At 36.3% G+C, this 72,089-nt stretch overlaps 1 protein-coding gene across 12 annotated transcripts; it reads right to left on the bottom strand.

Moving 5' to 3' along the window:
* Positions 1-15,046: 15,046 nt before the first annotated feature.
* LOC137240859 (galectin-4-like) lies at positions 15,047-71,086 on the bottom strand. 12 transcript variants are annotated; one of them, XM_067767766.1, is made up of 5 exons: positions 71,033-71,086; positions 68,048-68,171; positions 24,717-24,832; positions 23,564-24,644; positions 15,047-19,240 (listed from the first exon to the last, which is right to left on the bottom strand). In XM_067767766.1, the coding sequence occupies exons 2-4, from the start codon at positions 68,114-68,116 to the stop codon at positions 23,627-23,629; spliced, it is 1,203 nt and encodes a 400-aa protein (XP_067623867.1). In that variant the 5' UTR covers positions 68,117-68,171; positions 71,033-71,086; the 3' UTR covers positions 15,047-19,240; positions 23,564-23,626. The 12 variants fall into 12 exon arrangements, with proteins under 12 accessions (XP_067623867.1, XP_067623868.1, XP_067623866.1 ...); XM_067767767.1 differs by lacking the exon at positions 71,033-71,086 and adding an exon at positions 70,976-70,993; XM_067767765.1 differs by lacking the exon at positions 71,033-71,086 and adding an exon at positions 70,771-70,917.
* Positions 71,087-72,089: the final 1,003 nt, after the last annotated feature.

Raw genomic sequence — 72,089 nt, 5'->3', positions numbered from 1 at the left:
GAGTGGTAATACTAAAAAACTAAATATGAATTGGACAAGTTCTAAAAAAGGAGGTCTAATGATTGTTTAAAATTTTGTTGAATTATCCTAAAATTATTATATAAAATTGGAGGTTACAAATAAATAAACTAGAAATTCTTATTCAGTATTTGTTTCTGCCATTTGCACAATGAAAAATTGTAATTCCAAAAGTTGATGTTTGCATAAGCATGCATGCAAACTGGACAATGGCAACAGTGCTTTGCTATAAACAAGACACACACAAATATGTTATGTACATGTACACAGTCGCACACATTGATTTCTACGGGCTTGAGGGTTCAGTTGAGCAGAGCTCACAGAGTATATTAACTTTGATTGGATAACGTTTGGTTGTACAGGTATAAAGGAATCGAGATAGATATAGACTTCCATATATCAAAATCATCAGGATCGAAAAAAAATTGGATTGAGCCATGTCCGTCCGTCCGTTCGTCCGTTAACACGATAACTTGAGTAAATTTTGAGGTATCTTGATGAAATTTAGTATGTAGGTTCCATGTCAGATCGCTATTTAAAATGAACGATATCGGACCATAACCACGCCCACTTTTTCGATATCGAAAATTTCGAAAAACCGAAAAAGTGCGATAATTTATTACTAAAAACGGATAAAGCGATGAAACTTGGTAGGTGAGTTGATCTTATGACGCAGAATAGAAAATTAGTAAAATTTTGGACAATGGGCGTGGCACCGCCCACTTTTAGAAGAAGGTAATTTAAAACTTTTGCAAGCTGTAATTTGGCAGTCGTTCAAGATATCATGATGAAATTTGGCAGAAACGTTACTCCTTTTACTATATGTATGCTTGATAAAAATCAGCAAAATCGGAGAACGACCACGCCCACTTAAAAAAATTTTTATATCTTTACAGTATATAAGTAAATTATGTCAAAATTCAACCCCAGTAATGATATGGTGCAACAACATACAAAAATAAAAGAAAATTTCAAAATGGGCGTGGCTCCGCCCTTTTTTATTTAAATTGTCTAGGATACATATAATGCCATAAGTCGAACAAAAATTTACCAATCCTTGTGAAATTTGGTAGGGGCTTAGATTCTAGGACGATAACTTATTTCTGTGAAAAAGGGTGAAATCGGTTGAAGCCATGCCCAGTGTTTATACACAGAAGACCGTTTGTCCTTCCGCTCGGCCGTTAACAAGATAACTTGAGCAAAAATCTATATATCTTTACTAAACTCAGTTCACGTACTTATCTGAACTCACTTTGTATTGGTATAAAAAATTGCTGAAATCCGACTATGACCACGCCCATTTTTTCGATATCGAAAATTACGAAAAATAAAAAAATGCCATAATTCTATACCAAATACGAAAAAAGGGATGAAACATGGTAATTGGATTGGTTTATTGACGAAAAATATAACTTTAGAAAAAAACTTTGTAAAATGGGTGTGACACCTACCATATTAAGTAGAAGAAAATGAAAAAGTTCTGCAGGGCGAAATCAAAAGCCCTTGGAAACTTGGCAGGAATACTGTTCGTGGTATTACATATAGAAATAAATTAGCGGTACCCGACGGATGATGGTCTGGGTCACCCTGGTCCACATTTTGGTCGATATCTGGAAAACTCCTTTACATATACAACTACCACAATCCCTTTTAAAACCCTCATTAATACCTTTAATTTGATACCCATATCGTAAAAACATATTCTAGAGTCACCCCTGGTCCACCTTTATGGCGATATTTCGAAACGGCGTCCACCTATAGAACTAAGGCCCACTCCCTTTTAAAAGACTCATTAACCCCTTTCATTTGATACCCATATCGTACAAACAAATTCTAGAGTCAGCCCTGGTCCACCTTTATGGCGATATCCCTAAATGGCGTCCACCTATAGAACAATGGCCCACTCCCTCATAAAATACTCATTAATACCTTTCATTTGATACACATGTCATACAAACACATTCCAGGGTTACCCTCGGTTCATTTTCCTACATGGTTATTTTCCCTTATGTTGTCACCATAGCTCTCAGCTGAGTATGTAATATTCGGTTACACCCGAACTTAACCTTCCTTACTTGTTTATTTTTAAACCATTAAAAAACATGACTGCACGCTAAAAAGCAAACATCAACAATGCAAAAAAGCGCGCAAAACGCTTTGAAACTGTTTTCGCACTCATCGGCTTTGCCCTCTGCTCTTGTCCATGGCGCAACGATACAAGATGGCAGCATGGAACAGCTGATTACAAACTTTTTTTATTTGATTTGATACATCAACTTCCGGCGCAGTACGATTTTGACATTTGTCCATCGAATTTACAAAAACAAAGTACATGGAATTTTTATTTATGTTTGTAGGTATGTCACCATGCTGCCACCTGTATCATTCCGCTATGCTCTTGTCGGCATTCCCTGTGTTAAACACAAGCTTATTTGTATTGACTTGTATGTAATCAGATTTATCGCGCTGACAATCTCGACTCGGCTTTCAGCGCCCACTCTGTTCGCACCCTTACTATTGAGGAGCAGTGTTGCCATTTTATCGTTTTTGAAGCTTTTTTTCTCTATTTAGCGTGAAAAATTGCTTTTTACCTTTAAGCTTCTTGTTTGCTTTTTTTCTTTTAGAAATTTTGTAGATCTTTTTTAGCAAATTTAAATAAACAGTTTGGTGTAGATTGAATTTTAAGAATATTGAATGAATTTGGGCAGGATTGTAAAAATGTTAGGGCTTAAGCACAGATAACGCTAGCGTTATGGTAGGCAAAAACAGGGGTAGGGGTAATAACTTCATTAAAACAACATCAACCTGAAATCATTTTAGTTCCGTGAGTTTGCCATTCGATTCAAATGGTTGTTTTATCTGCTTCGAAACTACTTCCGAGCGAAATTTAATTTTTATTTCAGGGGCATGTAACTGGTTTTCTAAGTCCGCACGTAGACAAAACGCTACACAATGCTATAGTTATGCTGTCATAAACGATGGTCTGGAACCATTGCGAATTGCATCTATGCAAACCTGCCAGCAGTTTTCAGATAATTTTATCGTCTGTCGCCAGTAAGCAACTAATTCGATACGTTTTGCAGTTACTAAGGCACGGTTTTTCAGTACCAGTTCAACTTAGTTTGTCAGTTAAACTACGCTTAAACTTATTCACTTATTCTGCAATTTTCCAGTCTACTTCAACTGATATTTAAGCAGAGCATAAGCGCCCGTGTCGCAAGGTTATACTCTAGTTAGCCTATCAGTTATTTACGGTCGTTCACAATGGCGTCGAATATACTCAACAAGCATTTAGGCTGGAGAATCATTAAAGGTAATGTTGATACCTAGCATACTTCTGAAATCTTAAGAATTGCTTCGAAACAGTGGCTAAATTTGAGAACCATAGCGTTGTTAACAGAAAAGGGGCTTTTTATAAAGCAAAAAATGCTGTTACTTAAGCTGAAAAAAAGATAGTTTCCCAAATTGTACTCAAGTGTGATTCTTTAATACGACTCAAATGTGATATTCCAATACTACAGTTTTTTTACGAAAATAAAATATGATAATTTATTTTTAATTTACATATAACTCTTTATTACTGCTATCAACAAGGTGGTTATTTCTCGCATTAAACAGCTGTTGGCTTTGGTGGTACCACGATGGAGAAGACATCATGTTTTTTCCACCTCAACTCGGTTGCCAATATAGGATATCAACTGGAGAAATGTATTGGATATTCCTTTTCCAAAATCTCTCAAAGGTTCTAGCATAATTTGAGAATGACGTTGAATATCAACTGGAGAACTATAAATTTTACAAAACTTCTCAAAGCTTGGATAGGGATTGAAGAATGATGTTGGATATAAACTTGAGAAATACCCGATTTAGGAATAATTAGATAATGATGTTGGCTATTAGCTCCAGCACTAGACATATATTTCTGCAGAAATATGTTTTTCATGTTTGTTGTGTATTTGTATGATTTTTAATAATCGGGGATTGCCCATATTGCTTTTTTTTTTAAATGTATGAAAACATTTATTTGAAGCAATTTTTTAATTTTATAATTTATTTAATAATTTGGGAAAAATTTAAACAACGTGACATCAGGACGGACAAGGCGACAGCTGTTTCGATTATACCTTGTAAATCTCTTCAAAGCCTTTTCTCCCGGAGTGGGAGTCGAACTCGCACCCCTACGATAGTTGAAAATGGTTGTAAACGCATTCAGCTACGTCATGCCTGTTGTGAAGTCTTTCCCAATTGCCTTCTTTTTGCATATTTTAATCTTTTACGCATTGCATACTTCGTATGCAATTATGTGTTAAAGCTATGCTTGGTACGGCGGTTTTCAAAGAAACTTTGGTTTTGTTGCTGTTTTCGTTCTATTTATAGAACTACAACGAATTAACCAATTTTGTCTGTTTGTATGATTTTTAATAATCGGGGATTGCCCATATTGCTTTTTTTTAAATGTATGAAAACATTTATTTGAAGCAATTTTTTAATTTTATAATTTATTTAATAATTTGGGAAAAATTTAAACAACGTGACATCAGGACGGACAAGGCGACAGCTGTTTCGATTATACCTTGTAAATCTCTTCAAAGCCTTTTCTCCCGGGAGTGGGAGTCGAACTCGCACCCCTACGATAGTTGAAAATGGTTGTAAACGCATTCAGCTACGTCATGCCTGTTGTGAAGTCTTTCCCAATTGCCTTCTTTTTGCATATTTTAATCTTTTACACATTGCATACTTCGTATGCAATAAGACTTCACAACAGGCATGACGTAGCTGAATGCGTTTGCAACCATTTTCAACTATCGTAGGGGTGCGAGTTGGACTCCCACTCCCGGGAGAAAAGGCTTTGAAGAGATTTACAAGGTATAATCGAAACAGCTGTCGCCTTGTCCGTCCTGATGTCACGTTGTTTAAATTTTTCCCAAATTATTAAATAAATTATAAATTATCTAGTTAATAAAAAACCAACGTCTCAGTACAAAAACGCCTTAAACTGTAGCTGAAAAACTGATATGTAGTGTTATGGAACCTTTGACAAGCACACTTACTCTGGGTTGACAATTGTTTCGCAGTTGTACCAAGTTTACCTGGTGGCACGAAGAAGATGATCGGCGTCTGCCCCTGTGCGTCTAGCTGTCCCGGAGCTTCAGCCACTTATGTGGGTTCGTTGACCAAACGACCGACCAAACCACCAGTTACGACAAACTCAAGGCCTAACAAGAAAAAATTTACGCACACGTAAGGGTTAAGGAATTTCTTACCTCATCACTCAATATGATCGTTGATTAACCTTTTTAGAAAGCGACACAACACTTTGTCTTTTGCCTATCGGTTCTTCTACCAATTACTTACCGCTCTTATCCCACCCAACCATGACTTCTCAGATGTTAATGAGATGTCCCAATGTAAAGCAACAACAACAATGAATTTCAGACCATTCTTACAAACTTAACAATTCATGCTTTATTTAATAAAAGACTAATCAATTAAAAAGAAAAAGATCAGAATTTGATTTCATACTAAATTTAGTACTAAAGAAAAAAAGTACTATTTTTACTATTATGTTTAAGTCCGAACATCTATAGGAACGGCATGGAATCGGAACGACTTTTGAATAACAAGCCTACTAGGTATGTGATAATTCAAATTAATAATCTACAAAATTGCTATACTGCGAATTTGTTTCATGTCACTTCGTTTTTATATTATTATTTTTAGATTCCACCCTTCACTCTCCCAATACTACTTACATTTGTCTCTTTCTAACTATTCTTTTATTTTTTTTTTATATGTACTTATATAATTTTTTTCTCTTGGTACATAATTTTAGAATATGGACATTTTTCTTTTTTCTTTCTTTATATATATATATATATTTTAAAGTGCGCAAACTTATAATTTAAAAGTTATTTGTTGTCAAAGTTGGCAAATTTAGCAAATTTCTATAGCACTTTAAATTACAATTTACACATCTCTCAAAACCTTAATCCACATACACATCTATACAAATTGGCAACGATAAACTTAAATTGCATTTTATTTAGATTTCACATTTTTTTTTTTTGTTTTTTTGCCTCTTTTCAGCAATCAATCAAATAGATTTTTAGGAAAATGTAATAATTAAAAAAAACGACAATGCATATGCGCCCAAAATTTAGGGTATTGAAGTGAGATAAGAAAATGTATGCAATTTTTAAGCTAAATCACTGTTTTTAAGTGGGATTGCAAATTTCGCACAAATGGGTCGAACCCAAAGCCAGGAAATTCCTGTTCAGGATACCACAGATCCTCATCTTCACTCGCACTTAATTTGGAAGCCCTTTCAGGAACCAGGAACACTGCAACCCGGAAATCTGCAACTCAGGAGCACCGCAACCAGGAACACCCGTGCAATTTAATTTTAATTCGAACCGAATTACGCGATTATTTTATTTTATTAATCTTTAGCAAAAAGAACTTAGTAAACTTATCTACTTTCCATCAGTCGACATGACTTTTTCGATCGCAACCAAAAAATATTTGCCCGAGAGTATACCTCCACTGCCAACTTTTTCCAGCCAAAAAACTCCCCGCTATCCTAAATCCGAGGCTTTTATAGGCACGGAAAAACAAGTAAAAAAAAGGTGGCATGATGCGAAACAGAGATAATTAAATAGGGATGGAGATAGATATTTATATAGGTTTGTCCTTTTTTAGTTGTTTTATAGGACATTATCTGACGGTAACTTGTGTTTTAACCCTTGCATTCCTTAACATCTTTTCCGTGGTACCACCCTATCTTACCATGTATGTCTTGCAATTGATACATGGAGTTTCCTTTTGTGGCGAGAACTGTAGCTTTTACAAAAACGGGTGCTAGCTTGGCGTTAAACTTATTTGCTTTGTCGCTCAGAACGAAATTGCGCCGATATACATTTTCACCTACACTGAAAGGTTTTACTCTGCTTCGGAAGTTGTAGCGTTGAGCTGATTTCTCATAAGCGTTTTGTATGTTCTTGGCCAACTCAGTACGCACGAGTCGGAGTTTGTCTATGCGGTCTATTACAGTAGTTCAACTGAAGTTCAAATTTAACGAGAGTTTAGGGAAAATTAATTTAAGACCACGTTTGTACATGCCTATATCTACAGTGCATCATTTTTATTTTTCCCACTTTTTACAGAAACATATCCGCAAATAACTGTAAAGCTGGACTTTTATTTCATTTGGATATTTTGTCCTTAAAAAATAAAAGTCCTGATTCAACTTTTATTTTCGAACCTATGTATAAAACAAGATTATGGATGTTATAATATATTTCGGGCTAAAAAATTAAAAGTCCGGCAACTTTTTCTCTGAAGAACGTTTGCTATAAAAGCAGAGCTGGTGAAAGATTGAATCAATTGAGTGTGCATTCTCTCAGCATTCTTTTCAAAATTTGTGATTTTTTGGTTGCATATTATAAATCTCCATTTCTGAATGGCTTAAAATACTTTAACTCAAAGCTAAATTGTGTGTGTTATTGATTGGTAAAATATAATTCAATATAGAGTGTGAATGTAGGAACCATTCCCACTCTTTATTGAATGTAAACTTGGAATGAATGCACACTTTTTTACCATTCAATACTAATTTTCTTATATCAGAGTTGATATTTTTATACTTCAGTAGCTATACAGGTATGTTAAAGGAATGCTTTCTTTTAAAGGTTATAAATCTATGTGATCAAATATGTAATTTTTTAATCGAAATGGCGTATGTTCCGTCTAGCGTCCCATCATGTTCGTTTCCATGAACATGCATGTATTTTTGACAGTTCATGTACGCTGTGCCATTGTGGCCAGACGATGATCCCTGTACTAAGCAAAATATGTATTTGTATATCAAATACTCAATTTTGTAAATGTTATTGAGGTATCACAATGAAAACCATTTAATTATGATAAAAAAGAGAAAATCGCCCGACATTTAAACACGTCATGAAATATTTCATGTGGTAATCAAATGTAATTGCAATCTGAGGTAAATTTAGGGGAATATAACATTAAAGCTGTTATGACGCTTATAAAAAATTAACAAAGTTTAGAATATATCAACAGCAAAACCATATTAAAAAGAATTAACTTTAATTAAGAAAAGCTTTTCAAAATTTTCGTCAGAAAGGGATCCACGCGCGGCGCATTCAATATAGTTGCTGCTGAAAACAATCTCTCTACTGATTGTGATGAGGGCAAAGGAGTATTAAATTTCATATAGCACTTTTTCAGCTCTGGATACTTATAAAGCATTTCTTTACTAGCGCTGGGATCTGCAATATAATTGGAATATTCATTTTCGGCTTTATTGATTATCAAACTTCCGGATGCAACAGCTTCATCTATGAATTTTTTGAAAACTTTAAAATATTTAATGTGATATATGATTAAACTAAAATTTTAATTACTTCTGTTTCCAAAATCGAAAAATTGGGGTCTATTGTGTAAGGAACTAGTTGCGACAATTTCATTTCGGCACTCCATTGAAAGAATACTTCTGACCCTCTCGCTCAATTCTGAAACCTTTGCGTCTCCATATGTAGGATCCAGTGCATGTATGTACCCATTGTAACTCTACGTCTAAGCTTAAAGCTGATGCAGTTATGCCTTCATCAACGTCTTCTTGAAGTGCAAATAAGTTTTTAAAGCGCTCTCTGATACCCTCCATCAAGGGTGACACAATTCGCCAAAAATATGTTAGTTTATCTGTTGTAATTAAGTTGTTGTACTTTGTACAAATGGTGGCAAGTGTTGGCAAAAGGTAACCATATAGCATTTCTTTATTATCCTACACAAAATCTACCGCTTCGGCTAGTGGTTTTAGCAAATGAATATAATATAATGAATCGCCTTTTCTCCAATTGTTTAATCACCAATTGAGGACGTTCAAATGTAGGTTAGTACTTTTACATGCAAGTACCTTTTATATGGCACATCGGCAACACTTATTTAGAACGATGACACTTTTCGGAACAGGAATGGTGAAATATTTGTCATTTGCTTTTTTTATTATTAAATTTTTAGAACAATTTTAATAAAAATGCTTTTTCAATTAACTTATTTGTTCTTTATTACCATTTAAATAACGAAAAAACTGGTCATCACTGTCAATAACTAAATGTTTGTGTTGATATTTTGAAGTGGCTTTAATTAAATGCAACCATGTGATATTTGAGCGGGTTTTGTGCTTGTACGACATTTTTCATAATTGATTGGTACTAGAAAAGTGTGCGCACACTTAGCAAAGGCTGCATTCATTTGAATGCTTATTCGGTGTTGAAAAATGTTTGTGTTTCATTCAATTACTTAATTCTTTCTTCGAATGAGTTCAAGAGTACATTCTTTTTTTCCCACTACTGAATGAAGAATGGATTGACTTTTAAGCCACATTCCTTAACAAGGAATGAAAGAATGAAGAAACAGAATTCATAAATCAATCATTTAAAATTTCAAATGATTGCACACTTTTACAGCTCTGTATGAAAGGAATAACAGTTTGGGTTCCTGTGTGCCCAAGTATAAAGATAACAAGTAAGGAAGGCTAATTTCGGGTGTAACCGAACATTACATACTCAGCTGAGAGCTTCGGAGACAAAATAAGGGAAAATCACCATGTAGGAAAATGGACCTAGGGTAACCCTGCAATTTGTTTGTGTTACATGGGTATCAAATGGAAGGTATTAAAGAGTATTCTAAAAGGGAGTGGGCCATAGTTCCATACGTGGACGCCTTTTCGAGATATCGCCATAAAGGTGGACCAGGGGTGACTTTATAATGTTTTTGTACGATATGGGTACCAAATTAAAGGTATTAATGAGGGTGTTAAAAGGGAGTGGCCCTTAGTTGTATATGTGAAGGCGTTTTCGAGATATCGACCAAAATTTGGACCAGGGTGACCCAAAACATTATCTGTCGGGTACCGCTAATTTATTTATATATGTAATACCACGAACAGTATTCCTGCCATGATTCCAAGGGCTTTTGATTTCGCCCTGCAGAACTTTTTCATTTTCTTCTACTTAATATGGTACAGCCATTTTACAAATTTTTTCTGTAAAGTTATATTTTGCGTCAAAAAACCAATGCAATCACCATGTTTCATCCCTTTTTTCGTATTTGATATAGAATTATGGCATTTTTTTAATTTTTCGAAATTTTCGATATCGAAAAAGTGGGTGTTTTCGTAGTCGAATTTCGCCCATTTTTAATACCAACAACATAAAGTGAGTTCAGATAAGTACGTGAACTAAGTTTAGTAAAGTTATATTGATTTTTGTTCAAGTTATCGTGTTAACGGCCGAGCGGAAGGACAGACGGTCGACAGTGTATAAAAATTGGGCGTGGCTTGAACCGACTTCGCCCATTTTCACAGAAAATAGTTATCGTCATAGATGTTATGCACGTACCAAATTTCACAAGGATGTGTAAATTTTTGTTCGACTTATGGCATTAAAAGTATTCTAGACAAATTACATAAAGGGGCGGAGCCACGCCCATTTTGAAATTTTCTTTAATTTTTGTACTTTGTTGCACCAGATAATTACTGGAGTTGAATGTTGACATAATTTACTTATATACTGCTAAGATATTCAATTTTTTGTTAAATTTTCAACGACTGCGAAATTACAGCTTACAAAACTTTTAAATTTTCTTCTTTTAATAGTGGGCGGTGCCACGCCCATTGTCCAAAATTTTACTACTTTTCTATTCTGCGTCATAAGTTCAACCCACCTATCAAGTTTCATCGCTTTATCCGTCTTTGGTAATGAATTATAGGATTTTACGGACGGACAGACGGACGGACGGACATGGCATAATGAATTTCTTTTTTCCCCCTGATCATTTTGATATATAGAAGTCTATATCTATCTCGATTAGTTTATGCCGTTACGGGATACCGTTATGCGAACAAAATTAATATACTCTTTGAGCTCTGCTCAACTGAGTATAAAAAACATTAACATTTCAAAAGGCCCCGAATTTGTTCTAAGAAAAATGATTTTCAAAGATTTTTGTGTGCGAACTGCTACAGAACGGATGCCGACGCCCGGTAGACTGCTTTCTGATTAACCACTGGCTTTCAAACTGTATAACTGATATCCGGTTGGCAAAGATACAACCCCTCGCAATTTTATTTGTTTGTGTCACTCTGTAACGGTTATATATACTAGATATGCGTGTGCTTTGCATGTACACCAGTGGTTGCCAGAATAAACAAAATATTTTTTCTAAAAAGAATTCTTTTCAAACATGGCCTTTGTGTGAAGCTTGCTTTTTCTTTATGCTCTTTTACAATGATTTATTGGGTATTTATAATTTTTATTTGAAATACGAATTTTTGAAAACTATTGCATAGTATTAGGTTGGTAGACTCCCAATAGCTGTTGAGTAAAATAAAAATAGTTATTTATTTGGTATTTGTAAAATGGTACTATGACCTACTCCTAGTAAAAACCCAGCGGAACCTGTCAATACAAGACCCAAATGATTGACTACAACGGTAAAATATTTGAGCAATTGTTATAACCGCGGCGATAGGGAAATAAAGGTACTCGTATCTCAAAACTAGTTAGGTTTGGAGGAGGAAAATCCGCCATTGACGTAATGAACTTGGCTAAAAACGATTGTCATATGGCTCTAAAGAGTACGTCAGAGTGAGTTGTTCTGTCTCCTATACTTTGGGTTGTGATAGTAACCAAAATTTTGTTGGTTCTCGAAGCCAGTGGAAAATTTCTGAACACACCCTGAGCGATGCTTTGCAGTACTATTTGGACACTGTGGGTAGTGAGCTAAGAATAAGAAGGTGGGTGTCAACATCGGTAGCTTTGGCGAAGAGAAATAAGGTACCCACAAAAGGACTGCCTCGACAGAAGACACAGCTGGTACTTACTTATAGGGTGATATATCTAGCTATTATTTTGAGCAGAAGACTATCCTGCTTGGCTTACTTGGAGGATAGAACTTGGAAGTTATCAGCAGCAGGGAGCATCGGCAGAATTTGAAAACCTTGATAATTATTGTACACTATGTTAATATGCTTTTTGCATATTACCACCTTACTTATTTGAAAAACTAAATTTGTGTCAGTCCACTCGGACCCTAAATCTTTTGGTCCATAAGTTTAAATACAAAACATCCTCAAGGCTGTTCTTTGTCAGTACAATCTGTATATGGAACTCACTTCCCACCAAAACAAAAACAATTAAAAAAGCCGCCATGTTGAACATAAATCCGTTAAATATTTCAGGTAAAGTGGCTGAAACCCGTTCGTTGATAAGGCTTCGTGAAATTGGCTATGGTCCATCAGATTTCGAGCACTCCAGCATTCTTACCAAAATTGACTTTATGCCACACCGTACAGCTAATTTCATGCGATCAGCTGCCCCTCCTCCTCTCCAGCTTCATCCCATTCATTCGTTCGTGAGACAATTGGGGAGAGAACTGGTTCACGTTTGGGTCGAAGTTTAAAGGAAATGTGCTATATTCTCTGTCAGGAGCACCATGTAAGTTGCAAGTTGAAACTGCCCGATAACTGTAGCGTCTTTAAGACAAAAGTAATAAGTTAACCTGTAGTGTGTTCCAGTGTCTGACCTCTCCTTCTTTTCATCGAACTATATGTGTATATTAAGATAGGCAATTAAATTCCCGCATGGTTTGTACAACTGATTCCGAATTTGAGTCGGCGAACTGCCTTCGTCTCGATTCCTTTGTCTCTCGAGCCAATGCAAAACGCTCACTTCGCGGTCAGTGGCCGTACAACGGCTGTCCCATATTGTGGGCTCAGCGATCTTATGTTAAATGTAGGACCGAATAACCATCCATTACAGCAGCGTCTTTTGCTGACTTTGGTAAGGCCACCGTTACTTCCTGTGGGTGCCCTGTTTGAGGAATGTTCCGTTCAAATACAGCCGAATATACACATTAACTGCAAATCATCCACGGGCATGGTCGCCTAACATTCTCGATTAGAGGCATTGGCTATTATTAGCCACCGACATCTCGCCGTTAGGATGCAGGCCCCTAAGCCGCTCGGCTAAGCCCTCAAAACGTCGAAAAGGCTACAGTGAGGTGTGATTACTTGAACAACAAAAATCAGGAAGGCCTTTTCTTACTTAAAAAGAAAATTTCCTTAATCGTATAGGCACAAAAGATTTTGAAAATCCACACAGATTTGGAGTTTTAGAGGATGAAGCAATGCACATTCGCATAACAAAATTTATGGTGTTAGTTTTCAAATTCAGTCCAATTCTAAACAAAAATTCCGTGCGAGTTTTTTCCCTTCTCCCATTCCCTTTCCTCCTATTCTGAACAATGTTCGAAAAAGCGGAAACCGGTTATGGGAGAAAAGTAGGTGTTATGAATGTGAGTGAGAGGGAGATTTCTCTACCACAATATTCTTTATTTTAAGTCGAAAAGTATATCATAAGCAACGGAAGAGCTCTTGATATATATGATGCAGCCATCCAGAAATTGCGCAAAGATTTTTTAAGAAAGCTTAAATAGATTTTGGCATTTGACGAAAGACGAATTCAACTCGACTTGGCCGCCAAAAAATTGTTTTGCAGAATGAAAGGAGGCAACTCCGGCGGATTTGTGTTATCCCGCCGTCTTCTTCTTATGCACCTCTGTTGATGTTGCTGTGGCACCATTTCATTAAGGACCAATTAATGTTGACTTATAACCATATAACCATAACCAGATAAAACAGCTGATCGAATCAACCTTATGGAAATCAATGTAATCGATTAATGGTGCCATACCATAACGCTAACGCCATAACCATACCATAGCGAACCAATTGGTTTTTGGTTTCTCGCCATATCCATAACCTAGAAATATTTGAGTTGGTGAATTTAATAACTTTTTGTAGATTTTATTCATTTTTTTGGATACGTTATGACTAAGAGACTGATCTTTTGTGGAATATGTTTGTAATTTTTTGCGTTTTCTTCATTTTTATGAAATTTTCACGATTTTTACGTTAAGGCACCATTAATAGATCACATTGGAGATGGTTATGGATATGGGTATGGTTACGACTATGGCGTTAGGGTTAAGGAAGTTTAATTAGCCCTTTACTCATTTTACAGTGAATACCACACATGAAATGCTATACTGTGCATTGTTTACATTTTATTTCTTAATTTCAAACAAATTTGCAACAATAATTAAACTTTTCAATTTTTTAAACAAAATAAGAAATGCGCAACGAAATTTCAATTCACAAAACAGCTGACTTTCAAAATTCGAAATTCCTATTCCCCAATTATTGTTCTCCCTAGGAGAAAAGAATTTGAGGAATTCTTCCGCGGGAATAAAAAATCCACGAGAACAAAATTCCGAGGGAATATTTAAAATTGGGGTGATTATCATCTTTATACCATTGTAACATCCCGCCGTATCAAAGGTTGGAAGCGGCTTACTTGTTCTTCCCGCAACATCTTGACCAAAAAGCTAATAAGCTCTTTTCCTACAGATATCCAGCTTTCAGTAAACATCTCTCTGAAAGCATTGTTACGGACAACCAGCACCACAGTCAGTGTAACCTCCCTTTAGCCCCTCCATTTGGCTTATCACCTTCTTTCATTCGTTCTTGGCTAATCGTTACTTTTCAGTTGTGCTTTTGTGGATGCTCTCTTAATCCCACCGCTCGCTTTGGATGCACATGCCGTACCATTACGGAGCTCGTTGACCCTGCACTACTTTCGCTCCCCCGAGTCCCACGCATCGCTTGTAGCGCTTTTGTCTTCCTTGGCTTGCCGCTCCGTTCTTACTCTCTCATCCTCATTATTAACAGTTCTGGATCACGGACATCCCGCTGCCCTCCTTTGAGGCGGAAGAGCGTAAACGTAAGCCCCTAAACCGCAAAGCCATGTAGTCCGGCGATCACAACATCGACAAGTTGCCAACCATAGTGAGAGAAAATGCAACTTAATACATAAAACTATTCATCTTTGTTGGTTAAAGCTTTTCTTTATTTAAATATCATCGTTATAGCATTTAAAGATTCAAGTTTGATAACTTTTATGAATTCATTTAATATTTCTAGAAAAAATTAAGGCAAATTCAACCTCATTTTCAGTTTACTTATAAAATAATGAACCGATTTCTGTTGCATATTTAAAAATTTGAAATAGTACACTCATAAATAAGTAAATATAAATAGTATCAGCTATTTCAAAAGCAATCAGTATTTTACAGTATTAGATATAGACGCTATATTGTAGAGCCTGCATAGGTATTAGAATGTGTATAGAGTACCTACTCATTTTAAACAAAGAACACATATAAATAGGTAAGTATATCGTTAGCTTAATGTGAAAATGTGCTAAGTCACTTTTTTTGAAAAATTGTATTTTAATGCAGTTTTAAAACTGAATTCAAAATACATCGATCACAAGAAAAAAAATTTTTTAATTTTTAATTTTTACGTGCTGCTTGCAATGTTGTTGTTGTTGTTGTTGTAGCAGTGCTTCGCCCCACCTAACAGACGCGACCGATCACAAACTGTCATCAATATCCTCTAACGGGAGTCCAAGGAAACTTGCTGTTTCAACAGGGGTGGACCATAGGGAAAGGGGTGTTAGAGGCGTTGGTTCCACATTACAATTAAAGAGATGGTTGGTGTCATGTGGGGACACATTGCAAGCGGGGCATACATTTTGTATGTCGGGGTTGATTCTGGATATGTAAGAGTTTAACCTGTTACAGTATCCAGAACGAAGTTGAGCCAGAGTGACACGCGTTTCCCTGGGGAGTATGCGTTCCTCTTCCGCAAGTTTTGGATACTTTACTTTGAGTACTGGGTTCACCGGGCAATTCCCGGCATAAAGGTCCGACGCCTGTTTGTGGAGTTCACCAAGGACCTGCTTGTGTTTTTTCGCTTTATACGGCTGTGTTCTCAGATGCCGTATTTCCTCAAAATGCTTACGGAGATGACTCCTTAAGCCCCTAGGCGGTGCTGGCTCGTCAATCAGATGTCTGTTGGGATGCCCAGGTTTCTGGGTATTCAACAGGAACTGTTTGGTCAGCATCTCGTTTCTTTCCCTGATGGGGAGTATTCTCGCCTCATTATGTAGATGGTGTTGTGGGGACATAAGAAGACAGCCCGTTGCAATTCTGAGAGCAGTATTTTGGCAGGCCTGTAGCTTCTTCCAGTGGGTAATTTTTAGGCTTGGCGACCATATGGGTGACGCGTGGCACGTAATCGGCTGGCTAATTGCTTTGTATGTAGTCATGAGCGTTTCTTTATCTTTTCCCGAGGTACTGCCAGCAAGGGATTTGAGGATTTTGTTACGGCTCTGAATTCTCGGAACAATTGCGGCTGCGTGCTCACCAAAATGTAGATCCTGATCAAACGTCACACCCAAGATTTTGGGGTGTAGGACAGTCGGTAGCGTAGAGCCATCGACGTGGATGTTCAAAATGGTCGACATTTGGGACGTCCATGTTGTAAATAAGGTCGCGGAAGATTTAGTCGGTGATAATGCCAGGTTTCGCGAGGCGAAAAAACTGGAGAGATCAGGGAGGTAGCCGTTTATTTTATTGCATAGCTCATCGATCTGTGGGCCTGTGCCTGTGGCCATTACTGTGCAGTCATCGGCGTAGGAAACGGTTGTGACTCCTTCCGGTGGTGAAGGTAGTTTAGATATGTAGAAATTAAACAAAAGTGGGGATAGGACACCACCCTGTGGCACCCCTTGTTTAATTCTCCTTGGCTTTGATGTTTCGTTTCTAAATAGCACCGATGCCTGCCGACCACCCAGATAATTTGCGGTCCACCTTTTAAGACATGGGGGAAGGGTAGACCCTTCCAGGTCTTGCAGTAACGAGCCGTGGTGCTTGCAATGATGTGTAAATGTGCTAAGTCGTCAACTGTTCAAAAAAAATGTGCTAAGTCAATCAGTCAATAATATCAATCTGAATTACTAGTCATTTCTTTGTGCGCGCATTTTGTTTATGTATTTAATTCATTCAGTCTAAAAGTACATGTTTTGTTGTTGTTGTTATTGTTGTTGTTGTATTAACGATAAAGACACTCCCCGAAGGCTTTTGGGCCGATGTTGATGGTCCTTGGCCGCATATAGATCCGGTACGTTCCGGTAACAAAGGACTATTAAGGTACTAGTTCGACCATCGCGGGAAGGATTTATATGACCACATTAAGCCTTCTAGACCATCTCGTTCTCCCCACCCCCTAGTTCCATGAGGAACTTGAGGTCGCCAGAGCCTCGGCTGTCAATGAAACAGAATTCGCCACGGGCAGGTGAGGTTGACAATTGGATTGGAGAAGCTATATATTGCGCTGGGAACCCCTTGAGAGGGTTGCCTACACAACCCATTTAAATTGGTTTCACCCAATTGATACATACCTTCCGTGTGTTATAAATGCTTTGCGCTGACTATAATCTACTTCAATTCTTACATGTCGATAACTACATGCTTTCTTACAGACTAGTTAAAAATAGAAAACAATTCAAGCTTAAACTTATATAAGCTGTTATTAAAATTAAAAACACTACTGAATCGATTTGCTAGATGTATGTATAGTCCTAGTTATAGGTTCATTTATAGCATAATTCGTTTTATTTGTTATTTAGATAAATAATCTATTATGCCGAAGATCACGCATTGGAATATATGGAATGAACAAATCAGATAAATCAGAACAATTCATGCTAAAGTCAAGCATGAGTGAGATAAAAGTTCTTCTGTCATGCAGAGCCTGAAGACCAAGCAATTTGTGACTGCTGGTATATGATGGGAGGCCGTCTGCCCAATGAAGCATACGTAAAGCAATTTTGTAAAAAATTTTGGAACTTTCTCAATTTTATAAGAGTTAGATTTATAGAAAGGATTCCATATTATTGAGCAATATTCAACACCACTTCTGACCAAGGATATATAAAGTGCCTTCAACGTCATAGGGTCCTTAAAGTCACAGGTGTTTCGATAACTGAACCCAACCATTGCAACCAATTTTGAAACAATGAAGTCAATATGACTAGAAAAGGAGAGTTTTGAGTCAAAAATTACACCCAAGTCTTTACTCTCTTGACAACGATTAAGATATTTAGTATTTAGTTTGTAGATAAAGTATGTGGCAGTTTTCTTTTTGGAATAAGACACAACACAACATTTGTTTGAATTTAAATATAAATTATTGTCTGCGCACTATCCGGCAAAAGAGTCCAGATCAGAACCGTTAGAAATAGTTTGACAAATAGATATAGTATTTTTTGTGAAATATAGTTTAGTTTTAGTTTTTTATTTCAATCATTAAAGGTGAGGAGAGATGGGAAAACATATTGAGTAAAAAGTGCTAAGTCAGAAAAAAAAATTTGTTATGAGTGCGGAAACTGTGCTAAGTCATAAAATAGCTGCTGGGTTGGCATACATGATTTTTATTTATCTTTTTCAAAGCTTCTACACTCAAAAGCATTCCAATTAAGGTATCCTCATTCACAGTTGTGAAAAAAGGTTATTTCAAAAATTATTCAGTTTTTTTCGTCTCCTGTAAAATTCGTAAAAAGTGACTTAGCACATTTTCACATTAAGCTGAAGATATATATAAATTTAATAATATCCAGTATATGAATGGACATTGACCTACTATATATTATTTAAAGATTATAAATTTTCTTCGGTTACTTATATACAGAAACACATCACAATTAAGAAAACATTAATAAAAAAAAAAACTTGAAATATCGTTGACTAAATATCGATTTTCCAGGCTTTTTTCCAAAATCTGACTAAACACACTGATTAAATTAGTTATTGTCTTTGAAAAATATATCTAATTCGAGTTAGAAACTTTAAAAGAATTTTTTTTGCGCCTTTTATAAAAGTTTTATATTTTTAATGCGTTAAATTAATTAAAAATAATAATTAGTGTTAGAAATGGAAACTAAAACATAACTTAAACATTTTGCTACATTTTTAATTTTTTAAATATAATCTATCTTTGATTTGCTGATTTTATTTTTTTATTTTTTTTGTTAACTAAAAGTCTAAACAAAACTGCAAAAAAACTTTATAAAAAAAAATTACAAACTATACATGCGTAAATATATAATTAAAAAATTAACTTATTTTAATTAAGCAATTCGTATATTCATTCAATGTATTGGTTCGTTTCGCAACAGCGACAAAACATCGTTTTCCCGTCTCTCGTGGGCTATGTTCTGCCAGCAGCGATGGAATTCTGCAATGGAAATTAATATTGATATTTATTATTAAATATAAATTCAAAACTTTGCCATTTTTAGGCTACACCAATTCCAGATGGATTTTAGAAACGGTAAATTCAAGGCGATTTCAGTACCAGGTGTTGTTATCTCAACAGCTGATTGCTTCTCCTTGATAATTTTCCGTACAACGCCTTGTACAACAATATGTCAGTTAATAGAAATCAATGCAAATTTACTTTTGACTTTACATTCTTCTGCACGGAAAATTGGGTGAATTCGCTTTAGCCATCATCCAGTGAGTTTTCTAGCTCCGTATCAGGCTCGATTCTCATGGGGATGCTCTGCATTTTTGGGAGACTTGAGAAGCAGAGGTCTCATGAGTTGTGATAGGCAGATGTCGCCGGACTAAAGGTTAAGTAACGACATCTATTTTTGAAAAAGTAGTTTTATTAAAGCCAGCGCTGCCAAACTAAAGATAAGAAACTAAGAAATTATCTGGCTCATAAACTGAACCAGACGTCTATTATTATTTATCTGGACCTTTGCGACGGGATGATGGCTTTTGATTACCTTGTATAGATTCTCCTTGTGTAAATTGGAATTCAGAACAGTCAGTTAGATTTTCGAAAGCGTAAATTGGATTTTAGAATTGTAAATTGGATTTTAGAAAACCTAATTTGGATTTTGGAAAGTCTCAACTAAAAAGATTCAATACATTCTTTATGAAGTCCAATTGACGTCTTCCAAAATCCAATTTGTGTTCTTTAAAATAACTTTGAAATAGTGAATAGAGAAAAATGGGCAATTGGATTTTAGAAAATCTGAATTGAGTTTAAGACAGCGTGAATATAAATTTTTTTTTAATTTTCTAAAATCTAATTGGCGTTTTCTAAAATCCAGTTGATTATTCTAAAATTCAATTCATGTTATCTAAAACCCAATGACGCTTTTAAAATTCTAGCTGACGCTTTAGAAAATACAACTGATTTAAATCCATTCAATTTTTTTAATTTTAATATATATAGTTTAAATCATCATGAAATGGTATATCTACCCACAGAAATCAACTTTAAAAAACATGGGCCCATAATCATAGTCGAAATGAAATAGAGTTTTATTGGTTTAAATATGGTTCTAAATTAAATATCATTTTAAGTCTGTTATAGTCCACTTAAACACTATTTTATCTCTAAAAGAGTATTTTAAATTTAAAATGACATGAGCCCGATTTTAACTTTTTAAAATAGGTTTTAAGTTGGTGGTCTGCTGTCAAAAGTTGCTAGAAATTAAACAATTTGCTGTTTAAACGCAATGAACTTAAATGGAAGTGAAAAAAGGCTTCCCCGACAAGCAAATATACGTCAGGAGCTAACTTATTATTATACCTAGAATGCGTATTAATATGTTTACACAATCTTAAAATGCGGGATGGTTACTTGGCTCCACATATGCGAAATCTGTAATTAAGACTATTCCGCATTCAAAGATCAATTAATTAATTAAAAGTAATACTTGTACTCTATCAAGATATTTTTGCAAAACAAAAGTTTAATACTTTCATGTGGTTGATGTAATTTTGGTGATATTGTTGTACACAGAAAAGAATTAACTAAAAAGGCGGTTTGCGCTGGTACAATTTTCACCAGTTTCGCAGCCGTTTGAGGGTAATTATTCGGTTTTTTTTTTGTGAATATCTATTGATAAAAGAACAATTTCTTATTTCCGACTTCTAATTATTGAATTACATTACAGAGTTCTTGAATTCAATTCTGCTGACATTTCCTTTTGTGTCTTCTATTCCCCTTTACATTTGCCAATTCCTCTTAAAAGAAATCGTGAAATAAAACACGGAATACAACAAGAATTAGCAATCAAAAATTTTAAGAATTGCTTGGCACGGGCGCTGCTGAACTACTTCCCCTCTTTATCACCCTCTTAGTCTATGTCATGATCGACTTGAGTTCAATGATTTTCTAATGTAAAAAGGACTTACACTTTGCAGGTCCATGTACAATGGCTCAACATTCTAGGCCACTTCTTTCCTATGGAAAACTATACTAAGCTCCTTTTATTTATGCTGACTTTGCGAAGACAAACCTAAATTTGATTTAACCTGGTTATCATTGAATGTCCTGCATATTAGTATCGAGTTTAGAGATATCCCTATTCGGTTTCGGGTCTATTAAATTAAACGGCTTTAACGGTTAGGGCCACCTAACATTAAAGGTTGGCATCATTTTGGCAGTCACATCTGTCTTAATGCAATCAACTTTTCTTTACAACATTCTTACAAACTATATAAACTATTCAACATGAATACGAGTTTATGAGTGGATAGCTTTGTTGCTTCCTTTGCTTTAAGGAGACCAAATCCGCTTTAACTACTTATTCGTTTATGTTGCGAGATTTAAATAATTTTTCAAGAACGAAATTAAGTAAATTTTCTTCAAATAAGTATGTTCATGTTCAATTAAAAGATTGTGCACTCAATTTTAAATTGACGGCTGATAAAAACCAGCGAATTTTTACAAAAGGTTTGCTAATAACTTTTATTAAATAGAATTGAATGATAATTATCCACCACCGGATTATGCTCAGAACGCGTTTTCAGGTACTCCTTTGACAATTTTTGTGCTATTGTAAGAGTTTTTGTCAAGTAAAAAATTACCATTTTTTATACGTGGAGTCAAGTAACCACGGTTGTAAGGAACAGGGTGAATTTTTAAAATTTCTAATTTCTTCAAAGCGCCAATCAATACCTTTTTTTCATGCGGATACCCTGTCCATGCTTATTTTAGCTGAAAACTATGTTTAACATGTCTATGACAGACCAAAATTTTAAATCCCATTTTTAATTTAGACAAGATTTTAATTAAAGGGTATTTTAGTCAGCGACTATGATTACGGGCCATGTAGTTTAAGTTTTTTGTTCAGTTAGGTTATTCCGTATATTATCATGATTACACTGAAAACGGCGGCTGCAGACTACAGCCAGAATAAAGCAAAGTTTAACGACAACCGTAGCCAAGCATTTTCTACTTGATTACCCGGGATGCAAGAGTCACAAATATAAATTATGACAAACAATAGCGAACATTTTAGAAAAACGGGACTAATTATGGTAAAAAAACGAGCACGCCAATTTCTGTGGCTTGCCAAAAATCTTATTTGATTCGCGACAGCTGCCTTCGTGATTGATTGTTCTATATATTCTTTGTAACGCCATGCTGCTTTGTAACAACTCTCACAGATACTGCTTTGTAGTTGCCGTCCTGAATGTAATCACGCCTTGTGATCGCGTAAGATTGCATTATAATGATAATAATTGACTCGACTTCCTTTTCTTTTGCAGATGGAGCTAAAAAATACCGAATGCCAACAACCATGAATTCATAGACACTTATGAACAATTAAAGAGGTTTCCTCATTTCAAAGGATGGCATATTGATAAGCGGACAAACCTTAGAGCGCACAAGAAATAAATACAGCTTTCCTGGTAGTATTAGGTTCCTAAAGACTTTTGCATATCTACGAAGAGAAGCTATATAGCTTTGGAAGCACAAAAAAGATATTGTTGCTAAGTATGAAACTAAAATCACAAACTACACATATTCATTAACTAAGGCTATTTGATTTGAATAATGGCATAGAAAAGGATCTGTTTAGATTAAGGATGAGACTGTTGACACAACGACAATTAACCAGATTAATGTCCTGTTGCCGAAGAAAGGAGCCCGAAACATCTTTGATTATACTGCGGAGCTTTAGAACGTCAGTATCAAGGAGGAAGCTGGAATATTAAAGCATTATGACGAGAAGCGTAAACGGGAGTGGACCAAAAGGACTGCCCTGGGGAGACCTGCGCTTTTCGATTATGACACATAGGGAGTTTATTTATCGAGTAGAAACGTAGAGTGAAAGCAAATACACACTAGTTGGGGAATTTCTAAAGAAAACGAGAACCAGCTGTAAACAGAATCAACTTGGGCTCTATTTTTGAATGCAATGATACCGAAATGAAAAGAAAGAAACCAAGTTAATTACAGTGGACAAGTTAAAGATTTAATTCATGATAAAATATAACTTATAATCACTACCCCGGCCATGACAGCAATTTCGTTCTATATATTACTCCGATTTTGGATAGCATAGACGAAGTTGCATCAATCATTTCTATGTAGTTCGTTTGAATCGATTGAAAAATAGATTTTTTTTGTTTCGATCTGACATCCCTAGACTCCACTGGATATTAAGACCCGAACACATAAGATTTTTGATGCAGCATTGGAAATGTTATGTGTTCGAGGTTTTACGTTACTTATTTTAATCTCGCTTACCCATCATCATATACATATATTTCACTTTAGTTCCTCTTCCTTTAGCTGCTACCACACCATTCATTAGTTATATCTAAACATTGGATTTGTATAAATGCGTCTTGTACCCTTTGGTGATAAATTTGCCAATAAACTAACGCTACGCAGTTTAATATCACCCTGTATATATACCGTATCCACAATATCCGGTTTAATGCGATAACTAAACTCCGTTATGATTTTATTATTCAAATACACCTCGAAACCATTGTCGGCACACACAATCGCTAAACGAAATGCTTTACCCGGACGAAAATCTGTATCCAATTCAGAGCGTTCCTCTTCCGCCCAAGCACCATTGTACCAAGCATTTCGACAAACAATCGCTTTACCAATAGCGCCACTTTGTTTCGAAAAACGTGGATTAAAATGAAATGCAATAATTGGATGCGGCCAATATTGATGACCTTTTTGCAGATTAATATAAAATGATTGTGGCAATAATTTAACGCGTCCTACAATTTGCAAGCAGCGTCCCACTTTTAGTGAGTTGGGCGGTAATAAGCCATAATATGGCAATGGAATGCCACAGGCAACATTTTTCATTAAGGCAATCGTACTTCTGAAGCTAAGTGGTGCCCAATCTAAATTTTTACCATCCACTTCGTCGTATGGCACCAACGCGGTCTTGTCATCACCATTGGTTTGCTCATCGAATACATCTAAGGCCATGCTTATATCTTTGGGTTCGACGCCAGGTATGCGCTCTGGATAGCTTTGTACCTCAGAGCGTTCCATGCTCACATCCTCCACATCGCCTTTGACCTCGATTGTGGAAACGGCTGTGTAAGGTAAACGATGTGCATATTTGGCAAAATGTATACCATTCACAGATATTAGGTAATCATTATCGGTTATGAATATTTGTATGGCAAAGTGGCTACCACGGTGCAATGAGAATGGCAGTGCTGATGAGACTTCCTCTTTGCCCCATACACCTTTCGCTTTGGTATTTCTTACTATATAGTTTTGCGGTAGACGTGGATTGATGTGAAGCGCAACATCGCGTGTTGTATTCTCAATAATGAAATTGATCGAAAACCTGTGGGAGCATAAGAATAATACTTATTTAAGAGAGTCCACTTAGATTTAAAATTACAGCAGGAGGACTTACCGCTCACAATTTAGCAAAATCTTGCCGGTTATTGCGAAGCTTACACCTTCTTTCAATGTTCCGATCTTTTCGTTTTGGTACACAGGCACTGGTTCCACATAGTCGTAGAATGAGCTCTGCAATCGAAAATTATAATCTTGGTTTAAAAAGTTGAATCAGACAGTTTTTCCATTATCGCTTATAAATAGACTAGAATTTATTTAAAGTTATTACTATCAACCACAACATACATCTCGATAGTTAAGAACAAAACGATGCATGAGCAAATCTCAAGACTTAATGAGACTGAATGTTTATAAAATGCAATTTGTAAAAAAATAAAAAAGATATTTCGATTGACGTAAAAATTTGTTTACAAAAAATACAGAAGGTATAAAAGAACATTTTTTATTCATGTTCTTAAGCTGAAACTCAGAAAACGTCACAGATAATAGACACAAGAACAGTATAAAGGGAATACTGAGAATTAGGTTAGGTTGAACTGGCCGGTCCATGAGGACCTCACATAGACTGCTTGAGTTCGTAGTGTTACTAGAAGTTTGTTTTAACGACCAAACTGAAAAACCCTATCAAAAACCAGGACCTATGTATAAAATAACTCCGTCCTCTTGGCAAATACTAGAAGCTTCCTAGGATTTAAACCACTTGCTGCTTCTAGATATGACAGCTGTATCACTCCTAATAGCTGGAGTTTAGCCTGGCAAGTGCAGGGCACGAGCACAGAACGTACTCGATCGTTTCCTCCTCCAACCCGCACTTCCTACATCTGACTGACCAAGCCTAATTTAAAGGCATGTGACACCAGAAGGCAGTCAGAATACCCGTCATGAGTTCACAGTCCTCTCTTTTTAATGATATAAGCAACTTTGTTAGTCTAAGGTTGTAAGACCTAATACTGAGAATTAATTCGTAAATTTCTAATCACAATAGGAACTTCATCAAACCATATAACTAGCCCTCTGATGGACCAGGCGCTTCGGGATGTATGTACATGCTTGGCCATATGGAGTCGGGAAAAACCCGATTTGGTATTATTTACTAGGAAATATAAGATCCTGGATTGGACTAGGCCTAAGCTGGGAGGGGTAGCCCTAAAAGAAAAGTAGAGCACAAAACCTCTCGGAATTATAATAGATGGTAAGTTGTCGTGGAAACTCCATATGGAAGAGAGAGCGAAGAGAGCCCCCGCGTTACTCTATGCATGCAAGAGTATGGTAGGATGCGCGTGGAGTCTATCGCCCTAACACTCACATTGGGTATTTACGCCAATTTCCCAGCCCATACTTTACTATGGGGTCCTCGTTTAGTGGAAACAACCACACAAAAAATACGTACACCAAAAAACTAGACAACGTATGCAGACTATCAATGATTAGCATAACTGGAGCCTTTAAAACTACCCCGTCAGCAGCATTGTATGCCATTCTACACATCGCGCCTGCAGACACAGTGGCCAAACAATATAGCAAGGCTTAAGGCCCCGGAACAACTTGAGTGTAGGCCGCATGGGCATAGCCGCATAGCGCCATCTATTATAGTACGAACAGATTTCATGTTCCTGTGTCTGAGCTTCGGAAGAGATCTTCGATCGGAGGGTTGGCGCAAGAATGCGGAAATGGCGGAACATACTATACACGTGTTTTATCGATGGTACCAAATTAACGGAAAGTGTCGAGTCTGGTGTGTAGTATACTAAGTAGATACTACAGGCTGCCAGATGAGTGTACTGTCTTTCAGGCGGAAATTGTAGCCGTAAAGTAAGCAGTACTAAAACTTCGATAGGGTATCATATACTCCCCTATTAAAAAATATGTTACCAATACGCATACCGGTACCCGTATTTTCAGGTGGCACGGACAACAATTCGATTTGCCCTTATAGACACCCAAATTGCCAAATTGGGGCGCCACACTGGACAAATTTAGAGTATTCGTCATGGTACTAAAAACCGTTTACCCTTCCTTAATCTTCAGCCATCAATTGGCTTAAAAAAGCCCCCTCACATAAGAAGCTTTTCGTATAGATGCGTTTAACGCAATCTTATGCATGTTGAGTAAATTGCACGTATTTTTATGGAGAACGGCAAATTGAGCGATACTGGCGCCATCTGAGAAAGTAGATAACTTTCAGCTTTTGTTGCAAGCAAAGCATAAGAATAAGATCTCGAAATTTATTTTGTCTAAGGTTGCTTTTTTACTTTGCAAGTGAAATTAATTTTCCCACTTGTTGGTACTTTTCCACCATTTTTCAACATTAGCTGTGTTTTTTTTTTTACTTCTATATACGTTTACGCTTAAACTTTATATGGACTGCTAAGCGACAAACTTTAAATACACCTCTGAAATTGCTGCGCATAAAATTTGTCCTACTAAAAATCAATACGCATTATACTCAGATGTAACTGAAATATATGTTTTGTTTCACCCTCTACACTAATTCTACCCTGCAAAAATTGTTGGATTACGTGTTCCATTTTCTTCATGTTGGAGTACTCTAACAATACTCCTTTGCAATGCGTTTGCGGACCACCATCAGCCGATTATTGGTCGTTTTTTAACGACCGTGATCACAAAACGATGACGATCGAACAGAGTTGCCAAAAGTAAAATATTGCATACAAACAACTGATGATACAATTTTGCTATGGCAACTCTGATAAAATGCAACAGCGCACTGGTTTTATGTATACATACTATAGTGTAGAGAAATATTAGTTTCTTTATTCACGCAAATGCTAAATAACATAAGAATATTCGTAGTATAAAATATAAAAGTTGTATTATCCCTCTTCATTTACTGTCATATTAAATTAAATTCACTCCGATAATTCATTCCGACAACACAATTCCTCTTTAGTACTTTGCACATGATCCTCTGTGGGTGCTCTATGCAGTACTACAGTGAAAGTACTTTGGAAAGTACTCTCACGTATGTACTCTATGGAATACTCACAAACAAAGCGGGAGTGGGATCACCTTCTCCTCTCCTAGGACATCGCAATGTTAATTGGAGCACATTTTTTGTATGAATACATATTAGTTTTGGAACACTCCTATACTCCCAAAGGAGTATTCCTTACACTATTTATGGAGTACTCGCCTTTTTTGAAGGGTATGTATTCTATAAGTGTCCACAATTCATCGCAACTGATTCATCTATATGTTATACCCTATGGCCATCAGAGGGTTGTGTCTCCGATTTTCGGTACACCCTGTTCTGTTATGTTAGTTATTTAACCACTGCCGCTAGATGGGTCTCCTAAGCATTATCTAAGCGAGGATAGGCGTTTTTTTACGCGAAAACGAAACGTATATGCGTGTAAAAAAAAACTCGGATATTAAAAACTGAATGTCAACAAATGAATAGGAGACAAATGATGATAGCATGTATTTTTCTTGTATAAAGAGAAAATGTGTAACAGTGCCTCGCGAAATTTTGTATGTAAATGGGCGAGGCGATATAAGTTTCAATTGATTAGTAAGTTCCTTCATATTTACAAATGCAAAATCTTCCGTGTTTGCGGCGTTGTTACTTTCATGCCTAAGAGCGGTACGCAGATCACAAGAAAGTAAAAATTCCATATAAAAAACGCTCAAGAAATGCTCAAGAAAATTCTTTGTGTTAAATTTTCTTGAAGTAGTACGCAGTTTACAAGAAATTTAGTACGATACTTTACTACTATTTTTCCATCAAATTTGCATACGGCAACACCGGTTTCCGCAAGAAATAAGTCAAGTGCCATATATTTCTTGAAGAAAAAAGGTAATCAAACTGGAAAAATTATGTAAGCACATGGTTTTTTAATTTTTCTGCAATAAATAATTATTATTTTATTTCAGAAATGGAAATAACAATAGCTGCAGCACCAAAACGCAAAAAGCTCATAGTGAATTTCACGGCGGTGGAGAAACGGGCACTTATAAGGGAAGTCACATTCCTTACATTTCTTTTGTTTATGTGCTCTTCTTGCTTGATTCACTATTTACTATGGATTTTTAAACGTCAAAATTACTTCCATACTACTATTTTTCACGCAGGAAAAAGGCTAAATTTTTCTTGATCAATTACTTTTGATGTACCGCTCTATAATATGAAAAACTTCATTGTGGCTCGGTCAGAAGTTCGGTTGAACATCAACAAATCGACCAAAAAATCGACTAGTGTAAAAAAATTGGAACGAAATATAACAGCAGCTCAAGAAAATTCGCAAGTACCTTGCGAAGTTCGTAAATCGGTCAGCGCTCGCAACCTCATATAAATAATGTTCAGTTTTACAAGGTTTCCAAGGTTATGAGACGATTGCGAGTTGGAGTGTCGATGCCTTATCCACTATAGTGAAGGTTACACCTTAATTTTTATTTTCTTTACGTAATTCTACCATTTATATTCTGTACTCATACTTCTACAAACAATAATTATTATATGCAGATGTATATCAATATATATTTTTTATTACCTAAATATGTATGCGTTTTTATTTGTTATTCGTTACCTACCACTGTCACCGCCATTCTCACGGCAGCATACACCTTCTTATACATATAATTAGACGTAGTAAAATTAAAATATTCACTGTAATTGATGTTAGTGAAATTTAAAGGATTTCGCACATGTGCCCAAGCTCAGGATTCGTCATGGGGACTCAAAGAACTTTTTTGTTGTGAATATAAGCCAAATCGATAGTGCCATAGCTAAAAATATCACATATATGTAAATTTTGGTCTCAGATGAAGACGGCTAATGCGTATCGAGAGGATCAGTATTCTGACAACCCTATAAAAACACACCTTAACCGTCTTAAATCGGAGCAATAATTTACAAGTGATACCTTCGACTATAGTATTATCGATTTGGTGTATTAGATCAATTAATTATTCCAATTATTTCAATCGGGAGCAAAATGCAAATATTATATCTTTTACCTTCTTACTGGCTTTTGAAGAAGAGACTGAAAAAGTCGGTTATTTGATATTTTTAAGGAGCACCCTATTATACATACATACATATTTTTGTTTATCTTTTAAACTAGATAAGAACAATAAGTAAGTTTTGGTATCTTGTTATTTTTTTGTTTGCTATTTAATCAAAACCCTCCTTGATATGGGTTGCTTAACCCCATCACTTTCGGCAGGTTGGAAACAGTGGAGTGGTGAGGGGGAGCAAAGGGCGCATCTTCGCAAAGCAGAACTTCCTGGATAATTTGTATTTTTATTATAACTGATTTCTGGAAAATATTACATCGCAGTAGAAAAGAAATTGAACCTAAACTCCATTAGAATTACTTACTTTTATAAATCTCGTATGTAGAAAATGTTTTTCCAAACTTGACTATCTCAGTATCAATTGTTAGCTCCGAACGTTTATTCAGCAACGTTTAATGAACAACGATGGGGCTAAAAAGGGCGCATCCCCTGAAGTTTTCTCCGTAGACGTCCCAATTAGACTGGGCGAGATTAAGCGAAGGCGACAGGTGCACATGATCGACCAAACGGGAAAGGCGTGGGTTCAAGTGCGGGGCTGTACAGTGTCGAATATTATGTGTAGGTCTTACAACCTTAGACTAACAAAGTTGCTTCTATCATTAAAAAGAGAGGAATGTAGACTCATGACGGGTATTCTGACTGAACACTGCCTTCTGGCGTCACATGCCTTTAAATTAGGCTTGGTCAGTGATAGTAGATGTAGGAAGTGCGGGTTGGAGGAGGAAACGATCGATCACGTTCTGTGCTCGTGCCCTGCGATTGCCAGGCTAAGACTCCAGCTATTGGGAGTGATACAGCTGTCAGATCTAGAAGCAGCAAGTGGCTTCAGTCCTAGGAAGCTTCTAGTATTTGCCAAGAGGACAGAGTAATTTTAAAACATAGGTCCTGGTTTTTGATAGGGTTTTTCAGTTTGGTCGTTAAAACAAACTTCTGGTAACACTACGGACTCATTCAGTCAATGTGAGGTCCTCATGGACCGGCCAGTTCAACCTGACCTAACCTAACGATGGGGCAGGGTCGCCTAAGTGACCCTAACATTTTTAAGTGTGGAAAAAAAATTTGAAATGATAAATTTTGATGATATCATTGATATATTTGCTTCCTCAAAGGCATGGAAAATTTGCACATAGATATTTGTTTTACTAAAAAGTATTTTTCCCCGGGCGCAAGAAAATCTCACTACGCCAGTGGTTGGAAATAAATGTATCTGTTATCAAAAATGAAATTGAACGTGTTTTTTTATCAACTTTGCACACAGAGGAAATATTTCTAATATTAGTAGATTAATATTTGAACAATTTTATAATCATTATCAAATCGAGCTTACGATTTCTCAAATTTGTTGAAAAGAAATTTATCGAGTAATCGAATCTCGTGAGAAGCCGATACTCGTGAGAAATTTCTCCTCGAACAAATTTGAGAAATAATAAACTCTACTATAAACAGACATTCGACAGCTGTCATAGAAGTAATTAATTCGCCGTCTAAGCATATTTCAAAATACAGTGGGTGGATTCTCCACTGGGCCCTTCACAAAGGCTACATGGTCAAAAATTTAAGTTTATCTTTTAAACCTATTAAAGTTTACTGCCATTTTATACTACACTTAAAACCACTAAATAATTGTCAGCAATTTCTACGATATCTTGGTTTTAATTTTAGTCCAGACACTTGAAAAATATAATTTTCGATACAAAATTTGATATTTAAACCAAAAAATTTTACCCGAACCGCGCTTTTAAACTTTTTGGTTTATATTATAATCTAAAAGAGAGTAAACCAAATTTTCAATATATTCGGGTTCAAATTTTAGTCCAGAAGCTTGAAAAATAGAAATTGTTTGGACGTAAATATAAACCAAAATGTTCAAATCAAAACCAGTCATATGAGCTCGTTTCCTTTTAAACGTTGCCAGGTCTGCATTTAAAACCAAAAAAAAGTTTTGTCCTGAAAGTTTAAGATTTAAACCAAAATTTTCAACGTGTACATTGGCTAGTTCATATTATGCGAATGCATGAAGATGTTCTGCCCGAAAATATACTCCTTTCGACGCCCGCATTTGAGAGCAGAAGAACAGAAAAGAAGGAATGTGAAGCGGCGTTTAGGAATTCGGACACCGCGTCTTAAGTATACTGAACATTTTACAAATACTGCACTTTGTGACATCGAATTAGTTTAGTTGTAACTCATGCGTACTATATTCATTAGGGTGGCCCATATAAATCAAATTTACGACTTATTCTAGTCTCACCTTTTCAAATAACAATATCAAAGTCAAAACTAACACATAAAAATATTGGTGCCGTTAAGAGGCGGTAAAGGGGTATTACACAGGGGTTAAAGCAAATATTTTTCAATGGAGACTCAAAAATTTAAAGGTGGTGCTATATCATCAGCTGATTGCTTGTTCTTGCGATTTTCCTGGCAAAACTTTATACAGCAGGATTTGATTACATTGATATTAATGGTAATTTTCTTGTCAATCTGCTGTACCGAGAATTGGGTTAAAATCGCTTTCACCTTGTATCGATTCGCCTTTCCTTAACCGTTTCCATTTGGGATCAGAATTTATATTTGATATCTACTTTATTATTATCTATTTCTGGTAATAGAAAATAAAAGGTTTTAATTGTTTGAGTCTTCATATATTTTAACACATTTTTGACTTAGACCACGTTAACACATGCCCTAATCTATAATAAATCGTCAATAGATAATATACTCTTTTACATATGTTCCATCCCTAGTAACTACATTATTTTTTGTGAAATTTTCACATTTCTCTTTAATTGTGCTTCCAATTGGAGATTGGACTATAGAAGTCGAACTTTTTCTATGAAAAAAATTCGCATCTCTAAAGCTTGTTCATTATTACCGAGTATCGAAGGGAAAACTTTATATGGAAAAAATAGTTACGATTAAGAGCTACATAAGTACGAAAATGAAGATAATCTCGTTATATGTAAACTAAGTCCTAAGGTTTACTGTTTGAGTGGGTAATGCCAATTTCACACAGACGCTTAATGAAACAATTAATAACGTTTTCTATATGTAAGCCCTAATTGAACTCATTCTTCCATATAAAATACAAATTCTTAATTAACTCATTATTGCTTTATTGAATGCCTAATGGAGTGAAAAATCTAGTCGGTTTTAATTGTCAATATACCAACTGACAATCAGAATAAATTATTTTCAATAATTTACGAAAAAAAGAAAAAGACCACAAAAATTAAAATTTTTATTTTTGCAGCATTTATAGCAAAAGATAATCACCCTTATTGTCATTGACTCACGACAACGTGTTAAATTCGGTATAGCCTGCGTCGTTTTCGACGACTATCGACACATGTTTGTCGTCGTCGCCCTCACATGACGCCATTTTTGTCGACGTTGTTTTTACTGACGACAGAAGGAAAATTTTTAAGTAAAACATTTCTTTTTTAATTAACTAACATACAAAACGTGTAATATGCATTGTTTTTTTGGGTATTCAAAATGAAAATAACGAGTGCGCAACAATTCGAGGTTCTTGTAGCCGAGCTAGAAAAAATCGAAGTTATTTCTGATTTTTTTTTCCTATTGAGTCTAAGCTGCTCTTTATTATTTTCGTCACTAGAGGTCGCACTACTGTCATAACAAATAAAAACTCTTTTGTAAAATCTTGAAATGAAATATTTAAACAAATTTCAAATCGCGAAAAAGGATACAGAAATAGTAAAAAAAAATCGAACAGCTGATCCAGAAATGGCAGAGACGGTATATTTTCCATTCGTTTTATCGATAAATTGTCGTCGTCGTCTCAACAAGCTTAGCCAATATCGATTTGGTGTCGAAGTGACGCCGATGTCGATACGACGTGACGTCGACTGAAAAACAACGACGACGATGTCACCGACGACAATGACAATAAGGGTGAATACGGTTTTTTTTTTTTAAATAGGCACATATTTGGTTAGGTGTAACATCTATGAATAGGCGCGCATACATTCTTTTTTGGTCTTTAAAGCTAAAGAAGAAACTGCTGCTATCGATTGAAACTATTTTTTTGTAAAAAGCGTAATATTTTTTAGGGGCCGCTGACAGATGGTTGTGAATGAAGCAAGTGGCCCTGTGTGAATTGCAAAAATTAATGACTTCATTAAAGGAAATTGTGACACCATTAAGTTTCTGTGTGAAATTGGTATAAACCTGAAAAAATTGTTTATTTGATTTATAAGAACCACCCTAATGCACGCACTCACATATATACGTACATATATTTAGTTATGAACTAATTAATTACAACGAAATATCATTTAAACTTTCTCTTCACAGCTTCAATTGCTAATACAAGTAGATACGAGTACTTGTTACTTACCTCATTGAGACCAGGCGCGTCTCTCGACTTACAGCAGCCGAATAGGCAATTAAAAATACCGCGAAAACACATTTTAAAATTGTCTATAATTAATCGTATAGGTAAATATATACGATAATATGACGTTTGAAATTTAATATATATGACATAGAAGTACGTAACGTAGGACAAACATTGCTTAAGAACTGATGAATATAATAAAACAAATATCGTCAAGTACTATTTTTATCACTTCAATACTAATTAAGTTGGGCATGCACATTTTTGTTTTAAATAAAACCAAGATATTTTGATTTTATTTTCATGAGTTGATTGAATGTTGGAAGAGTTGACTTAATGCGGTGATTAACTTTGAAACTTTACTATCGCAAGTTTTTTTTTTTTGCTTTTATTTACAAGCAATGCTTTTTACTCGTAGACACAACGCCATTTTTCTTTAGTTTGCTTAATAAATTTAAGTATATTACAAATATCACTTTGTCTTATGGGTCTATAAAAATTTAGTTTACTATTGTTCTCCAGTTTTCTAAAACTTTTATGTATGTACATTGTACATATATTTATTAGTTTATTCTTTCTTTCGTTTTTCCTTTTGTTGCATCTGAATAGGTTTTTGGTTTATCTTTCACAAAAATATTTGAAATTAATAAGCTCTCAAGTACAAATGTTATCTATTTTTCCGATGCACAGTGTACTTTTATTGGCAGTCCTTAGAAAATAAAAGAGAGTAAGAGAAATAGACGTGATTTACTGACTGCAATGCCATCTGCATCTCCTTTGCAATCACACTGACCAATAGCGTTAACAGTAGCAGAATTAGCTGCGGCTATATGAATCAATGAATCCGTGATTTGTGCTAGATGGTCCGCTATGCTATGTTATACTGCTTTCACACAGAAACTTAATGATCTCATTTCACCTTCTAATGAAAACGTAAATTTTTTGCTTTCATACAGAAGTAACTGCTCGATTAGTATGAAGGATTACATGTCAAGCGAATAAAATGACAATGTTATATTACAGACAGTCAGGGCGGAACGATACAAGGTGGCAGCATGGTGACATACATACATACATAAATAAGAATTCCATGTACTTTGTTTTTGTAAATTCGATGGACAAATGTCAAAATCGTACTGCGCCGGAAGTTGATGTATCAAATCAAATAAAAAAAAGGTTATAATCAGCTGTTCGATGCGGCCACCTTGTATCGTTCCGCCATGCAGACAATGAAATTTACTTTGACAAATGACATTTTTAAGCACTGAACACACCAAAAACTAAGAAACTGAACGCTCCCAACAGAGAGGATTAACACAAATCCGTCGGAGTTACCTGCTTTCATTCTGCAAAGCAATTTTCTGGCGGCCACGTCGAGTTGAGTTCGCCTTTCACCATATGCCAAAATCTAATGAAGCTTTCTTAAAAAATCATTGCGCAATTTCTGGATGGCTGCATCAAATATACAAAGAGCTCTTCCGTTGCTTATGATATAATTTTCGACTTAAAATAAAGAATATTGTGGTTGCTGTTGTTGTTGTATTAACAGTGAGAATATTTTGGTAGAATGTAAATACATATTTTAGCGCAAATTTGTACAAATAAGTGTTCTTTCTTAAAAGAGCCAATTTCCTTTAACTATTTTGATGCATTCCCTTCATTAGGCATTCGATTAGCTACTAATGAAATAATTATAGATTCGAATTTTGTAGGGAGGATTGAGCTCAATAAGCGTCTTAATGTAGAAAACTGCCTTTATTATTCAATAAGTCGTCTGTGTGAAAACAGTATTAACGTCCGCTTTGGTAGCTTACTGCGACAATTAGCAGTAAATAGCAACACAAATCAGCGACTGATATCGCAGTCGTAGATAATTGTTCTGCAGTGACTAGACGGTGATTCAGTATGTGATTGGAAAGGGTAATTGCGAACTGCGATTCAGATCACATTAGGGCTGATCACATTCAACACGGCGTCTACAGACCACAACCACAATAAAACAAAAGCTTGGCGACAACCGTGGCCAAGCATTGGCTTTTTGATTACTTTGACAGCGGCAGCCACCAATATAAATTACAGAAGTAGTAGCGAAAAATTAAAAAAAAAATATTAATTATGTTTAAAAAACGTCCAAAAGTATGTTTTTAGCTTTTATTATCTGTTATTTACTTCTATTTTAGTTTTTATTGACAAAATAAAAAGGACGTCACTCACTGTCGCTTCTCAAAAATATAATTAGGTTTAATCTGGCTACAACAGTTTTCGTGATTGATTATCGTGCTGCTCTGTCGTGCCGAAAATAGCGACGCTCATAAGAACATGTGTAAAAATATATGACAGATGAAGCGGCTATACCGCCGTCGTGAATGTAATCAGCCCTATTGCTGTTCTGACACTTTTTAGTCACAGTGACCTATGATAATCACTGAGAAGTCACTGTATCAAATCAAATTGTTCGTTCAAAAATCGCCTGACCTTACGCCAAGGTACACATCAGTTCTCCATAATTCACACTTCACTTTTACCTTCTATCCTCTGGTTTCCTACCCCCTTCCTATTTTTATTCGTGTTCCTTTTCTCCTTTTTCTGCCTTGTTTGAATTCCTGCTCTCTCTTTTTCTTTCGCTAACACTTCTCTCCCATTCCGCCAGCCTCCCTCCTCTCCCTTCTCCCCCTCATCTCCCACCCCCGGTAGTTATTTTACAATTTTATATTACTATTTTAAATAGACAACTAGCAACCAACAATGAATATTTCAATTAAGTATTCGAGTGACTATGTTTTATTTAAAACATAAGCTAAACTTGACGAAGAAGAACGCAGAGATTTTTAAGCCCTGAAGACCAGAATAAAAAGTCGAAACATCGGCAATTAAATAATGAAGGCGTTTTTCCAATTATTTTGACTGTAAACCCGAATATAGAGAAAAATACTGAAAAAGAAAACCAATTGAGATAGCGCCATGCCAAAAAAAAAAAATCTGCACCCGTATAAGGACCACCCTGATATACATACACAAACATTCAATTTGATAATAGCTGCTCATGCACCTACAATCTATAAATATTAGACAAAAGGTAACAACAGATCAGAACGAAAATTACACTGAAGATGGCACAACGGTTTTACTCCAAACAAAATTTGACATTCATCCCTTGGAGGATCGTTCCAAAATATTGTACATCAATTATCTACATGGTCGCAAAATCAACAAAACAAATTTCCGTTGGTGATACGATCGCTATAGTAAGTGCATTGCGTGTTGGAAATCCTCTTGAAATAGTTGGGAAGATATAGCGAAAGTGTATATATTCCAGAAGAGGGTGTGGCAGCACTCATTTTATTACTCAACTACAGGATGACGAGCTGAATTTATTTAGCTACTAGCAGACCCGGCAGACGTTGTTCTGCCCTAAATTTGGCCTATCTGCATACATTTTAATAAGCTTTTTCCGTCTAACTCTGCCCTACCCCTCTACACTTTTTCCTAATCTTTTTATTCACTCCTCCCTCCGTCTTTTTCGCTTCATCGTCATCTTCGTATCATTCTATCTCTTTCTCAGTCTCCTTCTCTCTTTTCTCTTCTCTCAAGTTTTTCTCCTTCTTCTTCATCTATTATTGCCAGTCCCATTCCGAGTCTCAGTCTCAGTCCCAGTCCTAGTCCTAATCCCAGTCCCAGTCCGTCTCTGGTATACTTCCCGGAAAAAAGCATCGTAAATACTAACATAGGCAAATTTATATACGAAATTTAAGGCAAATCGAATAGGACGTATGTAAATAGGTATGTGGGTATTATTAATTCTTTTCTTTTTTTTCGGCTTTGCATGCATATTTATCAGTTTTGCCAGGTTGATGCGACTAAATCGAATATCACAATGAACTTTAGAGCTCTCAGCAACAGCTTTCATTTGATATTCATAATACACACACATTCTAGGGGTATCCGGGTCCATTTTTTGGCCTATATCTCGAGACCCTAGTCACTCAGCGATGTAAAACTTACTCTGTATTATAGCACACATCAACAGCTTCAATTTGATATCCATAATATCAAAACACATTCTAGGTGTATCCGGGTCCATGTTTTGGCCTATATCTCGAGACCGTAGTCACCCAGCGGTGTAAAACTTACTCTGTACTAAAGCATACATCAACAGCTTCAATTTGATACCCATAATGTAAAAACACATTCTAGGTGTATTTACAGCCCACGTTTTGGGCTATATCTCGAGACCCTAGCCTCCCAGTTGTATAAAAATTATCCTGTACTATAGCACTCATCAACAGCTTTCATTTGATATCCATATTGTATAAACACATTCTAGGGGTACCCGGGTCCACGTTTTGGACTAAATCTCGAGACCCTAGCCTCCCAGTTGAATGAAAAATATCCTGTACTATAGCACTCATCAACAGTTTTAATTTGACATACATATTGTATAAACACATTCTAGGCGTACCCGGGTCCACGTTTTGGGCTATATCTCGAGACCCTAGCCTCCCAGTTGTATGAAAATTATCCTGTACTATAGCACTCATCAACAGCTTTCATTTGATATCCATATTGTATAAACACATTCTAGGGGTACCCTTTTCCACGTTTTGGGCTATATCTCGAGACCCTAGCCTCCCAGTTGTATGAAAATTATCTTGTACTATAGCATTCATCAACAGCTTTCATTTGATATCCATATTGTATAAACACATTTTAGGGTACCCGGGTCCACGTTTTGGGCTATATCTCGAGACCCTAGCCTCGCAGTTGTATGAAAATTATCTTGTACTATAGCACTCATCAACAATTTTCATTTGATATCCATATTGTATAAACACATTCTACGGGTACCTGGGTCCATGTTTTGGGCTATATCTCGAGACTCTAGTCTCCCAGTTGTATGAAAATTATCCTGTATTATAGCACTCATCAACAGCTTTCATTTGATATCCATATTGTACAAACACATTCTAGGGGTACCCGGGTCCACGTTTTGGGCTATATCTCGAGACCCTAGCCTCCCAGTTGTACGAAAATTATCCTGTACTATAGCACTCATCAACAGTTTTCATTTGATATCCATATTGTATAAACACATTCTAGGGGTACCGGGGTCCACGTTTTGGGCTATATTTTCTGACCCCAGCCTCCCAGTTGTATGAAAATTATCCTGTACTATAGCACTCATCAACAGTTTTAATTTGATATACATATTGTATAAACACATTCTAGGCGTACCCGGGTCCACGTTTTGGGCTATATCTCGAGACCCTAGCCTCCCAGTTGTATGAAAATTATCCTGTACTATAGCACTCATCAACAGCTTTCATTTCATATCCATATTGTATAAACACATTCTAGGGGTACCCGGGTCCACGTTTCGGGCTATATCTCGAGACCCCAGCCTCCACGGTTGTATGAAAATTATCCTGTACTATAGCACTCATCAACAGTTTTCATTTGATATCAATATTGTATAAACAAATTCATGGGGTACCCGGGACCACGTTTTGGGCTATATCTCGAGACCCTAGCCTCCCAGTTGTATGAAAATTATCTTGTACTATAGCATTCATCAACAGCTTTCATTTGATATCCATATTGTATAAACACATTCTAGGGTACCCGGGTCTACGTTTTGGGCTATATCTCGAGACCCTAGCCTCGCAGTTGTATGAAAATTATCTTGTACTATAGCACTCATCAACAATTTTCATTTGATATCCATATTGTATAAACACATTCTACGGGTACCTGGGTCCATGTTTTGGGCTATATCTCGAGACTCTAGTCTCCCAGTTGTATGAAAATTATCCTGTACTATAGCACTCATCAACAGTTTTAATTTGATATACATATTGTATAAACACATTCTAGGCGTACCCGGGTCCACGTTTTGGGCTATATCTCGAGACCCTAGCCTCCCAGTTGTATGAAAATTATCCTGTACTATAGCACTCATCAACAGCTTTCATTTGATATCCATATTGTATAAACACATTCTAGGGGTACCCGGGTCCACGTTTCGGGCTATATCTCGAGACCCCAGCCTCCACGGTTGTATGAAAATTATCCTGTACTATAGCACTCATCAACAGTTTTCATTTGATATCAATATTGTATAAACAAATTCATGGGGTACCCGGGACCACGTTTTGGGCTATATCTCGAGACCCTAGCCTCCCAGTTGTATGAAAATTATCCTGTACTATAGCACTCATCAACAGTTTTCATTTGATATCCATATTGTATAAGCACATTCTAGGGGTATCCGGGTCCACGTTTTGGGCTATATCTCGAGACCATAGCCTCCCAGTTGTATGAAAATTATCCTGTACTATAGCACTCATCAACAGTTTTCATTTGATATCTATATTGTATAAACACATTCTAGGGGTACCGGGGTCCACGTTTTGGGCTATATTTTCTGACCCCAGCCTCCCAGTTGTATGAAAATTATCCTGTACTATAGCACTCATCAACAGTTTTAATTTGATATACATATTGTATAAACACATTCTAGGCGTACCCGGGTCCACGTTTTGGGCTATATCTCGAGACCCTAGCCTCCCAGTTGTATGAAAATTATCCTGTACTATAGCACTCATCAACAGCTTTCATTTCATATCCATATTGTATAAACACATTCTAGGGGTACCCGGGTCCACGTTTTGGACTAAATCTCGAGACCCTAGCCTCCCAGTTGAATGAAAAATATCCTCTACTATAGCACTCATCAACAGCTTTCATTTGATATCCATATTGTATAAATATATTCTAGGGGTACCCTTTTCCACGTTTTGGGCTATATCTCGAGACCCTAGCCTCCCAGTTGTATGAAAATTATCCTGTACTATAGCACTCATCAGCAGCTTTCATTTGATATCCATATTGTATAAACACATTCTAGGGGTACCCTTTTCCACGTTTTGGGCTATATCTCGAGACCCTAGCCTCCCAGTTGTATGAAAATTATCTTGTACTATAGCATTCATCAACAGCTTTCATTTGATATCCATATTGTATAAACACATTCTAGGGGTACCCGGGTCCACGTTTTGGGCTATATCTCGAGACCCTAGCCTCCCAGTTGTATGAAAATTATCCTGTACTATAGCACTCATCAGCAGCTTTCATTTGATATCCATATTGTATAAACACATTCTAGGGGTACCCTTTTCCACGTTTTGGGCTATATCTCGAGACCCTAGCCTCCCAGTTGTACGAAAATTATCCTGTATTATAGCACTCATCAACAGCTTTCATTTGATATCCATATTGTATAAACACATTCTAGGGGTACCCGGGTCCACGTTTCGGGCTATATCTCGAGACCCCAGCCTCCACGGTTGTATGAAAATTATCCTGTACTATAGCACTCATCAACAGTTTTCATTTGATATCCATATTGTATAAACACATTCTAGGGGTACCCGGTAGAGGTTTACGCCGATCACTTTATCGGCGGCGGCGTAGGCGGCGCGACGGCGTACGCCGGTGTTCTTACTTTAAAAGCTTGATTTTTCTATTTAAAAAAATAATATTTAGGAAAGGTTTTGTTTATAGGTATTTAAGGAAATCAAGGTGTTGGTCATTTCGGAAAGATCCGGGGTTTTTGCATCAAAATCTCGCAGACCGTTCAAAAATTTTCAGGAGTAGCTCCTTGCGAAGGGATTGTCCCTCATTCGCATGCTCCAGAGAGGCTTCGAACCTAACCTCGGTCTTTGGAATTGGTACTGCTGTGTCTGCTGAAAAGAAATAGAGGTACATAAAATAGTCACACTTTTGCCTGTATATCTCGTGCAAAGCGTAGTTTCACTTAGGGTTAACTCCTAATAATCGTCGTGAACACAATTTCTTTAAATCATTTGTCGCTCCTTGGCGGTCACGCATAAAGGCGACTTAGGGTTGCTATGAATGGTCTATTAATACTCATGACTATCGTGGCACAGGGCGCCTCCAGTTTTTTCGGCTGTTTTTAAGAGCTAAAATTTCCGATGTGCGAACAGTAGGAATCCCTACCACCAGTCGCTACCACGCCTCCTGATCATCACACCACATGCCAGTACAGAAGCTATAGGACTGCGACTTCGAACTCATACCTTCGTCGACGTCACTTTCCTAGAAGCTCTAGGTGTAGCTCCAAAGACTTTCCAACGGATGCTTTTGTCGCGCTATTCTGCCGAGCTACACTTTGAAACGTTAGGGAGTGACTATTCGGCCAAAGATGCCGCCCTCGAAATCATAAGCAGTCTAAGTGGATGTCATTGCGTCATGGGTGAAAATCCGGATAATCCTCGGCGCATCTACATAATTAAAATTTTACAAGGACCCTGGATAAAATTTTTAAAATGTAGACCAAAGATTGCAGACGTTTGTGTTCACAACATTGATTTCAATAGTCTTCGTTAAATCAAATTTAGAATGAAAGTGGACGGATTTTAAGTTGAAAGTTGTTAACTACTGTTTTCCGGCCTTACGATATAGGAGCTCATTGTGGATGACCGCGTAGCTTCAGTTTTCAGACAAGTTCGACTGTCCGCTGCGTTATGGTAATATCACACACGGTCATTAGTTCCACTGTATTGGGAAAGATTTTGCTTCACCACTTTGAGTGTTCTTGCGAAGGACAAAGCTTCACCTGGCAAATATATGTGCCTACTTATTCACAATTGTAAAAGCAGCCGTAACGTGTAGGTGATATTTAAATTTGGTTGATAGGCTATAATCAATGTGATTCACTCCAAGGGACTAGTTTTGGCCGCCAACTTTGGGAAATGTTAATCCGGGAGACTTGGGTGTTGAAGGATGAAGTGTGAAAATCAAAATTAACATTTCAGACGCTATTGTATAGTTTTGCAAATAAACAACAGATGTTTAAATGTAAGCCCAAGTGATTTTTCAAACCCTTCTCATAAGTACATATATCCTCAACTTAAGTATGAGGTAAGAATAATTTCAAAGGAGTGTTTATGCCCGTAAAACCTACTAAAGTATTTTGCATCATTGATTTCGCTTATTCTTGAGGACAGTTTAAAAACATGTTCGCCTTGAGTCATTTTATTTGAATTAATTATTCATTACTAATTTTTTCAAAAATGCAAAGTGAGCATATAAATTTATTATATAACTTTTCTTTTAGTATTTTGTTTTAATAACTTGGTGAATTGGATGATGGAAAGTCCGTGTTAAGCTGACATCGAAAGCGCTTGTTATTTTAAATAACTTTTGAATAGTTATAAAGAGTTAAATTTCGTAATTAGTTTCTTATAACTGGCAGTGATGCGCATCCGTTGATACCACTTTCGACCATATCCGAACAATTTTCGACATGAACAATAAATGGCCTAAACAGTCTTAAACGAGTAGAAAATATAGTAACGCGCCGGACGCCGCGCCGCCACGCCGATATGTTTAACATTCGGCGGCGGCGTGCGAAAAACGACGAAAATTCGGCGGCGGCGTTTATCGGCGGCGTATATCTCTAGTACCCGGGACCACGTTTTGGGATATATCTCGAGACCCTAGCCTCCCAGTTGTATGAAAATTATCCTGTACTATAGCACTCATCAACAGTTTTCATTTGATATCCATATTGTATAAACACATTCTAGGGGTAGTCACCCAGCGGTGTAAAACTTACTCTGTACTAAAGCATACATCAACAGCTTCAATTTGATACCCATAATGTAAACACACATTCTAGGTGTATTTACAGCCCACGTTTTGGGCTATATCTCGAGAACCTAGCCTCCCAGTTGTATAAAAATTATCCTGTACTATAGCACTCATCAACAGCTTTCATTTGATATCCATATTGTATAAACACATTCTAGGGGTACCCGGGTCCACGTTTTGGACTAAATCTCGAGACCCTAGCCTCCCAGTTGTATGAAAAATATCCTGTACTATAGCACTCATCAACAGTTTTAATTTGATATACATATTGTATAAACACATTTTAGGCGTACCCGGGTCCACGTTTTGGGCTATATCTCGAGATCATAGCCTCCCAGTTGTATGAAAATTATCCTGTACTATAGCATTCATCAACAGCTTTCATTTGATATCCATATTGTATAAACACATTCTAGGGGTACCCGGGTCCACGTTTTGGGCTATATCTCGAGACCCTAGCCTCGCAGTTGTATGAAAATTATCCTGTACTATAGCACTCATCAACAGTTTTCATTTGACATCCATATTATATAAACACATTCTAGGGGTATCCGGGTCCACGCTTTGGGCTAAATCTCGAGACCCTAGCCTCCCAGTTGTATGAAAAATATCCTGTATTATAGCACTCATCAACAGCTTTCATTTGATATCCATATTGTATAAACACATTCTAGGGGTACCCGGGTCCACGTTTTGGGCTATATCTCGAGACCCCAGCCTCCCAGTTGTATGAAAATTATCCTGTATTATAGCACTCATCAACAGCTTTCATTTGATATCCATATTGTATAAACACATTCTAGGGGTACCCGGGTCCACGTTTCGGGCTATATCTCGAGACCCCAGCCTCCACGGTTGTATGAAAATTATCCTGTACTATAGCACTCATCAACAGTTTTCATTTGATATCCATATTGTATAAACACATTCTAGGTGTACCCGGGACCACGTTTTGGGCTATATCTCGAGACCCTAGCCTCCCAGTTGTATGAAAATTATCCTGTACTATAGCACTCATCAACAGTTTTCATTTGACATCCATATTATATAAACACATTCTAGGGGTATCCGGGTCCACGTTTTGGGCTATATCTCGAGACCATAGCCTCCCAGTTGTATGACAATTATCCTGTACTATAGCACTCATCAACAGTTTTCACTTGACATCCATATTATATAAACACATTCTAGGGGTATCCGGGTCCACGTTTTGGGCTAAATCTCGAGACCCTAGCCTCCCAGTTGTATGAAAAATATCCTGTATTATAGCACTCATCAACAGCTTTCATTTGATATCCATATTGTATAAACACATTCTAGGGGTACCCGGGTCCACGTTTTGGGATATATCTCGAGACCCTAGCCTCCCAGTTGTATGAAAATTATCCTGTACTATAGCACTCATCAACAGTTTTCATTTGATATCCATATTGTATAAACACATTCTAGGGGTACCCGGGACCACGTTTTGAGCTATATCTCGAGACCCTAGCCTCCCAGTTGTATGAAAATTATCCTGTACTATAGCACTCATCAACAGTTTTCATTTGACTTCCATATTATATAAACACTTTCTAGGGGTATCCGGGTCTACGTTTTGGGCTAAATCTCGAGACCCTAGCCTCCCAGTTGTATGAAAAATATCCTGTATTATAGCACTCATCAACAGCTTTCAATTGATATCCATATTGTATAAACACATTCTAGGGGTACCCGGGCCCACGTTTTGGGCTATATCTCGAGATCATAGCCTCCCAGTTGTATGAAAATTATCCTGTACTATAGCATTCATCAACAGCTTTCATTTGATATCCATATTGTATAAACACATTCTAGGGGTATCCGGGTCCACGTTTTGGGCTAAATCTCGACACCCTAGCCTCCCAGTTGTATGAAAAATATCCTGTATTATAGCATTCATCAACAGCTTTCATTTGATATCCATATTGTACAAACACATTCTAGGGGTACCCGGGTCCACGTTTTGGGCTATATCTCGAGACCCTAGCCTCCCAGTCGTATGAAATTTATCCTGTACTATAGCACTCATCAACAGTTTTCATTTGACATCCATATTATATAAACACATTCTAGGGGTATCCGGGTCCACGTTTTGGGCTATATCTCGAGACCATAGCCTCCCAGTTGTATGGAAATTATCCTGTATTATAGCACTCATCAACAGCTTTCATTTGATATCCATATTGTATAAACACATTCTAGGGGTACCCGGGTCCACGTTTCGGGCTATATCTCGAGACCCCAGCCTCCACGGTTGTATGAAAATTATCCTGTACTATAGCACTCATCAACAGTTTTCATTTGATATCCATATTGTATAAACACGTTCTAGGGGTACCCGGGACCACGTTTTGGGCTATATCTCGAGACCCTAGCCTCCCAGTTGTATGAAAATTATCCTGTACTATAGCACTCATCAACAGTTTTCATTTGACATCCCTATTATATAAACACATTCTAGGGGTATCCGGGTCCACGTTTTGGGCTATATCTCGAGACCATAGCCTCCCAGTTGTATGAAAATTATTCTGTACTATAGCACTCATCAACAGATTTCATTTGATATCCATATTGTATAAACACATTCTAGGGGTACCCGGGTCCACGTTTTGGGCTATATCTCGAGACCCTAGCCTCCCAGTTGTATGAAAATTATCCTGTACTATAGCACTCATCAACAGCTTTCATTTGATATCCATATTGTGTAAACACATTCTAAGGGTACCCGGGTCCACATTTTGATCTCAAGACCCTAGGCACGTAGCAAAAAAAAAGGTAGACGTTGTGCGATTCTCAGACCTACTCAATATGCTCACAAAATTTCATGAGAATCGGTTCAGCCGTTTCGAAGGAGTTAAGTCTCTAACACCGTGACAGAAGAATTTTATATATTAGATGTCCGTCCGCCTGTCTGTCTATTTGAACGCAAACTTCTCTCTAAATTTTTGAGATATCAGCGGGTATATTTGGGTGTCCGACTAGTAATTTGACTGAGTCGACCTTATCGGACTATTAAAGCATATATCTCCCATATAACCGATTTTTCGAAAAAGACGGTTTTCGTCCGCTAAAAGATAGAAATATCACAGGAAATTTATGTGTAAGGCATACATTGTTGTCTGAAAAAATCGGTCAAATCTATATACATATATAAAAAGTAAGGAAGGACAAGTTCGGGTGTAACCGAACATTACATACTCAGTTGAGAGATATAATTAACCTAGGGTAACCCTGGAATGTGTTTGTATGACATGTGTATCAAATGGAAGGTATTAAAGAGTATTTTAAAAGGGAGTGGGCCATAGTTCTATAGGTGGACGCCTTTTCGAGATATCGCCATAAAGGTGGACCAGGGCTGACTCTAGAATTTGTTTGTACGATATGGGTATCAAATTAAAGGTATTAATGAGGGTTTTAAAAGGGAGTGGTGGTAGTTGTACATGTGAAGGCGTTTTCGAGATATCGACTGAAATGTGGACCAGGGTGACCCAGAACATCATCTGTCGGGTACCACTAATTTATTTATATATGTAATACCACGAACAGTATTCCTGCCAAGATTCCAAGAGCTTTTGATTTCGCCCTGCAGAACTTTTTCATTTTCTTCTACTTAATATGGTAGGTGTCACACCCATTTTACAAAGTTTTTTTCTGAAGTTATATTTTGCGTTAATAAACCAATCCAATTACCATGTTTTATCCCTTTTTTCGTATTTGGTATAGAATTATGGCACTTTTTTCATTTTTTGTAATTTTCGATATCGAAAAAGTGGGCGTGGTCATAGTCGGATTTCGGCCATTTTTTATACCAATACAAAGTGAGTTCAGATAAGTACGCGAACTGAGTTTAGTTAAGATATATCGATTTTTGCTCAAGTTATCGTGTTAACGGCCGAGCGGAAGGACAGACGGTCGACTGTGTATAAAAACTGGGCGTGGCTACAACCGATTTCTCCCTTTTTCACACAAAACAGTTATCGTCCTAGAATCTAAGGCCCTACAAAATTTCACAAGGATTGGTAAATTTTTGTTAGACTTATGGCATTAAAAGTATCCTAGACAACTTAAATGAAAAAGGGCGGAGCCACGCCCATTTTGGTATTTTCTTTTATTTTTGTATTTTGTTGCACCATATCATTACTGGAGTTGAATGTTGACATAATTTACTTATATACTGTAAAGATATTAACTTTTTTTTTTTAAATTTGACTTTAAAAAAAATGTTTTTAAGTGGGCGTGGTCGTTCTCCGATTTTGCTAATTTTTATTAAGCATACATATAGTAATAGGAGTAACGTTCCTGTCAAAATTTCATCATGACATCTTCAACGACTGCCAAATTACAGCTTGCAAAACTTCTAAATTACCTGCTTTTAAAAGTGGGCGGCGCCACGCCCATTGTCCAAAATTTTACTAATTTTCTATTCTGCGTCATAAGTTCAACTCATCTACCAAGTTTCATCGCTTTATCCGTCTTTGGTGATGAATTATCGCACTTTTTCGATTTTTCGAAATTTTAGATATCGAAAAAGTGGGCGTGGTTATAGTCCGATCTGAGATGAGTGCCCATGAGCCTACATACCAAATTTCATCAAGATACCTCAAAATTTACTCAAGTTATCGTGTTAACGGACGGACGGACATGGCTCAATCAAATTTTTTTTCGATACTGATGATTTTTATGTATGGAAGTCTATATCTATCTCGATTCCTTTATACCTGTACAACCAACCGTTATGCAATCAAAGTTAATATACTCTGTGAGCTCTGCTCAACTGAAACTACTCAACCGATTATTATGAAAATTGGTATATATGTATGTATTCTTCCACGGGGAAGGTTTTTATAACGAGTACTTTGATACCGGGTGACTAGGGTCTCGAGATATAGGCCAAAACATGGACCCGGGTAACTCCAGGAAGTGTTTGTACAATATGGGTATCAAATGGAAGCTGTTTATGAGTACTTTGACACTGGGTATATTCGTACCCCTGGGTGAGTAGGGTCTCGAGATATAGGCCAAAACGTGGACCCGGGCACCCCTAGAATGTGTTTCTACAATATGGATATCAAGTGAAAGCTGCCTATGAGTGCTTTAGTACAGGGTAGTTTTCATACATATTGGTGACTAGGGTCTCGAGATATAGGCCAAAACGTGGACCCGGGCACCCCTAGAATGTGTTTCTACAATATGGATATCAAATGAAAGCTGCTGATGAGTGCTTTAGTACAGGGTAGTTTTCATACCTATTGGTGACTAGGGTCTCGAGATATAGGCCAAAACGTGGACCCGGGCACCCCTAGAATGTGTTTATACAATATGGATATCAAATGAAAGCTGTTGATGAGTGCTTTAGTACAGGGTAGTTTTCATACCTATTGGTGACTAGGGTCTCGAGATATAGGCCAAAACGTGGACCCGGGCACCCCTAGAATGTGTTTATACAATATGGATATCAAATGAAAGCTGTTGATGAGTGATTTAGTACAGGGTAGTTTTCATACCTATTGGTGACTAGGGTCTCGAGATATAGGCCAAAACGTGGACCCGGGCACCCCTAGAATGTGTTTATACAATATGGATATCAAATGAAAGCTGTTGATGAGTGCTTTAGTACAGGGTAGTTTTCATACCTATTGGTGACTAGGGTCTCGAGATATAGGCCAAAACGTGGTTCAGGGTAACACTAGGATGCGTTTTTACATTATGGGTATCAAATTGAAGCTGTTAATGTGTGCTTTACTAGAGATAATTTTTTATACCGCTGGGTGTTTTGGGTCTCGAGATATAGGCCAAAACGGTGACCCGGATACCCCGAGACAATGTTTATACAATATGGATATCAAATGTAAACTGTTGATGAGTACTTTACTACAGGGTAGTTTTCATACCTATTGGTGACTAGGGTCTCGAGATATAGGCCAAAACATGGACCCGGATACCCCTAGAATGTGTGTGTATTTTGTATATCAAATGAAAGCTGTTGCTGATAGCTTTTAAGTAATTTTCATTGTGATATTCGATTTAGTCTCATCACCCTGGCAAAACTGATAAATATGCATGCGAAGCCGAAATAAAGACATGAATTAATAATACCCACATACCTATTTACATACGTCCTATTCGATTTGTATGAAATTTGGTATATAAATTTGCCTATATTAGTATTTACGATGCTTTTTTCCGGGAAGTAGACCAGAGACGGACTGGGACTGAGACTCGGTGTGGGTCTGGAACAAAATACATACCACCCTCTGGGACTGGCAATAATATATGAAGAAGAATGAGAAAAACTTGAGAGAAGAGAAAAGAGAGAAGAAGGAGACTGAGAAAGAGATAGAATGAGACGAAGATAGATGAAGCGAAAAACACGGAGGGAAGAGCGAATACAAAGATTAGGAAAAAGTGTAGAGGGGCGAGGGCAGAGTTAAACGGAAAAAGCTTAGTTTGATCATTCAGGCGGCCAATATTAAACACTGTGCGCGGACTTTCATAGACTCACTCGCTCCATCTCCCCCTCTTTCTTTAAAATACTTTACTTTGTTCAGTTATAGCACTATCATATTTAGCTATTAAACTGATTTTTCTTCTGTTTTGTGCGAATTTATTATTATTTGTATTATTTTAATTTATATTATTTTACTTTATTTTGAGTTTTTTTGCTTGAGCATGTTTATATTTTGTGTTAATAAACTTACAGAACATGAATAGGTATTAGTCATTCATGTAATAGTGATTTTGTTTTTATTGGCAAGCGAATATAAACAAATTGAAATATACAGCTATTTTGCTTTTGTTGTTGTTGTTGCTATATCAGCACTCATTTGCAATAAAATTTCTGGGAATCAATTTATTTAAATTGTGCTGTTTTTCTAATTTTTATTTTTAATTATGCATTAAGCTGTTGTTGCTATCAATTGTATGTAGATTTTTTTAAGAATATATTAGGTGCACATATACATACATACATATGTAGTTTACATTATGCGAATATTTAGAAAAATTTGACAGGTAAATGTTCGAACTATTAAATTCAGAAATTTAAGAAAACATTAACTACCGCGCACTTATGTAAGTAATTTTGGTTATTTATTTTATTTGAATCACAGCCACGCCTTTTTTTTGTCTCCCGCTCTTCACACTATAGTCGCGTTTTTTTTTTTTTGGTTTTTTGCGCGTTCACCTTCTACTACCAAGTTTGGAGGCTACGAAGTAGTCATCAACGAAAAAATCGATTGCCATGCCATTTGTCATTCGTTAACGCATTCCTAACTAAATATGTATGTACTTTAAATTATAAAAATTCTATAATTTAAATGCGTTAATTCGTTTTCTGCATTAATTTTATTCAAAATATTTGGAAGTTTTATTTATTTCAACGCTTTTATTTGCACTAAAAAATTCATCTTCTATAAAATGTAATATTCGTTGTATGTCTCCCTAAATAAACTATCGCCATTTCCATTACTTTACAGCGTGTACTTTGTCGTACAATCGCTAGACTAGACTGAAGATTATCATTTTGTTGAGCATAGAGAATCTTTAACGTGAAGTAAAATTGAGTATGAAAGGTAAACAGTGCCGTTAGCTGTCCAATTTAAATTAATTGGAGGGGGTAAAAGTAGAAACAGTAGCTGAAAAGCTAACAAACAACACAAAAAGCTCCTCTTGCTCACACCAGCTGTGAGTAGTGGCAAAACAATTTTCTTAAATATTGTTGCATGTGTACTAACAATATTGAACTTTCGTCAAGAGAGTTGAAATGAGTAATACAGCGCCAGTAAGGCCGGCCTTCTTATACCCTACAGTTTATATAAAAGTATACTCAAATATCAAATAACACTGATATTTTCTCGTGTCAACCAGAATTTGTATCATATAAAAGCATTCATTAAGCTGCAGACATAGGTGCTTTATCGGAAACCTTTTAACAGCTGATTCGACCAACCTTATGGGAATCAATGCAATCAATTATTGGTGCCACTAAGGTCGTAACCGTATCGTAGCCAATCAATTGGTTTTTGGTTTATCATCGCAACGATAAACAGCTGATTACGTTAGGGCGTGTTACTTTAGGTTACAGCGATACGACATACGGCACCAGTGACCCCCGCTTTAACCTCAGTGAGTGAAAGTAAACCTGATTGCTTTTGTGAAATTCTTAGTATTGTATAGTGGTAACTGTGGCGCAAAGAGTAACGGCGTCATACATAATCTCGCCCTAAATATCATGTTATTTTTATTATACTAGATATTTAACCATTACTGTGTTCACTATACTGGGTCGAAAAAAGTAGCAAGAAACAGCCGCTTAATTAAAAGGCAATTTTTTATCCTTCCAAATGCAGCCAAAATACTAAATTAATCGTGTGAAAACAGGGTTAACCGGTTTCATTGGGCCACTTGGGGGAAGCGCTCTGCCACAACGTCCATTAAAAAAAACAGCTGCTTTCTTCCGGTTTAGGTTTTTTTTGGAGTGTGCATCAATTACGACTCCGGTTTCGGTTTCATACTTTTAGGATTTAAAACCTGTTTTTAATTTGGATCTTGATTCACAATGTAATTTTGGTTTCGGCTGCTATGCAAATTTCGAACGAGGTTTAAATTTTCTTTAATTTCGTTTCTCTTCTAATTATTTCCTATTTCCCTCTCTCCAATGAGCGTTTGAACTGCAAAAAAAAATCCTAATAGTGTTGCTCATACGCCGCGTAGTAATTGGAGCAACAAATGACCTATGTAGGGTATTCAAAAAAGCGTCTTCTGCGCTTGCAACCGGAGCGAATTTTTGTGCTTATACCGTGCAAAAATCGTTGGATCATGTGGTCCACTGGAGTACTTACCATTGTACTCCATTGTAATGCAGCAATGGACCAACTCATATTTCTACACGAACATATTGTAAGCCGATCATTGCTCGTTTTTAACGATTGTAATCACTACACGATGTTTATTGAACTGTGGGTACTCCATGGATTACTCTGATGTAATGCGGAGCTGGAGTATATGGTCCCATCCTAGGACAGCGCAATGTTAATTGGACCATATTTTTTATATGAATTGTGGTTAATTTTGGAGCACTCGGTTGGTCCATAGCGAGTACTCCATACATGCATGCATGGAGTACTCGCGATTTTTGCAGGGTATTTGACTCGTTACTCGAATACTTTTCAGATCGGAACAAAATAATTTTGTATTCGAAGGACGAAGGCCGGACAACTTTTAACAATATCCTTTTTTGTGTCTTTCGTACCATGTTACCATCTTGTTGAACTATTATACATACATATATCTATACATGTGGGCTAATCCCGTAAATTTAATGTCAAATAAATTAATCTACTTGGATACAGACCTTCGAAAATTACCCCTATTGCAATATTGGTATAGTGTAAAATTAATTGTTTGCAAATAGGTTTGACTAAATTCCTTTACTAACTGGACATCAATATTTTGGAAATTGTAAAAAGGTACAAGGATTGAGCCTTTAAACGCAAGTGATACTGGATTTGCCCATATGTACTTGAAACGGGTATGAGAGAAATAACAATTTGTTTTTACAAATTGTCTCACAGCACTTCTTGATATACCAATTCGCTCACTTCCTCGGTAGCTACAATTTGTTTGCTACTAATTGCATTTGCATGCACATATGTATTTGCATGTATGTATGTATATCTATGCGACACATTGTTCGAAAAACAACTGATAAGAAAGCTTTTTGTTTAATTTTTAGACTTGCGCTCTGCTTACCCAGCCTGCTTTTTAAGCACACATACATACATACATATGTATGTATTGTTCTAGCTCGCTTTGTCACTTTGATTTTAATAAATTTCAAAAGAACAGTGAAAGAACTTAACGAGAGAGTTTGAATATAGACCCACGGGAATATATGCTCATCAAAAAGTGCGTAAGGTCAAGGTCTTACAATGCGGCATCTGCAAGGAATATGAGTTTTCAGAGAAGTTTTTCATGGCAGGAATATTCTCGGAGTGTTTGCCAAATGACTGTCGAGGGCCAAGGAGGAGAGAACTTCACCTATCCATGGCTCTTGACGGACTCGGCTTTCGTAACCCGAAATCCGGATGCAGGTAATCATGGTAAGCCAACAAGTATACTCATGTATGAAATTTTATTTTTACACAAAGGTTGTAGTAGCCATCGAAATGAAGAAGGAACAAGCCCTTATCCTAGCAGCCTGCTGCATGGCACAAAACATGGAGGCCACACGAGAAGAGCTCAAAAGAGTGATGAATAAAAAAGAATAAGCTTATGAGGAATATTTTAAGACTGGCAAAAGTCAAAGGTCGCGAGTAGTGCTGAGATGTGGATCTTCAAACTAGAAATTTCTATGGCAGAAACACACTCGGACTTTTGATAAAGAAAATTGATGGGGAGTGTCCTGACCCCCAGGGACATAAGGAGTAATCTCCGTGAAATTTGGCACAGAAGAATTTGCCCGTTTGAAGGTTTGGGGGTGTGTAGGATATCGATGTTGATGGTCCTTTTTCGGATATAGATCCGGTGCTTTCCGGTAACAAGCACCATTAGGGCATAATCCCCACCGTTTCGGGAACGGTTTAATGTGGCTACATTGAACCATCTATCTCATCCCACCCCACCCCCAGTGCCTCGGCTGCTAAAGAAACGGAATTAGCCACAGGTAGGTGGAGTTGACAATTGGGTTGGAGAAGCTATAAATTGCGCTGGCATTCCCTTGAAAGGGGTGAGCTACACTGCCCCTTGACTCAGTTGGGTATTTTAGTTGCCTCTTGCTACAGGCATACCTGCCGCGAGTATGTTTAAAGCCTCTAACCTGCTGGGGGTACAATTTGTGGGAAAAGCATTGCTACAATAACTACAACCCCGTTGAATTTTCTAGGTCTATTTGTTGAGAAAAATGAATATGATTATTTCAATGTCTAAATATGTATATTAACCTGGGCCTATTAGTATGGACGAAAGTTAACCGATATCACGCCATCGATTTTTCGATAGGATTTGGGCTCAGGAAAAAAAGTTCCACTACGCATACCCAAAAGTACGCATTGCCAAAGTACTAAAGAGGAATTGTGTCGGATAGAATTATCGAAGTGAATTGAATTTCAAATGAAAGTAAATGAAGAGGCGCAATACAACTTTTATATTTTATACTACGAATATTCTTATATTATTTAGCATTTGCGTGAATAAAGAAACTAATATTTCTCTTTACTATAATATGTATACATAAAAGCAGTGCGCGGTTGCATTTTATCAGAGTTTCCATGGTAAAATTTCATTATCAGTTATTTTCATGCAATATTTTACTTTTGGCAACTCTGTTCGATCGTCATCGTGTCGTGATCACGGTCGTTAAAAAACGAGCAATGATCGGCTGATGGTGGTCCGCAAACGCATTGCAAAGGAGTATTGTTAGAGTACTCCAACATGAAGAAAATGGAATACGTAATCCAACAATTTTTGCAGGGTACCCTGTAAGTAAAGTAAAATAAAATTTTACTATGGAAACTCTGATAAAATGCGCACTGGTTTTATGTATACATCCTATAGTATAGAGAAATATTAGTTTCTTTATTCACGCAAATGCTAAATAACATAAGAATATTGTAGTAAAAAACATAAAAGTTGTATTGCCCCTCTTCATTTACTTTCATTTTAAATTAAATTCACTCCGATACTTTTTTCCGACACAATTCCTCTTTAGTACTTTGGAAAGTACTCTCACGTATGTACTCTATGGAATACTCTCAAACAAAGCGAGAGTGGGTTCACCTACTCCTCTCCTAGGACATCGCAATGTTAATTGGAGCACATTTTTTGTATGAATACAGATTAGTTTTGGAACACTCCTATACTCCCAAAGGAGTATTCCTTACATTATTCATGGAGTACTCGCGTTTTTTGAAGGGTAGTGGAACTTTTTTTCCTGAGCCCAAATCCTATCGAAAAATCGATGGCGCGATATTGGTTAATAAATCGACCCAGTCTAATGTATATACACATCAATACTAGCTACTTTGAAGTTGTAACGATTTTTATCTCCGTTAGTCAATTTTGAAGATATTTCAATTTTAAATTCAACAATTTGGCCTTTTGGCCCCTAATGTTTGTATTTGCACAAAAAAAATTATACAGCCCAATTCTAAACCAAAATTCAGTGCGAGTTTTTTCCCTTCTCCCATTCCTCGTATTCTAACTAAAAATTCCTTGTGAGTTTTTTCACTTCTCCCTTTCCTCCTATTCTGAACAATGTTCGAAAAAGCGGAAACCGGTTATGGGAGAAAAGTAGGTGTTATGAATGTGTGGGAGATTTCTCTGCCATTTCTTAGGAGTGTTTTCACTTGTTAAATTAAAGGGAATGCATCAAAAAAGAACACTTATTTGTACAAATTTGTGCTAATATACATATGTATTTACATTCTACCACAATATTCTCACTGTTAATACAACAACTACAACCTCAATATTCTTTATTTTAAGTCGAAAAGTGTATCATAAGCAACGGTAGAGCTCTTGGAATACATACATATTTGATGCAGCCATCCAGAAATTGCGCAAGGATTTGCAAGGATTGGCCGCCAGAAAATTGCTTTGCTGAATGAAAGCAGGCAACTCCGGCAGATTTGTGTTATGCGGCCGTGATCTTCTTATGTTCCGCTGTTGATGTTGCTGTGGCACCAATTCATTACTCATTTCAGTGAATACCACATGAAATGCAATAAATACTGTGCATTGTTTATATTTTATTTCTTAATTTCCAACAAATTTGCAACAATAATTAAACTTCAATTTTTTAAACAAAATAAGAAATGTGCAACGAAATTTCAATTAACAAAACAGCTGACTTCGAAAATTCGAAATTCATATTCCCCAATTATTGTTCTCCCTAGGAGAAAAGAATTGGAGGAATTTTTCCGCGGGAATAAAAAAATCGGCGAGAATATTTAGAATTGGTCTGATATTGTTAAGCTCACCATAATGGCCGAGACATAATTAAGTTTTTCATGTAGATGCGTTCAACGCAATCTTATGCATTCCGGTAACATCGCCACAATCAACCGTTTATAAATATAAAACAACTTCAGACTTGGCAATTGCAGTTTATTTCGCCTCACCCATTCACATACAAAATTTCGCGAAGCACTGTTATAAACATTCTCCCTATACAACAAAAATACTCGTTAACATATTTTGTGTCGTATGCATTTGTTATATTGCAGTTTTTACTTGCGAAAAATGTTAGAAAAGTTATCATCGAGTGAAAAATCCGAATAGAAGTCTGGTTCAATTTGTGAGCCAGATAATTTGTTAGTTACTTACACTGAAAGAAATGGTGCTAGTAAAATCAACATCGGTTCTGTTGTTCTTGACAAAACGGAGATTCGGTGAAATTGATCAAATTATGGTTAATTCGACCGATTTCTTTGTCAAGCGAATAAATTTGTTTAGTAATTTCAACAGAAGAGAAATTGTCGTTATTAAGTTAACAAAATTCTGTAAAATTTACAGATTCTTGATAAATCTAACTGATTTTTCTGTTAACACAACTGCAGCCCAATTCTAAACAAACATTCCGTGAGAGTTTTTTTCCTTCTCCCATTCCTCGTATTCTAAATAAAAATTCCTTGTGAGTTTTTCACTTCTCCCTTTCCTCCTATTCTGAACAATGTTCGAAAAAGCGGAAACCGGTTATGGGAGAAAAGTAGGTATTATGAATGTAAGGCAGAGGGAGATTTCTTCGCCATTTCATAGGAGTTTTTTCACTTGTTAAATTAAAGGGAATGCATCAAAATAGTTAAAGGAAATTGGTTCTTTTAAGAAAGAACACTTATTTGTACAAATTTGTGCTAAAATATGTATGTACATTCTACCACAATATTCTCACTGTTAATACAACAACACAATATTCTTTATTTTAAGTAGAAAAGTATATCATAAACAACATAAGAGCTCTTGGTATATTTGATGCAGCCATCCAGAAATTGCGCAGGGATTTTTAAGAAGGCTTAAATAGATTTCGGCATATGGCGAAAGGCGAACTCAACTCGACTTGGCCGCCAGAAAATTGCTTTGCTGAATGAAAGCATGCAACCCCAGCGGATTTGTGTTATCCCGCTGTCTTCTTCTTGTTGTTGTTGTAGCAGTGCTTCGCCCCACCTAACAGCCGCGACCGATCACAAATTGTCATCAATGTCTTCTTCTTCTTATGCTCCTCTGTTGATGTTGCTGTGGCACAAATTCATTACTCATTTCAGTGAATAACACACGAAATGCAATACTGTGTATTGTTTATATTTTATTTCTCAGTTTCAAACAAATTTGCAACAATAATTAAACTTTTCAATTTTTTAAACGAAATAAGAAAGGCGCAACGAAATTTCAATTCACAAAACAGCTGACTTCGAAAATTCGAAATTCCTATTCCCCAATTATTCTTCTCCCTAGGACAAAAGAATTGGAGGAATTTTTCCGCGGGAATAAAAAAATCCGCGAGAACAAAATTCCGCGAGAATATTTAGAATTGGTCTGTGATCTCACTGGTCATTTCAACAGCCAACAACAGTCAATGCATGAACAAATTTCAAAGAGAATTTTACGCTCACTGCGCTCTCTACTTTGTACTTATGACGATGGTGCCACTTGTTAAAAACAAAACCACCAAAACAAGAAAACCACCAAATCGAAAAACACACAAATTGGGAAAACAACAAAAAACTAGTTTTTCAGTTATCAATACAAAACGAAAAAATCCTTTTTTGAATTTACCTATTATGCATTACACTGCAAAAAATTATTCGATACCGGGGCACCTATTTATCGGGTACAATTTTGCAACTTCTCCAAGCGAAATGCAAAAATACGCCCTCTTGTTGCAAAAGTCTTGTTTGACCGAACAGGATTTTTTCAAAGTTAGTAACATTTTGTTCGAGTTTTTACGAATTTTCACTCACGTGAACGAATCTAATAAGATAATAAAAAATATCATTTTTTAATGTTGACGTTTCCGACAGCATAAAAGTTTGAGTTGTTTTGGAATCGTTTCAAAATAATGTGCTACGAGAATTAAACTTGCCGAATTACATGTAAAGTTACTCCATTGGTTAATTACCTTCCCGTGATTTGAATCTTTACTTTTCTATAACTTACAAGTTCTCTATTTAAAATGTTATGTCAAACATTTATACTACAAGTTTTGTTCGAAACAATCAAGTGTGGCAACTCTACATGCGAGAGAAGAAATTGAGAATGAGCTGCAACTGAAAATTGAGAATCAGTTTCGTTACTATTTCAAAACTATAAATTAAATAAATTATAAAAAATAAAATTTGGTGAAAGTGCGTTTAATAAAACAAAGTAATAAAGTGTATAATGTTTAATGTGTGCCAGCATATTTGATGTAAGCCCATTTGAAGTTCGGTTAGTAAGTACATACATACATATGTACTTATTTGTCCGATTTTTGTTTTAAATTCAAAGAAAATGGAAACATTTTATATCAAATGTGCGTATACAAATATATATAAATATAATTATAATATAACAATATGGTGAAAATTTTTGAAGAAAAAGTTGAAATAAAGTTCTTGAAACCGACGCCAATGTGGTGTGGTTTTACAAACAGTGCAATGACGTTAATTTCGATAGAGCATGTACTAACGCGTGTATGAATATGTACATATATGCAATATAATTTCGTACAAAGCTGTCGATGATAATTCGGAACAAGTTTTGTTTATTTGAATTCAGATTTAAGTTATTATTATTTTAATTAATATTACTAAATATAGCAAAAAAAAAATTATTAGAAATGAAATGTATTTATGTGTAATTTATACAAATAAAAAAAGAACAACTACGTAAGTTTAAATATATATTTATCCGGCTTTTATTTTTTCCACAGATATTAATGTAATATGAACATAAAACTCTGTTGATGTGAAAGTTTGCGTTATTAATCTAGGAAAAATAAAAATCTCTGTCATTTCTACGGCTTTCGGTGTTAGTCTCATCTTAACATAAAATCTGTTAATCTAACAGTTTGCACTGATAATTTCAAAAGAACAGAAATGCGTTTCATATTAACAGTGTTGATTGGTATCCTTAGAGCGACAGTAATAATTGTTAATTTAACAAAACTATGTGTAAAGTATAATGAAACGACTTTTTTTTGTTTATTTGACTACTGAAACGGTCAATCACGAATCAACGATTTGTGCGCAGTTGATTCAACATCTTGTTGCGATGGATAAAAATTTGCAGAAATTTCGGTTGAATTTACCAGTCTTTTTCTTTTAGTGTATCTTTTGTTTGGCAACACTGCCTTTATTAACTCTAGTTTTTATTAACTCTAGTAGTATTAAAATATTAAAACTCAAAAATAAATAAAAATAAATTTTTTTAAATAAAATAAATATTTGGTTTATTACCAAATATAAAAATAAACCATATATTTATTTTATTTTAAAAAATTTATTTAAACTCAAACATAAATAAAAATAAATTTTTTAAAATAAAATAAATATATGGTTTATTTTTATATTTGGTAATAAACCAAATATTTATTTTATTTTAAAAAATTTATTTTTATTTATTTTTGAGTTTTAATATTTTAATACTAATAAGAATTTTCTTTTTTTGAAGTCATTCAAAAATTTTTAAGTCAACACGAAAACTCAATTAAAATTATTTTAAAAATTAAAGTAAAGAGTACAAAGTAGTTAACACTATAAAACTGTAGTCAACTTTAACTGGAGTTTAAACTCGCACTGAAAACCCGAGAGTTAATCGCATACCACAGCGCGTTCGGTTGGGAGTAGCGAATTCACCTCAAGGAATAGAGATTTGTCATATTATACGGTGTGGTAAACTCCTTACTCGCGAGATGACACCATAATAGACTGCATTATGGCAAGCTACCAACCTTATTGTTGTTTGTTAACAAGTTTTTCTGGGCTATGCTACGCCTATTTTCCAGCGCAACTAGCAGCCCGCTTTGCTTTGTGTAATATTAGCTGTGTTTTTTTCACATCTATATACGATTACGCTTAAACTTTATATGGACTGCTAAGCGACAAACTTAAAATACACCTCTGAAATTGCTGCGCATAAAATTAGTACTACTAAATTCCAATACGCATTATACTCAGATGTACTACACTAATTCTATGTATTCTATGCGCGTCCCACTATTTATCACAACTGATTCAGCTATATGTTATACCCATACATACAACAGAGGGTTGTGTCTCCGCTTTTCGGTACACCCTGTGCTGTAGCTAGTTGTTTGACCACTGCCGCTAGATGAGTCTCCTAAGCATTATCTAAGCGAGGATAGGGGATTTTTTGACGCGCAAACGAAACGTATACGCGTGTAAAAAAAACCCGGCTTTTAGTGCATCTGCGTATTAACATGTTAAGATGTATCGTGTGGATAGCATATAAAGCTATCGGTTGGCTTTAAGAAGTGTGGCAGCGCTGCTTCGAACGTTGAGACCAAAGAGGAAAGCAATAATTTGGCATTTGTATTTGTTAAAGAACCGAAGTAGTGCAAACAAAAACAAATAGAATGTGAATCATACGGAAATTATGTCCATGAGTTGCAAGGGGGAGGGATGTTTCTGTAGGCAGCTCACACCCCAATAAAAATGGAAAACTAAGCAGCTACGTAATTTAACTAGCAGTAGAATCTTTATAGAGATAAGTATGTGTGTAATATATATGTATTTTAAATAGGAACATTTTGAACATGCATAAAAGCTATGCATAACTACTGAATATTAGATTAAGGTACATACATCTATTTCATCACCGCTCAGCACTTCAATATCATCAAAATTATCCACCATATCCAAATCGTGATGTCCACCGCCATTCACTGAATCGCTATTAGCATTGGACCTTCGACGTGCAGCAAAATTATCAATTGCTTCATAAGCTACTGCGCTTGCCTCTATAGCGGCAAAATCGATGCCACGACGTTGCATTTCTGTCTTCACCAATTCAAATGTCCGGTCGATACGATTGGCACTAACCAATGACACCCCTGTGCGTCTTAATATTTCATGAACTAAACACACCGATATTGAGTGCTTCTTAGATAATTCTTGACACCACACAGCGTAACAATTTTGTCTAAATGTAATTTGATTTTGCTTGGCACGTAAATATCGGAAACTTCTTTTAGCACTTAAATCGAAACGCACAAATGCACTCGCGAATTCATAAAATTGCTCTAAAGCACTGTAAATGCAAAAACTCAATGCGGCCATAGTAGAACTGACTTCTTATAACTGGCATTTTTACTCTTGCTTACATCAGCTTGTGCTCAATTAATCTCGTCACTCTCACGCAGGCACGACCAGATGTTTTGCTTTTGTTCATTGCTTTACAATTTTTGCTTTCTATGCACTTTATTAATTTTTCTGGGAGTTTATTTGTCATTTAGCAAATTCTGTTTTGGTTCTAGTTTTGTTGTTGGCTAGCATCGACTGACACCCCGCAAGTGGGCATCCAAGTCAGCAGTTGTACGTTCCACCTGTGACTGCTAGTGAATAGTTGAGAAGGCTTTTATATCCCTTGAACAATGTATGCTGGCCCGACCGTTCAATTTGAACTTTGGGCATGAATTAAATTTAATAAGATATCGATTTAGTTGTTTGATAATAAATGGAATAAAACTCGGGTGTCTCTTCAATGGAAGGTGCTTAGATCGATTGGGCCCGCTTGAAATGATTGATGCGATTTATGTTTATATGTATGTATAACCTGTTGTTGTAGCGATAAAGACACCCCGTAGGTTTAGGATATACATAGGTCCGGTACATTCCGGTAACAAGTAACATTAAGGTGCAAGCCCGAGCCTCTCGGGAACGATTTAATATGACCACATTGAACCTTCTAGGCCATCGTGCCTCCACCTGCTAGTTCCATGAGGAACTTAGGGTTGTTGTAGCATCGAGGAACTCGGAGTCGCCAGAGCTTGTTGTTGTTGTGGCGGGTTTTGGGGAGTGTTACCGATGTTGCAGTCCTTTTCCGGATGCAGATCCGGTAAGTTCCGGTAACATGCACTATTAAGGTATTAGCCCGGGTAATTGTTTACTTTAGCCCACAACTGCTAAAACCCGACCAAAAATATCGGGAGAGGTGTCAAAATGCGTTTGATCCCAGGCCCACGAATCCGAAGGCGGAAATTCAAAATTTTATTTCGTTGCGGAGATATTTGCAAACAAAATTGAAAATTTTCATGTGGTTGTTGTTGTTTTGATGATTTTTTTGAACGTTTTTCTTACACTTCACTTCACTCTTCAAAGTGATCCAAACTTACCACAAAAGCTAGGAAATAAGCTGCTTCAACACGGTGTGACCAAAGAAAGTTCGTATCAAGATTCTCTTTTTAATTCGGAGCTTATGTTGTAGCTAGTGTTGATGCTGGTTCCCAAATAAACGAAGTGTTTTCCTATTTCGAAAGTATGGCTGCCAACAGTAACGTGGTTGCCAAGGCGCATATGCGCCGACTCTTTGCTCGATGACAGCAGGTACTTCGTTTTGTCCTCATTCACCATCAAACCCATCTTTACCGCTTCTTTTTCCAGTTTGGAGTAAGCAGAACTAACGCGCGGGTGTTTAGGTCGATGATATCAATGCCATCAGCATACGCCAGTAATTGCACGCTTTTATAGAATATTATTCCAGAGCGGTTAAGTTCTGCAGCTAGTATAATTTTCTCCAGCATCAAATTAAAGAAATTGCACGATAGGGGTCACCCTGACTGAAACCTAGTTTAGTTTCGAACGGCTTGGAGAGGTCCTTCCCAATTCTGACTGAGCTGATGCTGTTGTTCAACGTCATTTTCCAGAGCCGTATAAGTTTGCGGGGAAACCAAATTCAGACATATCAGCATATAGGCAGCTCCTTTTCGTGCTGTCGAAGGCGGATTTAAAATCGACGAAGAGGTGATGTGTGTCGATTCTTTTTTCGCGGGTTTTTTCCAAGATTTGGCGTATTGTACATACATGGAGACTGCTCTGTGTTATTCTTCTTGTAGCGATACAGACAATCTCCGAAGAATGAAGTTTAATCGATGAAGATGGCCCCTTGCGGTATATTGATCCGATACGATCCGAGAATGTGCACCACTAAGGTATTAATCAGACCATTTTAGGAAGACTTGTTGATATGACCGCGTCAAACTTTCCAGGTCTGTCGATTTTAGTCGCCTATTACGACAGATGCCAACCGCGGGAATATTCTAAGCCCCTTAACCCGCTTCGAGGCCCTACTATTCTTCTCCGGGCCGGTGTTGAACTTAACCCCTGACTAAAAGATAAAATATGCTGCAGCTGGTTTGGTGCATCTCGTGGGACTTCACTCATAACTACAAAGACTTGGCCATTTCACTCCCCTTCGGGCTCCCACCGCTACCTCCACTACAACTACTAAACTTCAAATCAATTTACCAATTTTCAGATTTTAATCGTGAATACTTCCAATTATATATAGTATAAAAAATTCCATTTTTGTAGAAGGTAGTACGACCACTTTTCTTTTAGTGGGTCATACTAATGCACTCCCCAGAGAACAGTTTTTGAATCGGTAACACTTAGAGCCTATCTGACCTAAATCAATGATATTTGGTGCATGAGTCTTACAGATCGAGATGCAAATAATTAACAATTGCCGTCATCCGGTGGCAAAATCCTGAGCCAGATAAATAATTTTGCATGTAAATGCAACAACAACGAGCCAGATAAATCCAGATAGAAGTCTGGTTCAATTTGTAGTCAGATAATTTGTTAATTACTTATTTTTAGTTTGGCAACGCTGCCTTTAATAAACCTACTTTTTCACAAATAGATGTCGCTGCTTAGCCTTTCGCCGTATGAGTTAAATGAAACACAGCGGCGATATCTGCCTATCACATTTCACGTGTGCGAAAATTTCACGACATCGGCTTCTCAAGTCTCTCAATGATCCAGAGCATTCCCGTGAGAATTGAGCGTGAGCCGGAGCTGTAAAACTCACTGGCAGACGGCAAATAACGCATCTACGGGTCAGATACATATCTAGCTAGAAGCAAGTTAGGAATGTGCGAAATGACACACCACCTGGGGACAGTTTCTTTAACAACTCTGCGTCTGTCGGACATGGAATTCTTATATTTGGCCACCGGCTTATTCATATTAAGGTGTAAAGAGTTTTTGAAAATTAAACAGTATCACTCTTCCTTCTCCAATCTTATTTAACCGCGAAATGATATTTGGTAAATGGGTCACATCAGGCCCGACGAGAGGGAGGGGGGAATGGGGGTATTCACCCGGGCCCGGGGTTTCTCAGGGGGCCCGCGATTTAGAGCTACTAAGACATTTTTTTGTTTAATTCAGGAGAGTCTCTAGTCGTTCCATGTGCAAATTTTAAGCCGAATTTCAAAAGCAACGAATATTGATAATGATTTTTTGCCTGGGCAATAAAAACATCAAACAAAAATGTATGTTTACATGAATCCGAAATCGAAAAGTTTTCGTGGTGACACTGAATAAGGTTTATCTTCAAAAAGTCTTCCAACAATACCACCAACTCTGTATCGAAGTCCAGGTTATCGGTACCGTGAATAATGAGTTTTTGCGATTTGAAGAAGTCAACGAAATAATTCGTCGAGGTCATCAAAAGTGTCCTGCTATTTTTTCACGTGATTGTCATGACGAGGCATTTCCTATCTCGTTGTTAAACAAAATCTTGTCAAATGGAGAGAAAGTGGAGCGTAACTGGTTAGTGTGGAGTGCTGTTAAGCAGCGATACTTTAAATCGACCTAAAATTTGTTATCCTGACGGATATTCGAAATTCCAGGTATGGAAGAAGCTATACGATAAACTGCCATCACACGAAAATACTCAAGATCACATTAAATGTTATATTCAATGGCGATCTTTATAAAAGAAAGAAATTTTATATAGAATTTTGGACACTATTTTATTTTTGGGTGAGAGGCATAGCTTTCAAAGGCGAAAGCATATATCTTGGTGAATGAAGCAATGGAAATTTTTTGGGCATCTAAGATCTCATAAGCCATTATGATCCGATACTTAGAGATCATTTGGAGAAAGTTAGGATTTCACAACAGCAGTACAAACGTTTACAAGTTCACTATCTTTCCCCACACATTCAGAACGAGTTTATAGAAATTTGTGCAAAGCACGTGAGGGAAAATATATTAGATCAAGGCAAGAAAGCCAAGTATTTAGCTATTATCGCTGATGCTATGCCTGATGCTAGTCACGTTAACTACGTTCATTTTGCGCTAACTCCATTTCAATTCGAAAGCAACAAATTTTACAATTCAAGAACGGTTTTTGGCTTTCGAGAATTGTAACCAAAAAACTGGTCAGAACATCGCTGATCTAATTCGCCATACTTGATTGAAGATTGTCGTGCACAAGGGTACGATAACGGCGCCAATATGAAAGGAGCTTACAACGGAGCACTACGTCACATTCTCGACAAAAACTCGAATGCTGATTACTCGTCTTGTGCAACCCACATTCTCAATTTATGTGGCGTTGATGCTGCAGAATGTTGTACGGCTGCAATTACTTTCTTCGGAGTTGTACAAAAATGTTTTACTATTTTCAGCAGCACTCCACAACGATGGTACATCCTCAAAAAAAATTTACCGAGCTCTCTTCATAGTCTTCCAGCCAAAAGCTAAATTTGACTGCGCAAGCATACGGCGATGTTACCGGCATTCTCAAGGACATCAACAAGTTCGAATGTATCTTGCTGTCCTCAATTTGGTTCAAAATACTGACTACCATTAATGAAAAAAAGTGGTCCTCCAAGCTAGAGACGCAACCATAGATGTTGAGGTCTGAGATCTAGATGCCTGATTACCTGATTTGAAGTTGATCAGGAACTAATGGGAAACAATTTCAATGCAAAACAGTTGATATTCAATTGAACATCTCGCCAAAGTTTCCGGACATTCGAAAGAGAAACCCCAAAAGACGTTCTGAAGATAATTTAAATAAGATGATTACGGATGATTCAGTCTGATTTTAAAAACAATACATTCCTGGTGATCGTTGATTCGGTAATCACTGGCATTACAGAACGATTCGCAGCTATGAGAAATTTGAGCGAGACATTTTCCTTTTTGTGGCAATTTGAAGGCATGGATGAAACTACGGATCGGGCGAGCGCAGCAAAATTTGTCGAAAAATACAAGTCGGACATTTCTCAAAGCTTAGAATGGGAAATAATTCACTTGAAACACATTTACGAAGCAAATTTTGATAAAGGTCTGTCACCATTGGAATTGCTAAATGCCATCTATGTTCAAAATCTGTATACAATTTTCCCCAACATTTGTGTTGCTTTACGTATCTTTTGCACTATACCTGTCACTGTAGCTAGTGCAGAACGTTCCTTCAGCGTCCTGTCAAGAATCAAAAACTCTCATAGATCGTGTTCCTCTCAAGAGCGAGTTTCAGGACTTGCCACGCTTTGTGTTGAATCCGTTTTATTTATTATAAAAAATTTTGCAGCGAAAAAAGCAAGAAAAGCCCCTCTTTGATATCCGAACTTTCTATATTGAATAATTAAAATTTATAATCATCATTAAATTTATTGGAAATGTATTAAAATGTTACCAAATAACTAGAAAAGATTAATTGAAACAATATGTGACTGTTAAAAGAGCCTTTTATTTCTACGTTACAATAAAATAGTATAAATAGTAAATATTCTGTGTTAATTTCATTTTCAGCTCTTAGTCCAAAAATCGTTTAGTTGATGTCGCAAACAATTTTTTTTTTATGTAATCCATCAATAATGATTAATGAATCGGACGTCATTAATTCAAATTAATCAAATGTATTAGTGGATTTTTTATAGGGGGCCCACAAATTGTTTAGTCCCGGGCCCGGATTTTCTCTCTACGGCCCTGGGTCACATATGTAGGTATAGGTACCTACAAGCGAATTTAGGTAAAGTAGAAAGTGCCACATACCCACTTTCGCGTCCCCTCCCTTTGAAAAACAGGTTTTCAAGGGAGTAGACCCATAATATTTGGTGAGTCGGTCAAATAGGTACAGCGAGTGGCAAACTATTTAAAAAAGTGCCCGTCATACAGATCGATATGTAAACAATTTCGGTAAAATGGAACGTACCACTTTAAGAATAGTTTTTTTTTTTGTAATGATAACTCTTGAGTCTATCTGATAATTATTCTTATGGATCGAGATCTAAGTGGACAGTGATTTATAATTAAAACCACTATTTTATTAATTTTAAGACTTACCTTATTTCCTTTGTCATCGCTATCGGAATCATTGCCCGATCTACAGTTGGGTGATTTATAGCATGGCATTATGTGAAATAGTCAAATTAAAGCTTCTGATTGTTTTTGATAAGATCACACTTCACTTTATATCAAAATATTGCATATTTGTTGTATAGAAAGCACACTGGCCAAAATTACATTTTATTTTTATCAAACATGCATGTTTCGTTTTAAAACCAAAAATACTTAAAATATCGGAGAGAGCATCTTAATGCCTTCTGATCTCAAATTAAAACTAAAAAGTATTAAAGTTTGGGAGTGAGCGCACGTCTTAGTACTTTCCTGGTTTTACTTTTAAGCCAGTCGTACTAAGGAGCAGAGTAACATTAATATAATTGAGAGTGAGGGAATTTCTTAACACTTTTTTGGTTTTGTTTTTAAACCAATGATACTTAAAATATTAGAGAACGAAATTTAATATTTTTTGAGTCTTAGATTAAAACTGCAAAGTATTAATATTTTTAAAACGCGACAATCAGCATTGATCAAAGTTTTGTTTCAAACCATTTTGGATTAAAATTTATTTCAATAATATTTCATAGTCTTAATATAAAACTTTTTAGAATTAAAACACAAATTTAATACCAAAAATGTTTGAGTTCAATAGCAACTGGTATTAAAAGTAAGACTCCACTTTTTACTGTGTGCCTACACCCGAGTTCACAAAAATAACGGCAAAAATTATTAAAAAAAAACTGTCGGTTTTTTATCTTTTTTGGATAGTTTTGGAAAAAATGTGAAGGATTATATACTTATATAAAAAAAATTATAAAAAACAAATTTCAAAATGTTTTCGAAAAAATTGGAAAACATAAGACGTTTTCGAAAATCTTGAATAAGAAATCTTTTTATTGGGTATTTTCAGGATATGCAGTTTTGTAGTTTAATCAATTCTAGTTCAATACAGGACATGTTTAAAGTCTCAAAATTCGCATCAATTTTTTAAATTTTTTTCATTTTTTTTATATTTCTAACACCACGTTTACACCTGCCCTAATCTACAATAAATCCACAATTGATAATCTAGGCCTTCACATATGTCCCATCGCTAGGAACAGAACTATTAGCTGTCAGATTTCCGCGTTTCCGTTTTATTTCGTGCTTCCATTTAGAGATGAGACCCTAAAATTTAGTCCTAACTACCAATGATCGACCAGAAAAATTTGTAAGGGAAATCTAGTTATTAAATTAACGAGTTAAAAAACCTTTCTTAAAAAATGTATAAACTTCAAACTAGTACTTTTTTAAAATGATTGTACTACAAAACTGCATACACAGATATTTTCGGAAAATTCAATTCGCTCAGTCTATGAAGCGTAGAATATATTGCACGTTTTCTAGACCAAACATACAACACTCAGAGAACGCATCGCTTAAGTAATTATTATCCTTTCGATCGGAAACTCACCAATATTTTATGCATTCAAAAAGTTTACAAAACTGCCGCGTACAGAAGTTTGTTGTTTTTTTTTTAACTAAAAATTCAGTTTCAAATTTTTTGTCACATTTGTAAATTTTCTATTCAAAGATACATGAGTGGTGAAAAACACCATAGCCAAATATAACTAAAACAGTAACAAGCTCGTAGAAAAGTATGCAACATTTTATACCATGTGATCACCAGGAATAACAGCCTAAATCCAATACTTTTATATAGGGCTTGGGCGATTATTTATGGTACTAAATGTCGCATACTTTTCTACACACTTCATATTGTTTTAGATATTTTTGCGATGGAGTTTTAGCGTTACCACAGTTTAGAATTTAAGGGTTGAGTCACGTTAAGTTTTTCCCAAATTATTAAATAAAGTTTATGAAAATGATTTACATAGCTTCCACCACACAATAGGGGGACTCATGATAACATATAAACTTATAAGGTGTAAAATTATATCCATTTACAAGCGCGGTTATATGAACGCACCTAGTAATACTCTTGATAAACTTGATTGTTTTTCAGCTGTATTATTTCCAAAAAAATTTTTTTGATTGTTATACAAATTAAAAAATACCAAGATTAAGTGAAAAATGAAAACTAAAACGCCTTTACTTGCTGATGTTGGAGATTTTTGATGAAAATGCCGTCTGTAAGGTCTGCAAGGTTACTTTCCTTTGAGTTTACCGCGTTTACACAATGAAATGTGCGCGTAAATTTATACAAATTGTGTAAATGATTTTTTATACAAAATTTGACAGCTCGTGCGTAAACTAAATAAATTTATACGTTTACACACTTTATAAGGTATTTATACGGTTACATGAGTCCCCCTAATATATTAAAAGGAAATGAGCAGAGGTTCCGCAGTTAGACTGGATCTGTCCAAGCATTTTATCACGACCATTGTGAATGATGACAAAGTGTGATCTCTTATCTGTCAACTGCCTGACAGGCTGTTCAATATGGCTACTTTTCAGCGTTTTGACAGGCTGTTCAATATGGCGGCGCCTATCTTCAGTGATAGAAAGAGATACAGAATGAGACAGCGATAGTCAAATAAGAATCAGGTGATCCAATCACTTTGGAATTTTGACGTTTATGCAGAAGAGATCACACTTTGTCATCATTCACAATAATCACGACCACCTAGTATTGCATTGCATAACGCCTTTGAAAACGGTAATTTTATGCCTACAATTTATTCAAAAAGAATGCAATTGCGGCCAGTGTGCATTGATAGTACCTAAACATAAGGTATTGATGTTAAAACGGTGAAACACAGTATTTTTTTTTTGCGGAGTGAACTTTTTACACAGAAGCACCCATTCAACTACTTTGAGAATTTTAAGTAATTTTTATCAATGTATTATTAATTGTTTGTTTGATCTGAAGTGTTTAGGAAAGATATGCGAAATTCTACTTTTACACAAAAATATATAAGTATGTACAGATGTAGGTGTCATCATTTTATATAATATACGATTATATATACGTAATTATATTACGATTTATTTAACGTAAACATTAACTACCGCACCGATTCACTTTTGACATGTATTCGCAACGATCAAAACTCTTAGACTGTTATGGGGGATCTAATGCGGTTGAAAAAATTGTGGTACATATGCAATATATCATAACATACCTTTCCGCATAAATAAATATACATATTAGTAATCGACCGAACTTGAAATGTTTGCCGAATCCGAAGATATTCGACCGAATCTGAACTGAAACACTTGTAACAGATGTTTTTACAAAATTTCGACCGACCTATAGCGTTAAAAATTATGGGGAAAGATTAAAAAATCAGATGGCATCGCGTATAAATGTTACCAAATATTTTATAATTCTTAGGACTCGACCTTTTGAACAACGTTTTATAAAAAAAGGAGCGTGGCGCAACACATTTTTCCATAATTTTTACCTGGTCTATAGAATATAATAATACTATTGTCTAATTTGAACATTTTATATTCGATTAACCAGTCTTAAGCGGGAGTCATTGGTGCCGTATGTCGTATCGCTGTAGTCGTATCCCTAAAGCCGGAGTCATTGGTGCCGTATGTCGTATCGCTGTATCCGTATCCCTAACGTAATCAGCTGTTTATCGTTACGACGGTAAACCAAAACCCAGTTGGTTGGCTACGATACGGTTACGACCTTAGCGGCACCAATAATCGATTGCATTGATTCTAATAAGGTTGGTCGAATCAGCTGTTAAAAGGTTACCGATACGGTTACCGATAAAGCACCATTGTCTCCAGCTTAACGTAATCAGCTGTTTATCGTTACGACGGCAAACCAAAAAACAATTGTTTGGCTAAGATACGGTTACGACCTTAGCGGCACCAATAATCGATTGCATTGATTCCCATAAGGTTGGTCGAATCAGATGTTATAAGGTTACCGATACGGTTACCGATAAAGCACCAATGTCTGCAGCTTTATTCGGGTAGCCGCCTTACGCAGACGTGTTTTGTCGCAGCGCAACTAAGTCCATAGACACTATAGTGTGTTAAATACGCTTGTATATATTGTATTTTTCTTCTACGCGACCGT

This window comes from Eurosta solidaginis, chromosome 2 (genome assembly GCF_040869045.1).
Source record: "Eurosta solidaginis isolate ZX-2024a chromosome 2, ASM4086904v1, whole genome shotgun sequence".
Lineage (NCBI taxonomy): Eukaryota > Metazoa > Arthropoda > Insecta > Diptera > Tephritidae > Eurosta > Eurosta solidaginis.
The sequence above is the reverse complement of the archived record's forward strand: the minus strand, read 5'-3'. Positions and strand labels throughout refer to the sequence as shown.

Excerpts from the sequence above, each read along its gene's own strand:
- LOC137240859 (XM_067767756.1), bottom strand. The coding sequence starts at position 62,023 with ATGGCCGCATTGAGTTTTTGCATTTACAGTGCTTTAGAGCAATTTTAT. Across the intron at positions 24,833-61,549 it reads TGAGCGGTGATGAAATAGAT|AGCTCATTCTACGACTATGT; the intron begins GTATGTACCTTA and ends TTTCGATTGCAG. Across the intron at positions 24,645-24,716 it reads ATTTTGCTAAATTGTGAGCG|GTTTTCGATCAATTTCATTA; the intron begins GTAAGTCCTCCT and ends ATGCTCCCACAG.